The 72,089-nt window shown below is 33.7% G+C and overlaps 3 protein-coding genes across 3 annotated transcripts; 1 reads left to right on the top strand and 2 right to left on the bottom strand.

The window, feature by feature from the left end:
- Nucleotides 1-30,243: 30,243 nt before the first annotated feature.
- On the top strand, nt 30,244-32,924 carry LOC127856082 (beta-microseminoprotein-like). The gene is made up of 3 exons (XM_052392074.1): nt 30,244-30,445; nt 31,891-32,008; nt 32,689-32,924. Exons 1-3 carry the CDS (start codon nt 30,343-30,345, stop codon nt 32,810-32,812), a joined length of 345 nt encoding a protein of 114 aa, XP_052248034.1. The 5' UTR covers nt 30,244-30,342; the 3' UTR covers nt 32,813-32,924.
- Nucleotides 32,925-35,825: 2,901 nt separating this feature from the next.
- On the bottom strand, nt 35,826-36,782 carry LOC127854640 (uncharacterized). Its single transcript, XM_052389702.1, has one exon. The coding sequence runs from the start codon at nt 36,780-36,782 to the stop codon at nt 35,826-35,828; it is 957 nt and encodes a 318-aa protein (XP_052245662.1).
- A 971-nt stretch (nt 36,783-37,753) lies between these two features.
- LOC127854639 (uncharacterized) lies at nt 37,754-38,554 on the bottom strand. The gene has a single exon (XM_052389701.1). The coding sequence runs from the start codon at nt 38,552-38,554 to the stop codon at nt 37,754-37,756; it is 801 nt and encodes a 266-aa protein (XP_052245661.1).
- Between the last annotated feature and the right edge of the window lie 33,535 nt (nt 38,555-72,089).

Genomic DNA, 72,089 nt, shown 5'->3' with positions numbered 1-72,089 from the left:
AGAGAAAAATAATGCATTTAAATATTAACCGTACTTTCGTTTGACAACTGATCATGCATGTACGATGTGAACCTAAATATAGTTTAAGGGCAGATTTGTTCATACGACACAAAGACACAATTTTGTTTAACGGATCATTTCGGCTTAGAGGACTGGGTGAGTCATGTAAAATATCGAATATAATATATATATATATATATATATATATATATATATATATATATATATATATATATATATATATATATATTTTAAACTGGTAGCAAGATGAGTTGCAGATAATTGGTCAGTAACCACATTTTAACTAACTCTTTTTACCTCTTAATTCTTGTCAGCTCAATTCAACAGTGAAAAATGCCCATAATATCACTTTAATATATTCAAATTTCACTGTAAATGCTAAGCAACGCCCACTTGAAAGGTTATGAACTTCTCTCAGCCAGTAGCTACCGAATGACTCATATCAAGTTAACACGTAGATACAGATTCAACACTACCAAAAAGCTGTCTGCTCAAACACGTGTTTCTATTTATAAACACTCTTATGTTAGCAGCAAATCACTGGCAGATAAACCTGGCCTACTAGTTAATGCAGGTTAACATTTTACCACCGCAAAATCAAGCAATTGAGTTCCAGCTTTAAAGGTATCGGCACAAACTGCAAGAAAAACTTTATATTATGCACTTATTTTAATTGCAAATGAATTTCAATAACTTGAGATAAAATTTGCAAAAATAAACATCGTAACTGTGCGTTTACTTTCTGTCTAGCCCGTGTGTAAACCCCTTAAAACCCTGTTGATTCTACACCCTGAATAGACGGATCACCATTTGGATGGTAAATGAATACAAGATGACGACCATCAAACGCGAGACATATCTTGCGAAGGAATCCGAAGATAGTCGATGTTTCACGATTAAAAAATGACAGAAATAAAATTAACTGGTTATATAGTTTGTTGAGCATTACTATTGAAGCATGTTTGAATCATAATCAATCGGTATCATTCATAGTAGATTACACAATTACACTTATAATAACATAAGTTTCTTTAATATTCGCATCATTTTACATACGCTATTTATTAATATAAAAATGGTGTTTCTTATTCTGCAATACCATAGTCATGCATTATGTTTATTGGGCATTCATTTGGAAATGAAACAAAAAGGCGGTATAAGATTATACTATTCATATGAAACGATTTAAACACTTTATGCTGATCTTGCACAATTTAGACCGCCGAACATTATAAAAGGTTGAAACTAAAATCGTCTTCTTAACGACATATATTATAAACAAACACGTAATGGTTAACTGAAAGGTCAATAGTAGACACCTTTTTACGGGTAATTCCTAGATCTTATAGTAACGGGTTTATTTAAACTTATATTGAATATCTGGTTATAATGTTTCTGTAATCGAAATTGTAAATGTACTGCAAAACGTTATACGTGACAGCAATCAACTATTCGTATGATTTGAAATAATTTGTTTTTAATAAAGTAAGCATAAGCATACCATGATGAATTGTATACTCAAAACTTGGTTGTTTTATCGGAACGCATTGACAACGTTTGTAATTGCAATTGGAGGTAAACAATGAATACAAAACATAATGATTTCCGACTACTTTACATAGAGCCATAACATGTGGCACAATATTGGCCACACAGTGTGACAATTTTATTCGCCCATGGGTAGCAAGAACATTAAACATTAATAGTGCCCATACGATTGTCGCGCACAACACACTTATCATATCGACGCAGGTTTTCATGGCTAGTATACACTGCAATTTGTCTATATATGTGTCACCCTATAACGATGAGTAACATGAGCACGGTATTTTTGAAAGAACACAGAAAGTTAACATGTACAGAAGCATGAGCAGTCACCTCGTTCGTTCTAACATTGAGTCTGCCACCCGATTCCAATGTTATTAACATAAATAAGCTTTTTAATTACACCAAACCCCGATATTGTTCCCCAAAATATCCCCTTTTGAATATTAGAATTCAAAATTAGCATTTTTGTCATTATTTCTTTTAATTTTACAAATGGCCTTACACAACAGCTAAAAACCTTTTTCGACTAAAAAGTATTTAGACATTGCCAATAATCGAATTATCATACGCATGTGTAAGATGACTATATTTAATTTGCTGTTATAACTAAATGGTTCACACATAATGCGTAGCAAAGTATATATGAAAGGGATACAAACTATTTGAACACAGAACGATCATAGGGTGCATATGGAAACCAATTGCACACATAATTGGAAACCAAGAGCTTTTAAAATTAAGTATTTTCACAAATATTCAGCAAGAAATATTAATACTGTACGACTTAATGTTTTATGTTCGTATTATGCGAGCAAATGTAAAAGTTTTAATACGATTTCATTTTTATGGGCATATCAAATTTAATGCGTGTGTAATGACAGAATTCTCATTACTTTGTTTCGAATTAGTTCACGTCTTTAAATAGTTATAGATCCCTATATTATATCAGCTGATCTAAACGAGAAGTATCACGTTACCAACACCTATGCCGTTTAAATTGCATATGTTACATTACCATAATCAATAAATATTACAGTCATAAAGTATAATTATAAATTGAATCGGAATAGTGGCGTGAGTCGTTAGTACATCCCATGAAAGAATTTCACCTTGTCGGTAAGTTCCTTAAAGGCCCGTAAAAGGTGACGATCCGTAATTATTACCGATTTTAAAATATTTTTTGCATATGTTATTTATAAAGGTTATCAAAAAAATAATATATATATGCTATTGGCCATTACCATAAAAAAATAGCAATACATGTGTTTTGAGCTCAAAATACAGTGTCCTCCAAGTCAATTGTGTTTACAAACAATAAGTTTATTTACATCGCTGTTTACTCGGCGTGAGCGATTCCGAGCCGGTTTTCCGATAACACATTTTGATTGGTCGGCACAAGACATTGTGAATCACGTGAGCAGGTCAAGGGTGAAGAGGTCAGGCATTTAAAACAAAAATACCTTACCGAACTCATGTTCTCTTTCTGTGTTTACAAGGATATGGTACTGTTTGTATTACGTCATCATTATATGCGTACTTTACGAAAGAAGCCGAGGAACATCGGAGATAGCGAACATGTATGGAAATTGCAAAGCTGTAAACATTTCTGTAAAGTATGAAAAGGGTATATCTTTCCTAATTATTGACAACGTTGCACCTAAGCTTTGTTATTATCATTTTTTATGCAAGAGTAACTGAAATCCGGTAAAATAAGACCTGTTTATATGCATAATAATTTGATATTTCAACTTTTACGAGCCTTTAATGCGGGTCTATCATGTCAATTTATTATTGAAATATTTCTAAATAAGGTGTTGTTTCCGTACGTTTTGCATGCTCCCGACGTTTAGTTATGACCCGAAAGTGTGATCTTGATCTTTTAAATTTGGGAAAACAGAATGAAAAACGGAATTCGAAATACGCTCACCTGAGATGTAAATTATAATCACAGTCATTATTGTACATGTGGCTATGCTTAACACAAGAAAATGGAACGTACAGCAATATATGTAAAACTCAAAGAAAATAGTTACGGTTCTTGTATTTTATGCTTTCCGGTGGTTTATAGGGAAATATCAGTGTATTAAAACTGATATTTCACTGTTACAAAGTCATTATTCCAGCGAAATTCTCAAGTTAAGGTAGCGCACCCCTAATGATTTCCCGCGATTTCTTCGAAGGTTGAAGAGCCGTTGCCTAGTGGTTAAGGATAGACTAGAAATCTTTTGGAATATTCCCGCGCTGGTTCGAATCCTGCCGACGACGTAAATTTTTTTGCGACGCGTTTGATTACTTTTCTAACGTTATTTGATTTAATATGGCATATAAGCTATGTTTATTGTTAAATATTTTGCAATTTTTATGCACATTCTTCAATTTTAAAAATTAAAACAATGTTATGGCTAAATTGGGTGATTTACTGCTGAAAATACGAACCATGCATATTGCATTTTTATTTTTATTTAAACAAATAAACGGTAAATCTGTCTATGTCTTGGTATTTTTGCTGTATATGGTTTTTCTATAAATACAAAGTTCAAAATATTACTTAAAGCGGGTATATACGATTTTGTCAAATATATATGAATTTATATAAACTGTGTAAAAAACTTATTATATATATATTTCAATATTAATTAAAATAAAAGTTAAGAAGAACATGTGTCGAAAAATGCGAAATAAGCCAGATATTTAATTTTGTATACCATACATGTACGATGTGCATCTAAACTTACGAGAGGTGTTCCAGAAGTTCGTGGATTTTCGCTATAACTTTCATTTGGTAACATAAATGGACAAACAAATAGCATGTTAAGAATATTTCGTCCTTTCCAAATCTACTCTCAAAATATCATGGAAATACATAAAACAATAAGTATATATCAGAGATTTAAACATGTGCACAATGCGCACACCAACGCACGTGTAACGTTTCTGTTTAACGTCAATGACGTTATGAAGTTAACAACTGTCAAATCTTTTCCACATAATCACCTCCAACGCCAATGCACTTTATGTGTCGGGAAATCCACTTGTTAAAAGTGTCTCTATACCAGTCAGCGTCAAAAGACGACACGATTCGCTTTGCTGCAACTGTAAGTTCCTGTTTACTTGCAAAGCGAATACCGCGCAACTGTGATTTAACTTCCGGGAAGACGCGGAAGTCCATAGGGGCCAAATCCGGGCTGTAAGGAGGACTTAGGCGCTGTTACGTGAAAGTTGCCGTAAATTCTGTTTATCAACGACATTTAAACCAAATTTAAACTCGCGTAACGCTCATACTTATAATAAAATACACGCGTGCGCCGCATGTCGTTACTAAGGTCTCTATGGCAACGCGTTTCAAACGCGCTTTATGGAATTCATGCATTTTTAGCTTATATATAAAGTCCGTGATAATTGGTTTGTATAATATGTAAATTTCATTGACTTTCCAGCAAACTAATAAGTTATAGCGTAAATCCACGAACTTCTGGAACACCCCTCGTAGTTTAACGGTTTATAATACAAAGACGAATGCCTCGGTTATTGTAGGAAAATATGTACGTCACTATCGGCTCGGGGCGCTAATTTGTCTTTGCTGCATTTTATGAAATTCGGCTTTAACGTATAATTTTTCTTGTCTATTTTGTGTTATTGTAACATTTTTATCAATATATTAGAATTAAACACATATAAAAAATCGTATATACCCGCTTTAAATGATACTATTTTGAATTGTATGACACTTTGTTTTTAACCAACCCAATTTCTACTTGCCTGAAACCACTTACATTTCATGGCGCTCTTCCATAGATAACAAGTTATACAAAATAAATGTCTGTAAAAGATAACTTGTTTCATCTTGTTTAAACTCTAAACACCTTTACCGCATCTGTACACACCAACAGCATGCCTGTATTTGGAAATCTGGATGAATTATGTAACTTTCATATACCCCAGGTGTGCACATAAACTGGACAAAAGCCGAGTGTGGGGGTGGTTTTGAAAAAAGCAGTATATTTTTTTTTAAAGCATGGAAAGACTACATAAACATGTGCATGTAGTTCAGTGAAATGATGCTGATTAAGAAAATAATAGATTAGATTATATTTGGATATGTGACCATTACGGGTGCGCTACCTTAAGCTCTTTGTCAATGCAAATAAACGGTGAATAAAAGCATAAAAGAAAAAGTGTTGGATTCTGTGAAATATCGATTTTAATTCACTCGTGATAACAGAAAATATATTTTCACTCGTGGCTGCGTCACTCGTGAAAATATTATTTTCTGTGATCTCTATTGAATTAAAATCGATATTTCTCCGAATACAGCAAATATCCACTATGTATTCTGCACTGCGACGACTAAAAGTCTTCAATCATTGTATAATGTTATACTTGAATAGACCATTCATACTTTTCAGTTATGATCTGCATACTAAAATAATAATGCGTAATTATACTCTGCACACGCGATACACCAAGAGCAATAACTGGCAATAAGTTTAATCGTAGGAGTTTCCTTTATAAATATCCAAAGCTTCACTTCAAGTTATTCAATACTAATTATTCGAAACAAATCTTCATTACTCCCGTTCGACGGCGAAAGAAGCGGGGCGGACCGGCGAACGGAAAGACGATTATTTTACAGTTCCTATACACATAATTGTCAGATCGATTATTGGACTGTTTACATTGAACCCAGGATCCCAAGATGCACTCAACGTGGTTGAATTGTTGTCAAATGTTTTTTATTAATACTATTTTAGTATAATGATTTAATATTTAAATCTTAAGTTAAACGCTTTTTATTTTCAATTTAATTATTAACAGCTTGCATTATTAAAGCCCTTTAGAAACACAGATCTTTAAACAAATCAGCAATAGAAACACTTAAACAATTGTTGCGTCCTCGTATAAACAACACGGATTCATGGGATTTATACACAACTCAATTGATATAATTTATGATTTCATATTGTCATAGTTTTCTCCGAGGTATCAAGCGTTTACCAGAAGCAGATGATTTCAAAATGAGCGACAATTATCGCATACTTTTTGAAATTGCGAAATATTAGTTTTACAGACCAGCAGAACGTTTACATACCAAAAATAAAGTGCTGTTTCTTAAATTATTGGAAGCTTTTACTTTATTAGTACTTTCTTAAATTATTGGAAGCTTTTACTATATTAGTAATTGTCATATTGTTTTAAATGTCCACCCAGTTCGCTAAAACACTATTACACTGAACATATTGTGAAAAAACACAGCTTCACCAATGTTTATTATACGTTAGTTGATTAAATATACAACATCATGAATGATGTGGGAGCTACGACCGAAGATGACTTTTGTAAACAAATCATGCATTTGTCTTTTAGATCAGCTATTAATGTATTTGTTTTAACCAAAAATTACAGATTTATATGCGCAAAGGTTATAGGACAAATAAATGATGGTCTTTTTGAATACATTTCCGCCGTTACTATTTCCTGATGGTGCACTTAGAGCGTCAACAGGTCAACGAAAATGAAATAAAGCTTTTACGGAAATTGCCACTTATGTTTTGCTGCATTTATTAACTCAGATAACATTGTTATAGGAAATGTATGGCGTCAAGACAAAATAACAACTAAACATTGTGCCTTGCCTCTAGCAGGCCGTGCATCTCAAGTATGTATAGATAATGGGCATGTTTAGATAATGGGCATGTTTAGATAATGGGCATGTATAGATAATGGGCATGTACAAGCATGCTTAATGCAATCCAGCTGATGATTTATGTTGTGTATGCTGTGTCTTCCTGTATTTCACAGGCAATCGGTCACTTGACTCAAATAAGACTAGCGGCTGTTTACAATAATGTATATCTTGCTATTACTTTTCGAGTGTATTTTTGCTTACATGATTATAAATTCGGTTTGAAAATCTAAATGTGAATAAAAGGATAAAGAAACTCCACAAACATTATTTGCATGAATTGACTCTTTATCACTCGCAAGTCTTTAAAAAGCAAGTGACGATTGTTTAACAACTCCAAATAATACATAAAAATATAAATAAGTATGTAAGTGATCAAAACTGAGGTAATCGCATTATATAGTGTGTTCGAAAGTTTTGAGTGTTAGAACGGGTTTCAACGCTTGCAAGAACGCATGTGAGAAAGAATTTACAAAATGTTTTTATATTCAACAGAACCTGTTTTATCTCAATAGATAAATTATCACGGCTTATATCAGCAGCTTTTCCTAAGATAATTCGACAATAATAATGACACAATTACCGACGGAAATCTTTTTTCAAAACCATTTAACAAGCACTTATTGTACAATCATCTCTAATAAACTATTCCATTAACTGGAGACTTTAAATGGTCAGTGGCGATTATTGATATAATCATCCCATTAGATGCTGATTCTTAAAATAAAAGACATATATCGCAAATAAATACATTTTTTTCGAATGATATGAGCCGTGCTCCGTGAAAAGGGATTTGACTGCATGTGCGTAAAGCGTCGTCCCATATTCAGGGACGACACTTTACGTCTAAACTGAATTTGTGCTAAGAAGAGACTTTCTTTAAACAGAAAATATCATAAAAGCGGAAAGTGTCGTCCCTGATAAGCTTGCGCGGACTGCACAAGATAATATGAGACGACACTTTACGCACATGCATTAAACCCTTTTTTTCACAGAGCACAGCTCATATATATGTATATTGACTATTGATAAGAGATTGTAGATAGTGTTTAAGTACCTTTTCATTTGTCCCGCGAACAAATATCCTAGTTAACATTTCACTGTTATCCGATTGCTGTCGATCAATGCCGGGTCGTTTAAGCGCGTTGGTTAATAGAATAGATGGATGTTTTCGGAGATAATGTTTGTATTGTTCGCAAAATATTGTCTATATAGACGTTATCAAAATGAAAACAAATATGACTAGAAATTCCCTTCAAAGCTCTTATTTTTTCTAAAAATGAACTTTAAATTAGGTATGGTCTAATGCTCCTTGGAATATTTTTTTAAACGAGCGATTTTAACATATTTCTGAAAATTTACAGATACAGCATCTTTTTAGAAGAAACGTTTACAAAGATATCAATATACTGCTTTCATGTTAAAAGTTTGTTTGACTTTATTAATTAAGAGTTCACAGTAGATAAGCGTTTAAAAGATATAAGTTTTAAACACCTATAATATTTTTAATCAATATATTGTCCGTGTACTACTTATCGTTTCATCGATATTGACTTTTACTTTATTCCGAAATGTAGTTGCTGAAAGAGTGAAGAAAATACCTCCATACAGAAAGATCAATAGTATCGAACATACGAAAAACTTATTCGAAAAAATGGGAACTTCATTAACAAACAATAATAACAATCACTTGTTTTCGTCTTCTGATGATAAAAAAGATACTGCAAGAATATGCGTGGAATAAAAGGCACGTATTACAAGATAATTGCAGAACCAGAATATCGGGTTTGGCATAAACATGTTTGAAGTTTATATAGTAATTTAGCTTCACTTGAATGCGTAATGGGTTATATTACATTAATTCCGATTCCCATAGGGTCCCATTATAAAACTGCCAACTTTCAACGCATTTTTCTTGTTTTTCCGACGTATCAATTTTTCCGAACCAAGTATCATTTTAAAGATGGATCTGTCCTCTTTGCATAATTGCAATCAAAAACATACATTCTCGCAACTTCTAAGAAAGTAAATCGCTGTCGAACGCACCCACAAAAGCCACACACAATTGAACCCCACCCCCCCTAAACGTTCACCTTTTACGTAAGCTTCCAATCCAAGGCATCAAAGTACTACAGACACATACAGGATATCACAAATAACCACAAAATACATGTCTCACATTGTTAAATGGCTTTTATTCAAGAAGAGAAAATCAACTCTTTAGAAATAGGCACTACTTTCGAATGGACCACGGAGGGGTACACAATCATTTAGTGTAATGTAACCTTTGGTATTTTGTTTTCACTTATGTCGCAAATAAACATGCTTATGGTTTGTTTTATTACGACTTGAACAAACCACAACTCGTTTAATGAAACACGTATTGCAAAGTCCACATATACTCTTCTAAATGTACCAACATAGCATGACACCGAGTAGGAGACAAAGTTGTATGGTACAGAAAGACATGTCAATTTGCTCACCATCTGTTCAAATCCAACGAGCGACATACACATGAGGCCAACGTGTCAGTATGTATTCGCTCGATAGAGGAGACCAATATATGCATTTAACAAATGATATTTCAGTTTGAAGTGAAATATACTAAATAGCGGTACTTCATAACAAGTCAGTTTAAATATCCAATTTCGTCTTATATATTTTTATTGCCGTATGGCCAGATAATTAACAATCGTTTTTCGAGATCAAAAGTCGGATTTGGTATAACATTTCAAGTATGCTTTAAGTTTCGAAGGGAAGGGCATCATTCCGATACGGTTCTGTATGTTGACCGCAATTTGAATGTCATTAATTTGTCTTATCCGTCAAGTTGTATGTGTCCTAGATATGAACTTTCAGTAAAGATAGTTTCGAAAAATATTAACAACATACTATTTAAATCTGAATTCTGTATTTAAACGCTTCAGATGTGTTGACATAACAATTCAATAATTAGTATGAATGGCTGTGACTAGGGTTTTGAACACAACGTAACAGTTATGCCATTTAATCTAAAACCTTCATGTGATGAATCAAATATATTTCTCGTGTTTATAGCCTCGTATTTAAGGGATGTTGCTGCAGTTTTGCTGATTTTTATGCATCTAATAACTTTTGCTCAAAATTTATATTTGAGTAATACATACTAATATTATATGAAAAATGAAATAAAAACATAGGGTCACCGGCCTTGTTTTGATTTTATTCACCATTATATAACATGTACTTTTTCATTAAAACTGAAAAATCTCTAATTGCATAAAAATGATTAATAACCTTTGAAATTGGCAACATGTAGACATAATATAAGCTAAGGTATATCATATACCATTTTATTAAACCACAAACTACCAAAAAAATGGAGAACAAAAGTTAAATTTTAAGAAATTTAATTTTTATAATTTTTATGTCACCCCAAAAAACACGTCAATTTTTTCTATTTTAGCCACAAAACGGGAATTAAAAAAAGTTCTATCAAATAACTCTTTGCGAAACTGTTCAAATATGTTCATCTACGTATTGTTATCATAAAACAAAAATAAAAAAGGGGATCACCGCACTTTTAACAGAGATTTTTTTGTTTTACTATCCCTACCGTCTATGTCAAATTTCATAAAATACAGCAATAAGGCGAACAACAAATACCGGTACATAGACTGTTAGAGATATGCATAAACATTATTGATTGTTTGCTATCTTAATTGGGATCACAACAGTTTACAAAAAAACACAACACTAATTCAATATTTAATCACAAACATAAGACCATACAGTATCAAACTCAACCTTAATCATCAATAACAGGGACTTGTTGTCAAATTTCGGCATGTTTTGAAGTTTGTGATTAAATGCTTTAAATTGATTAATCTAAACAACAGGACTAATGAGCTCCAGGAAAAAAACAAGAATGAAATAAAAGAAAGAAAAAAAAATTAACTTCACCTGGGATCGAACCACTGAGTACCTATTATGAATCTACTCGGTCATTAATTTGTGATGATTCTGATAACAAAACTATTGGGTTGTGAGAATAGCATCGGTGTTGCTATAAATATATCATCGGTTAAATAAACTGTCGCAACACCCCTTAAACGATTTCCCTAAATCAATTCAGTCATGGACTAAGTGCTTGATTTTGTTATATTCACAAAGCAATTGAAAGTGAAAATTTCCAAGCAATTGCATTCTTGTTCAGATTTATTTTATTTGAATTCGCTATTTGGTTGCTAATAGCTTTCGGCCAATTTTGAGATATAGAGCTCCATAAACCCAGTAAATATTTCCCGATGGTTTGCATTTACCCTTCCATTGCAACGACTGCAGTTTTATCAAATTTTTGTTTGTTATTATTTGATGCTATTTGCCGTTGCTAGTAATTGTTTGCTGACTGTTTGGAAATTATTCATTTACCATAGCACAAGGACTTCGAGCAATTATGAGGCGTCCTGGTTTGTTGCTGCAACTTAATTTCTAACTTGTTTATGTTTGACATATAGTTAACATGTTTAGCATCAAATTGTGAACATTAACTGGAGGGCTAGATAAGGTTTATGCTACCAAAGTTTGCATCAGCAATCTACATTACTCATTTCTCATCGAGTTCCACCAATAATTAATCACGTTATAATAGTAATCAAACACATATTGGCGGGCTTAATTAACATGGTGGGATAGCCCTTCTAAACTAAATTATGAGTTTTGGTATGTTATTGGACAACTTGTATCGTTGGTTTTGTCTGTCTTATTTAATTCATAATGCTTAAATTCTGTAAGACGATCCTTTTAAATTATTATTTTTATCAACGTTAAACGATCTTTATTATAAAAAAGTAATGGAATTCGTGTGAAAATATTGTGTAAATCCAATTAAATTAAGGTGAATATGCGTGGATTGAACACCTGTCTTCTGTGTGATAGGCAGCTGACATTATCACGCCTGGTTTGTATATTATATTTTGTATATTTTGTATATTATATTTTATATTTTGTAATACGTAGATCTTTGGATTGCATGAAGTCAAACTGATGTGTTTGCCAACGTGATTACTTCACAACAACAAACGAAGAGATATAAACAGCAAAACGCGAGTCGTGACGCTGCTGAATTCGAAATACTAGAAGGCGTTTCAATTATTTAATCAATTATTTAACCAGGAACTTTAATTTGCCTTTTTTTAATTACTACCTTACTTTAATGCGTTCTCATTATTTTCACAAACTGCAACGTCGGAGCTTCTATTTTAAATGAACAAAAATCATTTCATGAATGGTATATGAAGATCATCAACAATGATGTTGATTGACATTAGTGTCTAATGGCTGAATAATAATTAAACAATGTCAATTAAATGATTCTTAATCTTGGGTAATTCGCGGTTAAGTTCCTTTTATTTCTCAATTACTGGTGAAAACCGGGGTTTTATAATCACTACAGTGATCTAATGATTGTTTAACGATGGCGATTTTCTGGGATTTGCGACAGATAATTTACCTCATCTTGCGTTATACCACGGCGTTTATATTTTTTGGGTCTATGCTGTTTATCATAGTGTGAAAGTAATTTATACTATGAAGTGTCGTTCCTTTTTGAAATATTACTTTTATATAAATTTACACCTGTTATAACAGAGCCCACATTTTTGTCAGCTTAGATTCTTATAATATAATTATCGTTTGATGAAGATGTAATACTGTTGAACTGTTTTATAATTTAACAAATAATTGAATAGGGTTGAACACTTTTCTGTTGTTATCGATGTTTTCATTTTATTTATTTTCACTCATAAACTGTATTGAAATATTAATTGATTTGCTAGTTGTTTTAAGTCTTTGTCATGAGAGAAGTAATGTTATTAAATTATTCGCATGCATTTTTGCAAATGTATTAAATTGATTGATAGACAATATGTGTATATTTTGGGACCAATCGCTTTTTTACAACACTTGAACATTTATAAACTGCATACAGATATACAGTTTTAAAAGTCAATTGGCATGACAAAGCATTTTTCTAAGATGTAATCGTATGAAACAAATTACGTATAAACCGACTGAAATTAATTTTTAACAGCGCAGCGATGTCTCTTGATTTCAAATCGTGCCTTCCAAAGCACACACATTATGTTTAATACATCAAGATACATTTCTAAAATTATTTAAGACAAACATGTGTGTATAGTCAATTTGAATGATTTTCCAGCCAATCTAATACAGATGCATTATCCAATAGAAGTTACATAAAATGGCAGAAGAAAAGAGCTACACATCCCACAAAAACATTTGATATTTTAAAGAAAATTTATCTGAATGCATCATGACATTAATTTCCACTAATAATTATTTTAGATAAGGAAGTACTGAAAAAAAAGTTTATTTCCAACAACGATGGAAAAAGCAAAAAGTAATGTAAATTACAGATTTCATTAAATATTAAAGACAATTTCCTTGCATACAAATGTTTTCCCAGTACATCTTGTAGTTTAATAGCATAACCCCCGCAACTCTATTACAATACACAGACCCTTGTTATAGTTTATGTGATTATATCATAGAAGGTTTGCCATTCAATTTAAACAATATTAAACAGAGTATATTTTTTTAAAAAATGTATTAGATATATATCTATTTATTTGTAACGGATGCAATAAATATTGAACTTACGAAAGATCCTTCAATACGACAATGCCTTAAAACAAAAATTTTCACTGATTCGAAACAAATACTCAATCTGTTTACGTTTCCCATATCATAAAATTCAAAACAACGAAGAATCAACAAGATTAAACAAATGTGGACTATTTTAATAGTATCTGCAAACCTTCTGTTAACAAAATGTCATGATTTTATTATTATTGACGCTATGTGTGCGCAAATTTCCATCGTCACTAATGCACTTCACATCATACATATTGTTTTGTTTGAAGATGTAAAAACCATTCGATAAATAAATAATCATGTATCCATTTTACGTTTAAGTGATATTATGGGCATCTAACATTATATAGGTGTCTATCGCAACCGTTGTTTATTTTTGTTGTTTTCACTTCATATATACTTATATTTGTTAATGCAGCATCAACATGCTAAAGCAATATCTAGGAAATAATAAATAAGCCATTTGAATATCAACCGTTCTTTCGTTATAACAACTGACGACAGAAATGATTCGATGTACGATGTTAGTCTAAATGTAGTTTTCATGCAGATTCGTTCATACGACACAAAGACACAATTTTGTCTTACGGATCATTTCAGCTTAGGGGACTGGGTGAGTCATGTAAAATATCAAAAATATTTTTTTTATAAACAACTGGTAGCAAAATGAGTTGTAGATAATTGGGCAGTTACCACATTTTAACTAATTATTTTGACCTGTTAATTCTTTTCAGCTCAATTCAACAGTGAAAAATGCCCATAATGTCACTTTAATTTTTTTTAAATATAGAATTATCAGTTCCCGTTTTTTTTATCTACCACCCTGTGTGTATGTGTATATTTTATTTAACGATCCTGTTTTATAGGGATGGTATGCAGAAATATACATTTAAGCAGCACTAATAAAGTGTTTTGAAACTAAGTAGTTACCGGTAAACGATGTAGAAATCTTATGTACCTGGAAAGTTTGTGTAATGTCTTAACGTATTAAACGTGACGATTTTTTTTAATGCGTTTGAACAAAGCACACTGTAATCAAGTAGCTTTACAAGTAACCGCGTGGTAGATGTAAAATATATGTTCCAAATACTTTTAATTGCTGAGCACATTCTGATCGAAATAAATATGTAACGAATGTAAAACAAAAAATTGTACATACATAGTCGTGCAATTTTGATCCTTATTAAAGAAAATATTTTGCAGACAACACTTGTATTTGTATAGGCTAAAAATGAAAATAAAGCATTGCTGACTTGTTTCCCTTTATATAGTCAGTACCCAGAAGTTGAATGTTAAAATTAAAAGATACAAACAAAGAGAAGAACTGAGATATAGAACCATCCGAACATATAATCGTGTATTAGACCAACTTCGTATCATAATGTGCTGTTTCAAGCAAAGAATGATTTGATAGCAAAACAATAATTTTAAAACATGTGTACAATGTGAATGAATGTTAAGGGAAATATAGCCCCAGGAGAAGTACATATATTGTTTAGTTTCACGCAACACAATAACGTAATTAAAAACCCACTACATATCCTAATTAAATTAACATACTTAATGTACATACTAATGGATTCACCTGAATATGACAGGTAACGTCGATGTATTATGCTATAACAATCCAGCGTTTACACCAACAAAGCACGTTGCAATTATTCTTTCGAGGCAAAGGTTTACTTTTGGGTCATGATACATATTCCATGGAAACACAGTTGTAAAATATGTTAAAAGAACAAGTATTAATCATTTTTCGTAGCAAAAGTTACGTATTTTTGCAAATGAAAACATCAGGTACATGGTGACCGCTCAATAAAATTTAAATTGTACCAACTAGGGATGCTATACATTAAATTTAACAGAATAATGAAGCTCCAAAAAATACCAAATATTAAATACGTGTCTGCTTTTCTTTTAAAGAAAAAAAAAACACGGCAAGAAAATACATACCGGTACACTATGACAGTATCATCAAACAGTACGCATCGTTGTGAATACAACAAGTAGCATTTCCTCCACAACTAAAGCTTTTTTCTGTGGTGTGGTGTAACTTTAATAAGATGTATTAGTAAAGCTGACTATTCCGTTAAATTGATATCGAATGATCGTTGGATATGCGCTTTTTTGTTTTTGTTTGCTTGTTGATCCCTGATAAATGTTTATGTGAATGATAAAAATAAACAAATGATGCAAGTTTTAAATTCTTGGGCGCGAAGGTCCCCTTAGCGTTATTTGTTATGGTTCAAGATGTATCTAATAAATGTGCACGTACACTATGTAATTTAATATGAATATAAAATCAATCCGTAAGCAAACAGTTATTTTCATTAAAATAATTTTATTCATGTTAATGTTATTTTTATTTATCTTCTCCATATTCATTTTACAACTAAGCATATTTAAATCTCAGTTACATCTCTATGGATGATGAGAGCACAAGAGCTCAACACACATAATGTTATTTCTTTTCGAAAAAGTTATTTTCCCACAATTCGGCGTTAACCTTTTGAAACTGACAGTCCTTTACGTTTGACCTGGTGACATCTACTAACGCATATGGTGTATAATTGTGCAAAGGAATAAAACACACTATTTTAAAACAATATATTTATGAAAATTATCTTAAAGTATTAATTAAACTGTTGGGCAACTTACGCACGATTACTTCAAAGTCAGGTAATAATATCAGACCACTAGATATTTGGACATGCATATATTCGCGACTATATAAACTGGAAAAAAATGCGATAAGACTCCGTCAGATCCTGTTTTGAGTCTTTATATATTAGTGCAGGACTAGGTCTGACGTCCCGTTTGCAAAATTGGGTTGAGAGATTTTCTCACTTGATGTGAATTAATTGACCTTATACATGATAAATCACCGAGGTGCTTGTCCGTCACAATGCCAGTAGCCTCAAAATACCAAAATCCAATATGGCAGCCGACGGCCATGTTGAAAAAGAAAAAAAAGATTGCCTTTTGGAGTAAATTCAAATGTTTTACCTCTTAATTATGTATTTGATGGTTGGAACTCAATTATGAGAGGTCTTGTTAAATATAAAGGGTAATTGATCCGGAAAGGTCAAGTACAAGGTCATATGATACATCAACGACCTTGAGTTGACCTTGGACAGTTAAAGCAAGTGTATAAACTTTAATGTGACATATTTTGATGTAATAAATTCAATTACAATATGGTTGTGCACGTTTTACATAATATTGGCACATTTAGATAATTTACGCATGTTGTACTCACAGACAAATGACGTGCAATGTGAAAATTTTCACATTTGGTGGAAAAATACTACAGCGAGTCCCTCAAACCCAAATGCAGATGGTATGAAAATGTGATAATCGACCAAACCCCTTACAAAGCAAACCCGTGATATTTTTTCAACGTTGGCTTAAAGTCAAACCGACGTAACATATATTTGATGTCGGGAAGACGTTGAACCAATGTAATGTGTTAGTTGGGTAATCACTGAGTCATCCCCAGTCCTAGGGACAGGCTAAAGGGCTTACACCTTATTCCATATGGCATTGTAGCAAACACGCACACAACTCATCAACATGAAATCATTCTTATTCTAATAGGTTTAAAATACTTTGTTTCACATAGATAACATACAGTTCCAAAGTTAGTCAATTCAAGTCAGGTTTCCTCAAGGTGCATTGTCTACTTTACCATGACAAAATGTGATGAAAAGCACCCCAGCAGCACGGCACGGACAACGTCGAGTATCGCATTTTCCTGTACACTTGCACACTATCAGCATGCTCCGTGGTATATGCTTTATGCACTTTGTGGGCAACAGTATGCCAAGGTGCTCCTCCCATCCACCATGTGTAACTGGTGCCAGTCGTGTCTCGGGACCATCCATATTTATAAGCAGTTAACATGCCCTATGTATAAGAAAGGCTCCTCTACGAATATGTCCTTAAGTGCAGGACTAGGTCTGACGTCCCGTTTGCACAATTGGGTTGAAAGATTTTCTCACTCGATGTGAGTTAATTAGTCCTTATACATGATAAATAACCGAGGTGCTTGTCCGTCATACTGCCAGGAGCCTCGAAATACCAAAATCCAATATGGCAGCCGACGGCCATGTTGAAAAAGAAAACAAAGATTGCCTTTTGGAGTAAATTCAAATGTTTTTTTTACCTCTTGATTATGTATTTTTTTATTAGAACTCAGTTATGAGAGGTCTTGTTAAATATGGAGGGTAATTGATCCGGAAAGGTCAAGTACGAGGTCAAATGATACATCAACGACCTTGAGTTGACATTGGACAGTTAAAGCCAGTGTATAAACTTTAATGTGACATATTATGACGTAATTAATGTTATTACAATATTGTTGTGCACGTTTTACGTAATATTGGTATATTTAAATAATTTACGCCTGTTTTACTCACATACAAGTGACTAGTAATGTGAAACTTTTCACATTTGGTGGAAAAATACTAAAGTGAGCGGGACTCAAACCCAAATGCATATGGTGTGAAAATGTGATAATCGACCAAACCCCTTACCAAGCAAACCCTTGATATTTGTTCAACGTTGGCTCAAAGTCAAACCGACGTAACATCTATTTTATGTTGGGAAGACTTTGAACCAATGTCATGTGTTACTTGGATAATCACTGAGTGATCGCCAGTCCTAGGGACAGGCTAAAGGGCTTACACCTTATTCCATATGACATCGTAGCAAAACGCACACAGCTCATCAACATGCAATCATTCTCATTTCAATAGGTTTAAAATACTTTGTTTCACATAGATAACATACAGTTCCAAAGTTAGTCATTTCAAGTCAGGTTTCCTCAAGGTGCATTGTCTACTTTACCATGACAAAATGTGATGCAAAGCACCCCAGCAGCACGACACGGACAACGTCGAGTATCGCATTTTCCTGTACGCTTGCACAATATCAGCAAGCTCCGTGGTAAAGGCTTTATGCACTTTGTGGGCAACAGCATGCCAAGGTGCTCCTCCCATCCACCATGTGTAACTGGTGCCAGTCGTGTCTCGGGACCATCAATATTTATAAGCAGTTTACATGCGCTATGCATAAGAAAGGCTCCTCTACGAATATATCTCTTTATTACACTGCTTGTAGGCGGTAGGCAATCAAGTCCAGCACTAGCACTGGTATAGTTCTCTAGTCGGAGATGGTAAACTGTTTCCGCAGTTGTCGTCGATCTTGCCCTGCCCAAACACGTACCAGATACTTTTCTGCTCATGCTTCATCCTGCTCTGACAAGGTATCTGTTTCTCCAAAATTCATTAAAAACTGTACCGGGTCAGAGGTCACAGGTGCATGCCTGGTTCCCAATTTACTCATGCAGTCGTCGCCTGTCAATATGTGAGCCTTTATCATTGTCTTTGACAGCGGTGTCCCTAAGCCGAGAAATTGCCTGATGCAACGGAAGCATTCGACGCTTTTTACCAGTACCCTACTGCTGCCATATTTCTTTCATACCGAGTGTCTGAAATTGTGGAGTGAAGTGAAGCAATAATGCAAAGCTGTCGGTGTCGTTGGACATCAAAAGAACTCGTTGACCCTGTTTGATACGAGCAGCCCACTCAACATGAGCCACTACCCTGGCATCGGCCTCCTCAATCCAGTTTAACAGTTCAGGAATAACTTCATTACAAAACGTAATTGCTGGAAGAGCTTCGTTGTCATAGAGAACTGAACTTGCAATGATATGGTTGGCACAAACGTTATTGCACACTATATCCCTTACCAATAGTTGAAGATTACGCTTATTTTTCTCGGATGCCCAGAATTTATTAAGTTGTTGTGGGATTGGTGTGTCTCTGCTCATGTCAATAATGGCAATACCTATTGCTTCGTCTCCGCGTCGAAACCGTTCACTTTCTTTAAAGACATTTCAACGTATGAGTCTAGTACAAGATGAATGTACTCTGGTCCCTTACATATGCTTCACGCTGAGTTGATGACAGCATTGATTGCACCACCATGAAAGGATAATTGTGCAAGTGACATATGTCGCATCCTAGACATGAAGTCCACTATGACATAAGTGGGAAGAAGAGATTCCCGACTGCATTTACTGATGTCAAGTCTAGATTCAATCTCCCCCAATGAGTAATGACTTATTAACATGGTATGGGAGGTCACCATCAAATAATGGAGATGAAGAAATCAAATCATGAGATAATATCTGCTTGAGGGGCATGCCTCGTTCCTTTACAATGTCCATGATCTTCTGTACATCTGCCATATCGTTGAATGACGTGGCTTTCCGTTCCTTAAGAATAGCTTTTGATGTCAATAATGACTGTTTAAGATGGTCAGTGAACTTGGGAAGCTTTCTCTTAGAAATGGTGGAACTGATTTGTTTGGCTTTCTCAACTATTTTCTCCTGCCTGTATGCGCGGAAAACACGTTCATCATTTTCAATATATTTGAGAAGCCGTACAACAACCTGTTTGACAAGAGCCAGTTTTGTCAGTAAATTGTGTAAAGGAACGGGAACATTGACCGTCACTGTGTATGGGTTCTGACGGTCGGGCACATAGTCCAACAACATTTCTACATTGTGGTTGAACGAATGACGACGAGTAACGCGCATCGAATGCTTAAGATGACATTCTGTGTGATCCATCGGCTTGTTGGTGGTTAGAAAATTGAGGAGGCTGGTGATGGACCCTATCTCATGGAACAAAAGCTCAAATTCTGCCACTGCACCAGCATTACGTGTCTCTCCTACAACATAGTGACCTCCTGGTTCCGGTTTCGCAATACTATACCGTGACTTTCCAGCTTTTGTAAATAAAATGATCGCATAAATGTTCGCAATCAATAAGCATAAAATTAAATGATTGTCTATAAAGAGGAATGGTTCTATTGCATTTTTTTTAATAGATTTTAATACAAATACCACATGCAAATAAACATTTGACATTTAAAAACTGCATTAATAAGCGTTACATATTAGTAAAATTGAAGCTGTCAATTCAGCAAATCAATGAATCTAAGGACTGGGCGGTATTAATGACAAATGACCTTGTACATGCCGTTTCAAGGTTATTCTGACTTTGAAAAGATACATTCATAACATAAATGTATCCTACACACTATATTTAGTCAGTATATATATTTATTATAAATGAATATTGTTGTTACGGTAAATAACAGTAAAAATTGTATTTTGTCAATGGCGGCCATCTTTGAATCGATAATAGCAAAACCGTGGCATGATGCCGGACAAGCACCTCGGTTTTTTTGCATGTCTACAAACCGATGAACTCAATTCCACTGAGAAACGCACTCAACTACATTTTGCAAACGGGTCCACGGTGCATGCAGGCATGCAGCTGTGACCTCTGACCCTGTACAGTTTTTAATGAATTTTGGAGAAACAGATACCTTGTCAGAGCAGGATGAAGCATTAGCAGAAAAGTATCTGGTACGTGTCTGGGCAGGGGCCCAGATTGACGACAACTGCGGAAACATTTTACCATCTCCGACTAGAGAAATATACCCAGCTAGTGTTGGACTTGATTGCCTACCTCCTGAAAGCAGTGTAATTAAAGGACATATTCGTAGAGGAGCCTTTCTTATACATAGGGTATGTACACTGCTTATAAATATTGATGGTCCCGAGACACGAGTGGCACCAGTTACACATGGTGGATGGGAGGAGCACCTTGGCATGCTGTTGCCCACAATGTGCATGAAGCCTTTACCACGGAGCTTGCTGATATTGTGCAAGTGTACAGGAAAATGCGATACTCGACGTTGTCCGTGCCATGCTGCTGGGATGCTTTGCATCAAATTATGTCATGGTAAAGTAGACAATGCAACTTGTGGAAACCTGACTTGAACTGACTAACCCTGGAACTGTATGTTATCTTTGTGAAACAAAGTTTTTTAAACCTATTAAAATGAGAATGATTTCATGTTAATGAGTTGTGTGCGTTTTGCTACAATGCCATATGGAATAAGGTAAAAGCCCTTTAGCCTGTCCCTGGGACTGGGGATGACTCAGTGATTACCCAACTAACAAATGACATTGGTTCAAAGTCTGCCCGATATCAAATAGATGTTACGTCGGTTTGACTTTGAGCCAACGTTGAACAAATATCACGGGTTTGCTTGGTAAGGGGTTTGGTCGATTATCACATTTTCATACCATCTGCATTTGGGTTTTAGTCCCGCTCACTGTAGTATTTTTCCACCAAATGTGAAAAGTTTCACATTACTAGTCACTTGTCTGTGAGTACAACATGCGTAAATTATCTAAATGTGCCAATATTACGTAAAACGTGCACAACAACATTGCAATTGAATTAATGACGTCAAATTATGTCACATTAAAGTTTATACACTGGCTGTAACTGACTGTCCAAGGTCAACTCAAGGTCGTTGATGTATCATATGACCTTGTACTTGACCTTTCCGGATCAATTACCCTCCATATTTAAATAGACCTCTCATAACTGAATTCTTACCATCAAATACATAATCAAGGTGTAAAACATTTGAATTTACTCCAAAAGACAATCTTTTTTTCTTTTTCAACATGGCCGTCGGCTGCCATATTGGATTTTGATATTTCGAGGCTCCTGGCAGTATGACGGACAAGCACGTCGGGGATTTATCATGTATAAGGACTAATTAACTCACATCGAGTGAGAAAATCTCTCAACCCAATCTTGCAAACGGGACGTCAGACTTAGTCCTGCAATACCCCTGGTCTATTGATTACGTTACTCTCCATTCCTAGATTCATAGGATTTTCATTGTCATACTCAACATACTCAAACACAACCAAAAAAATGTGTCCGTTTATTACCTAGATCTTCTTAATAATATGTTTTAATCTTCATTACATTTGTGAAATACACGCGTTGACTTTCTTTTTACCAATAACGCAATTATGATACACATTAAATTAATGTAAAAGCCTGGTAGGTGTATTCATTTCACGTTTAATATCAGCAACAGTTCCAACGATTATACAAGTATAATACGGAAATATCACCGGATTTGCTTGGGAATCGTTTCCTTCATTACTGTATGACATGATTGTAAAATTATCTTTTCCTTAGAATTGCGTTTTTTAAGAGACTTTGTCAGAGGCGTTTCTTTATACGGACAGAAACATGTTTATGACGCCAATATTTCAAAAATCGTGTGAAGTAAATGACATATAGGGTGACATATTTTGTGATAGCGTTGAAACATTAAGACATATTTCACCTCATGTAATTGCACAGACTTATTGTAAAAAAACAAACAATGTAAGACCAAGCATTTCTAATTCATCGTAATTGTATTTTCTTGTTTGCTGTAACCAGTTATATAACAGTACATTAACATAAATTGATTTTCTAGACTTTGCCTATTGTTATGTTAAGTGCTTTGGTTCTCGTCAGAAAAAAGTAAAATGTTCTATATAAACAGTGTACAAAGATAAGCGTATGTATACGCAATATTTTTTATCAGAATCACACTATTATAACATAATAGCATGAGATACTTCGATCTAGTACGTGCGTTAAACGACAGGAATTGGATTGCACTAAACTAAATGAGGACATGTTAACCGAACAGAATTAAGGAAGCTTATAACTTTGTAACTAATGGTATGTGTTTTACTCTCCTGCACTTAGGATTTGAATCTAAGCGCATCCGGTAAGAATTATTAAATACTATCGTCGTATCGTTTTTTTTGGGGGGGAGCATCCTTGTTAAGTAAAAAGTTACCAACGATAAACATCTCGAATTGAATCACATTTGAGACAAAAACGTACCCTAATGTATCTTAAAGACATTAAATTTACATGTGTTGTACAATGTATCTATATTTTATCAATATTTTCACTTAGTAAATAATTATATGATATTAATGGAATTTTGTAATTGATCGACTTTATGAGTGATCCGATAAATAAATATGATAATAATAGACTCAGCAACCAGCGTAATACGTACTTGCTTTGATCGCGAACTGATAACAATCGACAACCCGCAAAATGTATACAGTTTCTTAATATCTAATGCTGTATCTCACATTTTAAAGAGTGAAAACGGTGACGTTTGCTGAAATCATCATTCCCAAATAAAAAAAGTGGAAAATATCAACTCATTTCTCAGTTATTGAAAAGGTGCATTTCTAAGTTTGAATCACGGATACATTCATATAATCTCATTTAAAAGTAAACAATAAAACGAATAAATATGACAGCTGCATTTAAAAAAAAAATTAAATAATGAAATCAATGCATTGTAAAATGTCATCAATCAAACAGTACCAAAACAATTAGGTCACGTGTGTTGATGTTGCAGTAAAAGAAACGCGCCAGCAAAATTAAATGATTTTTCAATATAATAAACGGTTTCAGACAAGTAAGTGTATTATTTCGTTCAAAACATAAGCGAATATTTGATTAAGAGCCTTTTATGTTTATCGTTTATGATTGGACTAACCAGACTTTTAATATATCATCTCCATTTTTTTTTCAAAAAACGCGATAACATATTAAACCATTTTTGTAACACTCGTAGTATTTATTTACGCTGCATATGCGTCAATGCATATGCGTCTATTTATATAGCATGGACATATGTAAGTTTGTGCACGTGAACATAGGCAGAAGAACGGAGTACGGACCTGGACATGTCATGATAAAAGATAAATATAAAAATATTTATTTTAACAATTAAAACCGATCAAATAATATATGATGTAAACGCTGGAATATCTTGTGATGTGTCAATTGTGTTTAAAGTATTGGGGACATGTTTGTTGAGATTACAAAGTAATGCGGTGAAGAAAATGAGTAACATGAAATCGCAAAGTTTAAATTTTTAGCCGATTGATCCGTTGTGACTTTCACGCTCCAAAGGAAGCAGTTTTTGTTATTTTTGAAGGGCCTATTTTGAAAATATTTTGCTTCAATACTACGAGTATCTATTGGTCCAGTGAATATATTGAACGCCATGCTTAAGACGATGTAAACGTATGCGAAACTTTCGTTCAGAAAATGTTTATGCAGACTACGCATAATCAGTATCAACGAAAAAACATAACCCTGAATTCCGCACAGATATTGTTGATAGGCACACGAGCACAACAGTTGTTTAGAGTCCGGTTAAGAAGAAATGTATAACTAAGATTTAAATAAATAAAACTTGCAGCAAAATCGCGTAAATAGCGTACCACGAATTGCAGTTTGGTAACATTTGACAACGATTTATATTCACTATTTAATAAATATGCATTTGGTAGCATTGCTCTATTTTTAAGAAAATAATATCGTTTCTTCTTTATACGCACTAAACACACAATGTCTAGTTCTTATCTTATTTGCAAATTAGTAGTCTTCGCCGAAAGCCGGCATGTCTGAAATTAGTGATGTAGCGCTCATAGACTCCGTTGTTGTCAAAATACTGGAAGATTGGAATTGAATTCGATGTTTAACGGTTGTAAAGCCAACAGTTTATTGATAGTGTTGCATTACTCGCATACATGTATTTAACTTAGTTCGACGGACCGATCTTGTTATTTTAATCGTTAACATTCAGCAGTTGGTGAAATGCTTGTATATATTAATTGTCATCAAAGCACAGTATTGCATGATTTACACGGTCTTCTTTGGGTATGCTTCTAGCTGCAACTTATACGGTATCGAGTTAATCGGGTAACACCTAATTTGCCCCGACCCCTGAATGCGAGGAATACACGTGCACAGATGGGATTATGGAATGTTGTGGGTCAGATAAAGTTATATGACAGAGCGTTTATGACATGTTTGGTGAAAGATATACTTATGTGGCTGAGGGTAATTCTATGTTTTGAGTAAAAAATCGCCATATGACAAAGGTGTTATTACATTCTGAGGGTAAGATATCGCTATATGACGGAGGGGTAATTCTATTTTGCAGGTAAGAAACAGCTATATGACGGAGGGATGATTATATGTTGCGGTAAGATATCACCATACGAAGTAGGGGTGGTGAGATATATCTGAGTGACGGAGAGGCTGTTATTTTGTGTATAAGATACCGGCATGGGACGTAGGGGCGATGGCCTGGTGTAGGTAAGACATCGCAAAGTGACAGCGGCGTTGAAAACAAAGTAAAGCCGAATAAACGAATGTAAAACAACATCAACACACACAGTTGATCTGACACGCACAATAATTTTTAATAATTAAATACCGGCAATTATAATGTGAAATATCAAATTCTTGATATAAAATTTGGATCTTAATTAATTTTTTATAATAAACTACAATTGCATTCTTTTAATTTCTTGACGCGATTTTGAAGAGGCCGTTTTTGTCAAATTTGATCATGATCTTGCTCGCCTCGAATTCGATATCCGGGATAATTTGTTAAATTGTTAAAAAGTTAAATAATTTGTTCATCTTTAGATCTATATGATTTACAAATCACTAGAAACGGAAAAATGAATTGCGTGTCAAGGAAACTTTTGAATTTTTTTTAAACGTTTATCTTACGGTATTCATATAATACATTCCATCATGAAAGTGATACATCTTACATTTAAAAACCGAACCGAACTTTTTCATAATGTCACACATTTTAATTAATGCTAACGTATTTGTACATGTGCCTCACTCTGGGCGAACTGCGTTTAATTCATGTACGTAAAGTATCGACCCAGTCTGCAAAGGCTATTCAGTAACGGCACTTTATGCCGTTATTGTACTGTTTGTCTTAAGGAAGTCTCATCTGGGCGAAAACCCAGATTTAGTCTGCCCAGTCCGCACTTGGGGCATGAATTAAACCCCGTTTAAGTATGCCCGGTCCGCACTTTAGGAAAATGAATTAAACCCTGTTTTACAGTCGGGGATCTTGCCCGATTGGGAAAGTTGGGGAATCCCCTTTTTACTTGCCCGATTGGGAAATATTGATTGAAAAATTGCCCGATCAGGCAAGAAAACAACCATTTTTCATATACCTTGGCAAAACGTTTTAGTCTTCCCAGTCCGCACTTTAGGGAAATGAATTAAAACCCGTTTTAGTCTGCCGAGTCCGCACTTTAGGGAAAACATATGGGCCGTGTTCTGTAAAAAGGGGGTTAAATGAATGTGCGTTAAGTGTCGTCCCAGATTAGCCTGTGCAGTCCGCTTTTATGATGTTTTTCGTTTACAGAAAGTCTCTTCTTTTAATATATCCAGTTAAGGCAAAAAGTGTCGTCCCTGATTAGCCTGTGCGGACTGCACAGGCTAATTTGGGACGACACTTTACGCACATGCATTATATCCTCTTTTCACAGAGAAATGCTCATATGTTAAATTGAACTCAAGTGGTATAGCCTACGGCTGTGAATCTATGCAATACAATATTTTGAAAACAGCATTAATGATCACACTAGAAATAGATAAATAATATTAGACAATGAACTTCAAACACATTTTGACGCATTAAAAACACATCCACATTGTTCAATGACACTGGAGGGCAACAATACATCATTACAACAAGGGCTATTTTAGTCGAAAAAACGAGACAGCAAACATAAAAGTTTAAATGTATTGATGTCACAGCTGTAAAAAAACACTTGACAAAGATAACGGATTTGCTACCCTATTGATATCTCTTTGTTTAATTACATTCTTCATACAGTGACATTTCGGATGAAACAACACTCCCTATAGCACGTACTTTAACCGCGACAGCATTTCAAAATAGATTTATAAACGTACTTTTAAAAATGTTATTACAACGCAATGAAGACGCATACTGTTTGGTAATTACTAGTAGTTAACTTTCATATCTCATCATATAGCGAAAACAATAAATATATGAATATGAATAAACCTACAATTACTTTGATACAACTGTGAAGTTGAATACGTTTTAAAACAAAAATACTCCACATAAAATTATTAATCATATACAGAAACAATAACGATTATAAAAGTATGCATATTTATTTTTTTGCATTTCTTGTTCATCAATTATTAAGAAAACATGGATTTAATTTACATCTCTAATTAAAGATCGACACCATCAACATGACCTTTGTAAACTCCATTAGCATTAATCATGCACGAACGTTGTTTTTTTCTTAAATTTGCATTCGGTATTTTCGTGATCGTCAATTGGATTCATAACAGTTTACCAGTGAGGTTTTCTTCATCGTATAGGTATTTACATAAATAAATATTGTAATATCAATGTAAGGTAATTAGTGTTAAAGGGACCTTTTTATGTTTTGGTAAATTGACAGAATTAAAAAATGTTTCAGATTCGCAAATTTTCGTTGTATTTATGACATTTGTGAGGCAACAGTAATCCCATGTTTTAAATACCAATAATATGCATCTTTTTACGATTTGAAAACATGAAAATTATAAAGCGTTGTAACGGGAAACGATTGAATAATTTGGAGAGTTCAGTTGTTGTCGTGATTTTTTGTGACGCTACGAGGATTGTTTATATAAAGTATAAAATACATCACGTATTGTATGATCACGGATGGCCGAGTGTTTTAAGCGTTATACTTTTACTCCAGGGGTCAGTGTTTCGAGCCCAGTTGAGGGTTACTTTTTTCCTTTCATAATGTTATTCGTATCTTTTATTTTAGCTGTTTAGATCCAATGTTTACATTTTATCAATATAAATCATTTAATGACAAACTACAATACATGCCACAATCTGGTCCCTTTAAGGTGTGCATATGATATAAATGATTTACTGCATCGTGTTTGTATGGTTTCTGAAACACATCGGTGATGTGCAATTTACAGAAATCAGAATGCTAATACATGTTTATCAAATGTACGGCCGTAAATCACTGGCGCTCATTTTGGAGGTTCATTATTGAACGAGCCTATGCTACTCCCGACGTTTCGTTTAGCACCTTAAGTTGTTCTAAATGTTGAAGAAATCAAGATGAGTAATCTCTTTACGAATTGCATCTGATTTTAAACATTTGCCAATGTAGTGAGATTCAGCGAAGCTTAGTTAATCCATAAATGCAAGGAAAGATACAATCTCAACCATTTTGGAAACTTGCGGACCTTTTTAAGTTTGGATAGAAGCAATGAATCGAAGATTTTGCTTATGTGAAGTAAATATTTTCACACAATTTAATCAGAAATGATAAGAGTTTCGAAATATACAGGTTGTAGCATTAATACACATATTGGTTTATTGTACAGGTCATAACTATTTTTGCATTTGTAGTATTTTCGAAAGAGGCAGAGCGCATGCTAAGGAGGTGGCGGATAATTTAACTGTAGTAAATAAACATTTCTGTATTCAACGACAGACAACAAGTTAATGTGAACCACAATCTATTCTCTTAGAGGTTTGCCATGTCAAGGCTGGTACGAGTTGTATTACAAAGAATCCTCCGAAAACGGCGGGAAATAGAAGAACATAATTTCAATCCACGTTACAAGCTGGCAGTGTGTTCATCGTAATTATGCCTTTCAACATACTACTTTGTTCTCCAACGCTGGCACAGTCCATTAAACAGGATCCTTTCCTCGGGAGCCGAACTCAGTACACCATTTTAAGAATATTGGTCATTTTGTTTATTGATGTATGCGGTCTTCTATTTGTTGGGTATATATATTTTTTTATCCATGATGCCGACTTGCTTTAACTGAGCTTGTCTTTTGTTATTAAAATATTAAAATTCGATTTTGTTTTCGAATATGTTTTGTGTCTAAAAAGGATAATTTATTTTAATTGAGTAGATATTAAATTGGAAAATTATTTACCAAATATAACTCATGTTGCGATAATATTGTAATATAAATATGAAAATTTCTGTCTCTAGCCCCATCTTCGTGGTATTAGCTCGGCCATTTTATGAAAATGCAAAAACAGTTTGAAGATCGACTTAAGTTTTTTTTCTGATGAAACGACATCTTGAATGTTTTAAAAGAAATTATTTGAAGTCATCATGACATGATTGATTGAACATTGGTTCTTCACACAGGCCCATTCATCGATTCTTTGGTTCACAACTGCATCATTTAATGACTTATAAAGCTCTTCGCCTCTCTAAATAAGAGGCGATTATATGTGTCGCCGACATGTGTGGGTAATTTTCTCTTCACAGCATTTAACGATTTGACAATTGAAGCAAAATAGTTTTAAAACCTTCTAGGACTTATTAACGTTCTTTTATTTCCGCTAAATTGAAAACAGTACGTTGTCGCCACCTCGGAGGTTTCATTGTTTTTTATATTAATGCATCTCTGATACGAGGTGGCGCCAGTGGTTGATGGCCGTTACACGATGCCACAGCAGGCACGCATCGCATTGGTAAATTTGTATGAACAATTAATCACTTACATGCCTGAAACAACCGCACATAAATCATGTTAACTGAAATTCCACCATTAATTAGTTCATTTCGCGTTCGTAAAACAGAAGAGATTTAAAGTTGTTAAATATAATCGGAAACAATGCGGACGACAACAGACATGATTGTGATTGGAATGTATATTATTGCTTTCGTGTTTTTGACGAAAACAGAAGCGTTTTGCATAGCCAGTCTAAAATATCAAGGTAAGTTTATTTATCAATGATATATAATGTGATGCGTACAATATACGTGTACTCTGGCAACTAGTCTGCGGGACATGTCAGTAAACGACAAAAGTACATAAAAGCACAGAAGCTTAGAATATAATCGTAATGATCAATTTATAATCGTGGCCATAAACAAGGTACCGCTTTTTGCAAATAAATAAATATGTTAGCAGTTACATTTACCTTTGCCTAAATGATACAACAGCATTCATTTTATTGTGCCTTCATAATGCTTGCTTAAGGTAATTATATGATGTCTGCTTTCTTTCATATACATTTACATATTCTTCATTGACTTCCACTGAAAATACTACTTCTAGAACGTTTTGTTCGTCTACAGTACTAGATCTAGTTCTACTACTAACAATACTGATTGATACTATTATTACGACTATTGCCACCACTACTATAGACTGTATCGACAATGTTCCCGCGCCAATGTTTACTATTGCAACGTTAAATACTTATACTTCGTTTTCTTCAACTACTACTACTACTACTACTACTACTACTACTACTAATACTACTACTACTACTACTACTACTACTACTACTACTACTACTACTACTACTACTACTACTACTACTACTACTACTGCTTCTACTACTACTACTACTTATACTACTACTACTACTACTACTACTACTTCTACTACTACTACTACTACTACTACTACTACTACTACTACTACTACTACTACTACTACTACTACTACTACTAATACTACTACTACTACTACTACTACTACTACTACTTCTACTACTACTACTACTACTACTACTACTACTACTTCTACTACTACTACTACTACTACTACTACTACTACTACGACTACTACTACTACTACTACTACTACTACTACTACTACTACTACTACTACTACTACTACTACTACTACTACTACTACTACTACTACTACTACTACTACTACTACTACTACTACTACTACTACTACTACTACTACTACTACTACTACTACTACTACTACTACTACTACTACTACTACTTCTACTACTACTACTACTACTACTACTACTACTACTACTGCTACTACTACTACTGCTACTGCTACTGCTACTGCTACTACAACTACTACTACTACGACTACTACTACTACTACTACTACTACTACTACTACTACTACTACTACTACTACTACTACTACTACTACTACTACTACTACTACTACTACTACTACTTCTACTACTACTACTACTACTACTACTACTACTACTACTACTACTACTACTACTACTACTACTACTACTACTACTACAACTACTACTACTACTGCTACTACTACTACTACTACTAAGTCTTCTTCTTCTTCTGCTACTACTACCTCTACTACAATACTACTTCATTAAATAGGAAATATGACTTTAGTATACTAAATTAGCGTATACGTTTCGTCTTATAGATCAGGGCTCCGAATGTGTCTACAGGGACCACAAGTTTGAGTCCGGTACGACGTACAAGGCGCCGGCTCCGTACTGCGTCCAGTGCACGTGTGACAATGGGGACATGCCTTGTTGTGGGTGGGTAGTAGAAGTACTTTTTTGTGAGTTATAGTCTCCAGCCCAAGCAAAGGTAAAATATTGGTATGCCTGATGAGTCGAACGACCACTAATTTTAATAGAACTATGTTAATGCCTGTATAAGCGAAAAAATATATGTGAGTAGTTCAATAATTTGATGATTCAATGGCTATTGCTTAAAAACAAGAAAAAATGAACAAATGTATATGGATAAATACAAATATAAACAAAACATATACATCACACATAATTGAAAATAAATGCTTAAGGCTAAAAAAGTACGTACAGGTATTTAAATGGATTGATTATTCGTATAAACGTTCTGAAAGCAACAACTTTTTATAATAGCACTCTTTCATTGTAAAGTTAATGTTTTGCAGAAACCCGCAATCAACGATCTCAAATTGCATATAAAGATACTAGTATATTATGCTTATAATTGAATTGGCGTGTTCGCCCTATAGGTTTATCACGATTTTGTGTAAACAAAAACACGTACAAAGCACAAACTTTGGTACACGTAATATAACAAGAAATATGATACCATAATGTTTATGTTTTGAAAAAAACCCCACAATGAATATATAACATACAGTTTTGTAAACAAATTATACATAAAAATGAAATTTTGCTTTCCAACGTACACGCCGTTCATAGTATCATATTTTGGTGTCTTTCAGGTACGGCAAAAATGCTGGCAAAATTAGTATACGTGGATGCAGGCAAATAAGCCGCCTGGATAGCTGTGAAATTGTTTTCGTCGATGAAAATCAGCCCGATCGACCATGTCAATATTTTAGATGATATAAGAGGTCATAAATAAACATTTGAATTTTTACAGCTATAGCTGATATCTTGATAAATGTTGCATTTGGTATGTTGCCGTACATTAATTTTGATAAAACTATGTAATCCCAATAATTATTCAACAATTACACATTTACAAAATAAAGTAAGTATTGTATTTACTAAGAAATCTGCTATTCAAATACCAACAACTACACAAATCAAATACATATAACCCTGCCCTTTACATGACTTAACGACAATTAATTTCGCATGAAAAGGAAGTGATTTAATTAAGCGAACACATGGGAAGCAATCAAGTAAATAGACCAAAAGCAATAACGTTCAATACATTATTATGGCTATTTATTGATTTATCGTTAGAACAGTGACATTTTAAACACCAATATGCATATCAAACGTTTGCGTTGCTTCAAAATAATAATATATTTGGATGTTCCGTATGATCTTCGCAATGCTCTGGGCACATTATGACAGACAGACAAACTGACATACAGACAGACATATTATTTGAGTTGAACAATGTACATCGTCAACATCACGTGTGGTTGGTATTGATACTTGTCAACATGTATATGCGCAGAAAACAAATGTCTACAAACATTAAAATTAGATGCAACACAAATTGAAATACAGAATATTACTAATTGGTAAATTAAGTAATACGATTTGGCAAATTCGATCTGATACTCAATGATTCCTTAACAATAAACGAGGTTTTATTATCTTAGATCTTTTCGTTGATTGCAGCAATTGTAAATACTTAAACCACGTGGATTATTATAGCAATATTTGAAACAAAGTATTTCGTCCTTATATCAATTAATAAATACAAAATGAAATTCGTCTTCAATATCCGTAACATAACAACAAAGACGATATCTTTATTGTCTAGCTATATTGTTTCCTCTATATCTACCAGTCTGTATACAAGGGGGTGAACAGATAATCTTATTCGGCATAAATAAAATATTAAATGTTTCGGAACTAGGTCTAGGTAGATCTCCTATTCAATATTTGACTTAAATGTGTAATAAATGTCTAACATTCAACATATTTAACATATTCAAGTATACAGAACCAATTGTGCTTATATTAATATATCATTCTGAGTAAAAAATGTTTAACATTAATATCACGAAAGCTGTTAATGACATAACGGAACCCTTAATAATTCAATAATTCCGTTTCTGAACTTACACTTTTACAATAGAGTATTTTCAGAAAATGTGCTTAGTTTTGCAATCCATTTGTTAAGCCATATATAATGAGTTTATTTCATATTTGCCCATATGATCAATGCATATGATCAAATAAGTATTGGTCAAAGAAATTAAAGAATTAGAATTGTGAAACACGAAATGCCGTTTAAATTGAAATAATGCTATGATACTAATTAAATGCACACGAGATAGGTAAAGTCAGTACAAGCAAACACGCTTAAACAATATACTTTATTTGGAATAGCACACAATAAACAAAGCACTTAATAAAAGTTCATGCTCCTGGAATACCATTATAAAAGAGTATATATGCATTTATCCGATGCTTTATCAACTAATTAATGTATTGCAATCAACTGTTGTATGGCCAAACGTAGCTCTCTGTTAACTCTCACATACATTTGTACACCATATCATCATTGAATACATGTGTATTATCATTTATAATACCACCTGTTGCGTATGATCGTATAGTGTTAATAAACTACGGAATCGTGCGTTAGGTTCGACCTTTTAATAAACGTTAATACGAACTTGTAAATGTACAACATAAGAAGTGACGTCGATAGTATACATGACGTCGCGTGCATGTTAGCGGATAAATGTCAACGTTGTGAATTCCCGACATATTCCGGGCCTCGAAATGATATAAATTCTAACAACAGTAAAATATAACATGACATTATTTTAACTAGTATTATTAAATTAACGTAAGTCTCTGCTTATCACAAAAATCACATAAAGTCTCTATTATCACATTATATAAACATTCTCTAGATATTGTTTTCACATTCTTCAATTGGATAAAGTTTCACAATTGGTCGATGTGTGAGTCCATTTTTTGTTTGAACTTTCGCCGAACGAACGAGTCCGTCATTTCCCGGCACGAGTTCCTCCACAACGGCCAAGCGCCACTGCGTCCTCGGGCAGTCATCTTGAATCTGTACGACGTCGCCTACTGATATCGTCTGGTTGTTCTTTCCCCGTACTTGACTTCTTTCTCTGAGTGCCGTCAGATATTCACGTCGCCATCTTTGGCGGAAGTTCTGTATGAGTTGCACTCGTCGAGTACCTTGTTTCACAAGCGACGAACGATTGATGCAATAATCTGCTGGCAATGTCGCAGGCTCGACAGGAAGTGACGTTATTCGTCTTCCATATAGAAGATGGGCAGGCGTCAATGTTTCCGGCTGTCCTAGCTCGCCGGAAGTGACGTAAGTAAGGGGTCTGTCGTTGATAATGGCTTCTGCTTCAGTGACAATAGTCTGTAGTGTTTCATATGTCACGTACGCTTTACCAAGTACCTTCTTTAATACATTTTTAGTGAGACCGATCATTCTTTCCCACCAACCCCCAAACCAAGGGGCTCTTGTAGGGATGAATTTCCAATCGATTTATCGGTTGTTGAATTCATCATGCACCGCCGCAGATTCACACAAATTATTCAAATGTCTAGCAGCAGCCGTGAATGTCGTGTCGTTAATAGACATCATAATTTTTGGTGTTGATTTGCGACTACAGAAGCGCCTAAATGCAAACAGGAATGACTCCGCCGACAGATCTGGTACCAGTTCCAAGTGAACGGCTCTCGTACTGGCGCAGGTAAACAGACATATGTATGTTTTCATGTCGTTTCCGTTAGTGTCACGCACACTAAGAGCTCCGGAATAGTCAACACCTGTATACGTGAACGGGGCTACGTCTGACACTCTTGTCTTCGGTAACGGAGGAGGGTCTGGTGCTTTGTATGGTCTACCGGAAACCTTTTTGCAGATCACGCACTTTCGTTATATCGAACGAACGCATGGACGTATAGCTGGTATCCAGTATTTTCCACTCAAAAGTGTTATAGTTGAGCTGGGTCCGGCATGGTGTAACCTCTCATGGGCGTCCTTGGCTACCAGGTGCGTGAATGCATGCTTTGCCGACAGCAAAATCGGATGTTTCGTCTCTTCTTCTAAGGCTGCATTATGAATGCGTCCACCACAACGAATCACATTGTCCTTCATGAAAAGCTTAAGCTGTTTAACAAGCGGCGATACCTTCTTGTTATCTTTTAAACACTGGATTTCTTCAGGATATGATGTCATCTGGCAGGTTCGAATGCATGCTGTTTCAGCTTCTGTCATTTCTTGAATGGTTAGCTTTATGCCGGCTGGGTTTCGTCCATTGCGACAATAATGAATAAATCGCAGAACATAGGCAGTCACTCTGATCAGTTTCTGAAACGAACTGAATCTTTTCACGTCAATAAATTCTTGCGAATTATTTGTTGCCGTTACTGTTGCAACAGTAACCATGTCACTCGTCGGTTGCCACTCCGACCAAGCATCGGGTGTAGAAATCCACGTCGGTCCTTTGAACCACAGTTCACTCAATTGGAGTTGTGATGCTGATAACCCTCGTGTTAATAGATCGGCGGGATTTTCATGAGTCGGGTAAAAACTCCACTCCCGGTTCTGAGTCAAACTTTGTATTTCTGTCAGTCTGTTCTGAACAAATCGTAGTAGCGTTTTCTTTGATACTAGCCAGTGCAAAACGATCTGGCTATCAGACCACAGGCACACATCGGAGAGTCCTGTCTGTTGTATGATATGATGGCACAGACGGGCACCTGTCACTGCCGCCATTAACTCCAATCTCGGTATGGTTAACTTTTTCAACGGAGCGACGCGATTTTTTGACATCATCAGCGTGGTCTCGAAACCCCTGGAAATGTATGCTACCGCGCCGTATGACGACATGCTGGCATCACAGAATATCGTAGGATTACCGTAAGTCGACCATGACCTAATTTCGACCACTTTGTTTACATTAAAAACGCGGCCATTTGGATGACGTCACACGCAAGCGCTCCGAGTATTTCGATGAAGTGACATAACTACGCTTATAAACAAAAACAAATAAAAACAAAATGAGGAAAAAACAGGTAAAATTGCATTTCAAAATAAAAATTTAACTAAAATTACACAAATTTAACTATATCCCATGCATTTTATTGGTCCTATTTATTAAATTCCCACAAAAATTGAAATGTAAAGCAGACGATCTTAACATAACACTTTCATTGACAGCGCTTCATATCGGAAAATAGTAGTAGTAAATCGTAGTAAATTTAAGGCAAAGCTTTTTTTTATTAAATTGGTTTTCAGACCTCTTCTTAATGGTGATTTTTTTTACTTGTTTTCTTTTCAGGCTTATCTCAAACAATTTTGTAAAATGGGCACAGTGTGGCAATAGAGCCTGCAACCACTGGGTACACCTGTCATTTTGTACAGAAATTTAAGTCATCAGAAGAGGTGCAACATTTATGTGCCCATGCTGTGCTAAAGAAGAGTGAAAATTGTTCTTAAGAAAAGTGAAAGAAACATGTTCAATTGTATTTATAAAATATTGAAAACATATTTAATATATATTTACTGTTTTAGTTCTTGTTAAAATTGTTCAAAGAAGCGATGTTTTAAGTTAAGTTGGCCTAATCCATTACCACTAGAGTGCTGTCCCTTTCCCGGATGTGACGTATCGACTTAAGGTAAACAACGCGCGGAGTAAATGTTCTTGTAGTGTGTATGAAACTATCGGCTTTGCGTAGTAAAACATGCTGTAAATAATCATTTTTGACATTGATTTAACGGGAATTAAATAAATCTCTGAAGGTAAATAGTATATTGCTGCATTTTGTTGCCTAAATTCAGAAATTCTTTTACTTGTTTCCTTAACCGGTCGACTTACGGTAATTGGAGGATACGTGAAGTTTTGTTTCAGCAATGACGTCATGGTTGCCATGGAAGTAGCTACGTCGGAAATTGATTTTGACTGAAGAATTCAGGTCCGACGCAACATTACGCCATTTTTCTTGTACATCCATTGGTAATGTGTTGTCCCAATCGAATTTCTGTTGCCACAATTCTTGAAGAATAATCTTCGCCCTTACTGTAATAGGACTCAGTAATCCTAGCGGATCAAATACTCGTGAGATTTGTTGTAAAATTGCACGTTTGGTAATCACACCTTTTGTTTCTATCTGTCTTTCCGCAAACGTCAATGTATCTTCTTTACAAATCCATTGCATTCCAAGAATTTGTGTGCAAGTGTCCGTGTCTAGCAATTTCTCTTCAGACGCCTTAGCACGAAGTTGTTCACTATTTGAGTTCCAAGCACGTAGATTGAAACCTGCCGCTGACATCAGTTTTCTCGAAGTTGAATAAAACTGAAGTAGATCTTGTTCATTAGAGAAACTTGATAACACGTTGTCAACGTACAAATCTCTTTTCAAATAATCGGTCACCCATTCACTACTGTTTAGTTCAAGATGCTTGCGAATTGTGGCACCTAAAATGAAAGGCGAGCATGTTGCACCAAATAGTATAGTCCTGAATCTATATGTGGTCAGTGGACTGCACGGGTCACTCGGGTCACTCAACCACAGGAAGCGCGTGGCGTCTCTGTCAGATACATGAAGACCAATTTGTAAAAACGCCTTCTCGATATCAGTGGCTACCGCATATTTGTGCATCCTGAACCGTATAAGATTCCCCGTAAGGTCATTCAATTCAGGTGGGGACATAAGACAGTCGTTGAGGCTTGGTTGGTCACGAGATTGGCGACAACTGCAGTCATATACGATACGTATTGGTGTAGTAACCGAGTCTTTTTTCACTCCATGGTGTGGAATGTAATGCACTGTGTGTTCGTCTTATTGTTGGTCTACTTTCTCAATGACACCTCCTTTAAGCTGATCGGCGATTATCTCTCCATACGTCTTTAACACTTCCGGTTCTTGAGATAATCGGCGTATGGTAGCCTCTGTCCGTCTCTTGCATATATCGTAGTTGGTTGGTAGAGTTGGGTGGTAATCTCTCCAGGGTAATTTTGCCACATACCGACCATCTTCGAATGAAATGCTATTGCACATATATTCTTGAAGGTTACCGGAAGTACCGTCTGTTGACTCTTCTAAACATATTCCCATAGACTCAAGCTGCCAAAACTTCTCCATTTCAAATGTACTTGGTGGAGCGCTGATGACATTCATCATGTGTAGGTCAGTGGTTCGATGTCCTGATACCGGAAGTGGTCCCGACAACAAATAAACAATCTTCGATTTCACCGCTGTTGGTCCGTTGCCTCTGATAACTCGGTCTTCAACTATATCCCAATAATAATCCGTACCAAACAGAAGCGAAATTTCAAACAGATCGTTGTTGTGTTCTGTGAGCGGATGGGCTAATTTCAGACCTCTCAGATAATCCAAATTACGTATTTCTGTTGGTATGTTCTGTAATGGCACTGCTATCGTTGGCACTACAAGAACTTCCAGTTTTATCAAATCCCTCGTCTCGCTTTTCAGGTAAATCTCGCTTGTAGGTATGGACCGAACCCCTTGTGACATTCCACCAAACGAAGCCAGAGAAATTGTATCATGTCCGGTAACAGGGAGATGTAGAACCCTCGCGAGGTCCTCTGTAATAAAGGATCGCTGTGCACCCTCGTCAAATAAAATGTTGGCGAAAGAACTATGACTTTGGGAAAGAACTTTGGCTACAGCAGTCTTCAATAAAACGTTTGTTCTATCATGGGAGGCAGTGTGTAAGATTGCACTGTTGGTCATAGCCGACTTGAAAGGAATGGCTTCCGGGTTCATGGACGAAGCGGGTGTCGTCTTCTTTGTGCAAATGCTGCTGTGGTGTTTACCTTTACAATGACGACATCGAAATTTAGATTAGCAGTCCGACACTTTATGGTGGTTCAGGCAATTGAAACACAAGCGTTTGCTTTTCACAATGTCAATTCTCTGGTGAATGTCTATAATCTTGTTGCACACCTGGGGTTGATGATATTCACTACAAAATGGACATATCAGCGGTTTGACATTACTTTTCATGGGACGGCTTACCTCCCTTTTTGAAGCTGTGAGGAATGAGGCAGTCGGGAGATGAAATTCTTGATCGTTGCTATAGCCGGCGTCCATGATTCTGATTTCCCGCCCGATGGCCACACGTAGCTCCTGAAGCTGCCACTTGTCATCTCCGTGGCTCCTGATAAGGTTGCGTCGCACATCCGGTGGGAGCTTCTTCATAATGATTGGAACAAGTAGATCTCCGAACGAATCTTGTGACTGTCCCAGTGACTCTAGACCCCGGATATAGGTTTCCATTTTGTCATGAAATTCACGTATACTATGTACGGAATTGCGGGGTGGCGGAAGTTCTAATAATAATGTCATGAAGTTATCAATGATTTTGTGCGTCTGCCCGTAGCGTTCCCGCAATAGTTCGATCGCATTCTGGTAGTTTCTGCCTGTCAACGGAAATCCACCGATCGCCATAGCTGCGCTCCCTTCAATTAAAGATCGAAGATACGAAAACTTCTGTACATCCGTGAGTATTGGGTTCTGGTGCACCGCTGAGTCAAATGAGTCCCAAAATGTTTGCCACTCACTTATGTTTCCACTGAAAGTAGGCAATGTTAGTTTCGGAAGTTTCGTAGAGGCAGTAACGTAATTCCCTCTATTAGATGTTTGGGTTGGAACACGTTCCTCTTCCGGTTGCGTTGAATGCCGTACATCGCCCGTCGCGAAATGATTTTGATTTGCATCTCTTTGTTCAAATGTTGTCTCATTTAATGTCTTGATTTTTTCTTGATATCTGTGTATTTTCATTTCAAGTTCAATGGAATATTCCTCACTGTCGAATAGTTCAGTTTCTATATCTCAGAGGTCTGCATGGCTGATGATCTTTTCATTCAATCCTCTGATCGTATGTGTCTTCTCTTGAATGATGTCCAGTAGTTTCTGCGACTCGGAGGTTGAAGAAATGTCTTCGAGTTTCTCAAATTGTTTCGCTATTATTCGACGCTGAGCTGCACGCAACGAAATGAGTTTGTTAAGTTGCATTTTTCTTTTATTCACGGCACCAAAATGTTGCGTATGATCGTATAGTGTTAATAAACTACGGAATCGTGCGTTAGGTTCGACCTTTTAATAAACGTTAATACGAACTTGTATATGTACAACATAAGAAGTGACGTCGATAGTATACATGACGTCGCGTGCATGTTAGCGGATAAATGTCAACGTTATGAAATCCCGACACCACCGCATTGATATCTGCCTGATATAACGATGTCTGATATATTTTGTATATCATGGTCAACAGGAAGTTCTTATATCAGTCATGTGTGGAGGATGGTCATATGACTAGGAATCAACTTTAAAGTAATCAGCAAGCCTCGCCGTTATATTATTCTAAGCCTTGCATTACAGGCAGTAACCTGATATTCTCTATGTAATGTGTCATCGTACAGAATTCGAACTGTGCCAAAAACGTGCAACAAAACGCACATTTGAACAACTTTTGCTGTAACAAAATTTCTGTTAAGTCTCAACCCACTAACATACAATAATATCATACCGAAGGTTCTTATCGACATCTGAGCGACAAAAATACAACAAAAAAACTCATTAAAATATAACAATGAAAAGGATTTTATGACTACAATTCAACGTTTTTCTTTACACGAGATATTGTTTGATGCCTCTTGATTGAACCGTTCCAGTACAATTCGTTCGTTCCGAGCGAACGATATAGTATGCATTTCATTCACACCAAGAGCTTTCAAACATACACACACTTACATATGTATTTTTCAAACGAATTAGTGTTTAGCGAAATAAAACATCCTTACCCTCCATAACAACTGATGCGATTTCTGCATGCGTAGAATTATTTTCCAGGGACATGGACTTTAAATATCTTAAATATTTAGATTAAAACATTTCTTTAAAGAGCCCGCGTATAAAATAAAATTATTATATATATAAATTAAGAAAACTCAATACTAATCTCCACTGGGATTTCAACATGGGTTCTTAGAATAAACCTGCTATCCGGACTTATATAGTGCATGATGAAATTTACATTTAACAAAAGCGATCACCGTGTTGAAATAAAATTCAACGAACAAACAAAGATACTCCAAACTTTTCAAATATTTTACGTTTGTAAAGCAATAATTTTAATTCTAAATACCTTTCACTAAACTGCTTATTCGGTTTGAGTCTGTATCCTTAGTCTTAATTTGCATCAAATTACATTGTACAATGTCCTTAAAAAGTGTCGAATATGTGTATTAAAGTTGTAAGGTTGTCTTTTCGACAATATATGGACTTAAATAGTGTAAATATATAAATAACGGATACCGAGTTCTCGAAAATCATTGACACTATTTAAATAAATACACTGGATTATACACTATTAACTACAGTTTAATAAGTTAAATATTACTATTATGGTATTAAAAATAAGACTGTGTTTCAAACGAATGTTTCACATTCACGTATTGTTCTGGCATTGTACACGTCTGCAGGATATTTTGTTTTGATTAACGGCGGGAAACCAGGTATATTCAAGATTATAGCCACTGCTTAAAAAAAGCTTATATTGACTACGCCCCATATTCATCTGTGTGTGATTGTCACCGAATATCACGTGGAACTCGTTGAAAAATGTACAGACAGTTGAACAAGTATGTTTTTGCTAAATGTATGTGTTACTCACAAACCTACACAGACGTCTATGCTTTATGTGCCATTACTTCACGTTCAGGCGGCATTGTAACTTCACAAGACTTACACTATACGTACAAAAAGTATTGAAGCAAAACCGTTATTTGGACCCGCCGCATGCGCATAAATTGTTATCCTCATTAATTGTAATCTGTCAGGTACACTTTAAAAAAAATACGCGGTAATGCAAGACAACACAAAGTTAAATACTTTTTATTTATGATAATAATAGTCACGTTATCGTTGCTACACTATATCCATATGAAGCATGGTCAATAAACTTTACATCCACACAACATATTTATAATGTGAATGTTAATACCTACAGTTTACAGTTTCGTTCACTTGAAGCGAGTTTCCTGCGAATATATCACGCCCGAAACCTTTTGAAGCTTTTTCATTTAAACCAACCGGTTCTTCATTATAGCTCATTCATGCATGTATGTATTTACAGTCTATAGACTATTCTGTTATGTGTAGTTAAATATGGTAAATTGATTTCTTTCATTTCATTGTACTGACAAGCTATTAAATTTGATCCATGCCAGTGTAAGGCCCATCGACTCAAATAGTAAATAGAGTAGATATGAGTGCATGATAAACAGCACGGCTAATCTTACTAGACATACATGTACCCGACTTAAACCATTATGCCTGGTGGACTCCCCCATCCTTCTAAATTGGATCAATTTATTTCTAAATTAGGGATGTCTAATATATTTATTTCTATATTCGGATAATTCTTACAGAAATTCCTTTAAGCAAACAGCGCAAACCCTGATGAGACGCCGCATCATGCGGCTTCTCATCTGGTCTTCGCTGTTTGCCAAGGCCTTTTTTTCTAGACGGTGGGCATAAATGGGTTAATGTAACTGTTTATTTTACATGCATGCAAATCGGATTAAAATAAGTGGTAATCGTGATTTATTATATACATATTTCTATGTTTACTAAAACAACGGATTATTTCCAATATAAATTACAAGCAACTAAATAAGAATTTCTCTTTCATAGTGTAAGATCCGTTTCTGACGGCTTGGACTGCAGACTTCTTTAATGCATTAATGTATCGTAAAAACCCATAGCGTTCAGAGGTACATTAAACAAGTTATTTCTAAAACCACAAAAACTACACAAGTGCTTCTGTTGAGGTAGTCATTCTTGTAAAATCTCTGATTTCAATAACATTTTCCGATTTTTTTAACGAATTTAGGAACATGTATGTAATAAATGCATGTTTACAAAACGTTTGTTTCGTTGATTGCATGCTGCGTTTTCGTACGGAATAATAAAGATTAGTTTTACCAATGTTGACGTTTTGTCACAGATGCAAAGGAAAATTCTTTTTTCATGACACTGATCCCATCAAAAGCGTAGGCCAGTGTCGGGAAGTGTTGGGTTGAGTTACGTTTTTTCAGTTGTTTTGCTCAATAGCATTTCGATAAACACCAATCACTCAACTTATAAAATAATTGTCGTTTATTTCTTTTAAAAATTAAAGGTTTTGAACAATATAAATTAAAATTATTAAGCTGAAGAAAGAAAGCATACATTCATACTTAATTTGTTGTATATACCATGTCGTATTTTTCAAGACTAGTACATACAGCGTTGCGCTTTAAGAATGAATAAACACTTGAAATAAGTTTTCCTGCATCTTGAAATTATTATTATTCATTGACGAGACTTTGGCATTATCGAAGCAACAAAAAATTAACATACAGACACTTGGTAATTATCTAAAGCTAATACTTGGACCAAATAATGTTCTTTAAAGTTCCTTGTACGCTACTGCTCAGACTAATTATGGTATAATAAAGTTAAACATTTCAGAGTCAAAAACTTAAACAATAAGTCTTTATATAGTATAATATTCAACACAACAAGCACCTTAGCTAATGCAATTGCTTTCAACTGATTGCTCCATGTAACCAATTCCGTTGCGGGGAGAAAACATCCATGGCATAAAATAATGCTAAATGGTATATCGATGCTGTCCATTTTCAAATTAACGATGCTATGTAATATGACAATAAAAAGCCACGTAACATTTATAAGCAAAATATAAACCTCATAGAAAAATCTTCAGTATGAACATCCTTATCCGAATTTCAATTGAGAAAATGCCCTTCACAACATACAGTGAGCTGCGTCATGCGAAAATAGGTCTTATATCATATGCATCCGACTTATCTTCAGACCAGCCATAGCAATCGCACTGTGTGTATTACCTCTGTGTTGAATCATTAACAAACCTTTAAATTTGATCGAACAAATTTGAAAACCTGTTGACATATTACTGAGACAATTTCTTGGAAACTGTCGCAACGTTAACACTTCGAGGTTTGCCTTTTTTGCAATGAAAATAAAAAAATAACGTCACATTAATAATTTAATAACATTACAGGTGGATGTGCAAACAGTTCGTGTTGATTTAAATAATAATATACGTGTCAAAACGACACAAATATTTTTGTATTTATATGTGTTAATCAAGCTGGCTCCCAAACAACAATACAATGCATTCGGTAAAGTAAAGAATATCAAATATAAACGATATCGTCCATCACAATATGTTATTCGACGACGAAAGCACACACATGTATGCAATTGTTTAGCACTTCAGTGTTTTAGTTAAATTATAATTGATAATTATTATTCATGAGGTTTGCGTTTTGATTATACAGGGTCATTAATAAGAGAAATATATAAGAAATATTCATTTAAAAAATGTTACAGCATCGTTTGCATCAAACATATACACACATGAAAAGAAGCAAGTTCAAGACTTATTTTATTATAATTATTTAAAATGTATATATGTGTATGTGTTTTTTCAACATTTTTTTTTGGCTGCTTTTGAACATTTGAAACATGCATTCGCGCAAGTTTCCCGCAGTAGTCGTCAATCTTAAAACGAAACAACACATATCGTCGAATATGATTGTTTAAGAGATCATAGCATTGCTCAACTTAATTATTTAGCATACTGCTACCTCTATCATTATCAATAGTGCGCGTGCGCATAGCAGTGCTTCATGCACATTCCATTTATATCGATTAACTACTATAATCTATTCATTATTCCGCTAGCGAAAATCGCATATCATAACAACAACGTTTTACAGGTAAATTATACTTATAAATTATAAATTCATTGATGATTCCTTTTGCGTCCCCTTTAGACACTTTGTTGATAATAAATAAATATTTCAAAATGTGCTCAATAATACTTTTATAAGCCAATGACAAATAAGTTAGCCAATACATTATTCATCCTCTCTTCATCTCAGTTCATAGGTAATACATGTATATATTCTGCACTTTCCGTCTGTTATAACCTTGCAACATATTTATAGTGATAAATAGTTTGGTTTTCCGAGAGTCAAATGTTGTTGTCGCAAGAAACTATTTACATTGTTTCATCGCCTGTTTATTGTTTATAAAGTTTAATTTTCAAATTGAATAAGCGACTTATCTTATTTACGAAAATACCGAGAACGGGCGTATTCAGTTTTCCGTTAAAAACTTTGTTATAAATCCAACCATGCTAGTTAGTATGATTTCTTTAAACATAAAGGCAAAATGAAACTCATAAAGATAGTTTGCACTTCTATTGCAACAAGCCAGTGAATTCTCGGTAAATAGATCGCCCTAAAACGTAACGCATCAGAACGCGTGAACCATATCACGAATGCATTAATGTCATTAAGTTATAGTTGATATATCATGAAATGAAACATATAAAAGCAAATACCATGACTTCGACTAGAATTGGTCGATTGCAATTTTACACAAGAAAACTATTAACAATCATTGGTTGTTATCAATACTTGTCATGCGTTTCATGAATGTAATTGCAAATTTGTTAGGTTTTTAAAAACACAAAGCTTCTTTTGTAAACATATCCTGGACAACGTAGTGCGTTTCGATAATATTATTACGAGGGTCTTTGTGTGTGTTTTTCTACAAAACCTTGCTATACATACCAACCATTTACTGGAACACAATGATACCTCAACTAGTATTGTAATTGTTTGTTGTATACTGTGATTGATAAATGTTTTATTTTGCGGAGCAAATAGAAAAATGAGAAAAAGTGATTCACAACTAAGAACATCTACGCACTTTCATATTATCTGTTTAAACCCGATCGTGTGGTAGAGTCTACCAACATTAAAATGGTCATTATTGATAACTTCAAAATGGTGGCCAACAAGGAATACTTTAACACTAGATCATCTGTAAAGAAACTCTCGCACAGTCCTGTAATCTTTTAACTCAGGCGAGTGAGAAATTGTCATAACTCAACATTATTATTTATAATAGTTGTTTTTAAAGCAAACAATAAAACACGAACACATACACGTGAAAAATGATCAGAATTCGGACGTTCCTGTAGACACACTTCATGGACGAAATTAGGACACTTTTAAACGGCTTATGACTAGATGGACCTGAGTCCGCTGATATATTAACGCCAGCAAAGAATACTTAAGGTCGTTCTCCCATCGGTTTGATAGGAAAAACTAAAGAAAGGAAATTGTTCTTAACCGGGAACAACGATGTTTTGTGATACCATTTTCTTTGATTTAGTGGTATATTATCAGACCATCTACCTTTTTACCATAAACTAATATGCATACAACAGACTATTACATGATTTAAGCTGTTAAACCGAAAAATAGTAGAAAATACATTTAAAGCAATATTCCAAATTTCATGCTACACTTATTCTCTTGTAAAGTATTGATCATCACAAAAATTACCACTCTTGATCAGCAGGTGATTTATTGCATAAATCAGTATCTGGTATAATAATCACCATTTTGATTGAACTACTTCCAATATGGCCGCGGCCCCAGTCATTAAAATTCAAATTAACAAATGCCGGAGAAAATGTTAAAATTAAGAGGAAGCTCAATAATAATGCAAAGTAGTGATCTTAATTTTGATATCCTTCATTGAAGTGGAAGTGGAATTGTTAGTTGAAATGAAATCCAGAAAAATTAATCTTGATGCTAAATTATCATCAGAATCATATCTATGGAACACTGCAATATGCATAACACTAGTATTTCACAGTAATGGTACACGTAAACATAATAAATAATTTGCGGAATGTTCATGTCAATGTTATGTATCTAATTTAATATCACAAATAAGTTTTTTTAATTCAAACCAGTTAATTTAAACTAGATTTGATCAAAAGTCTGAGGCTTATTAATAAACTTGAGTCTCACTCCTGAGAAGAACCAATACTAAATGTTTAAGACAAGATCTTTAGACACCATATCAAACATGCCAGCAAAACCTTTTATTAAAACCAATAAATATAATAATTGATGATTTTGTAATATTTACTTAGTGTCTTATTTACTAAAAGAACATGATTGAGTAGCTACTTTTTTGCTTCTGTCGTCTGCATAAAACATGGTGCATCTGCATGTACATAATACTAAATGAGTAAGTGACTCAATAAATGTCATTTAATGACAGTAACTATTTTGCATTTGTAACCTACCAACACATAAAAGGTCTTGAACAAATAAACTTGACATGACAAATTGTTTTGGTTAATTTAACGCTTTCAATTGTAAATGAAACCACTCATGCATTTCACTATATAATTATACAATTATGGATCACATGATGTATACAAATTCCAAAACTTCACCAGGTCATCTCAGAATGATCTAATCAACTCACTTAATCGTGTGATTTTAAGTGCCATTCTTTTTTAGGACATTTGATATACATGTTTTGCACTGATCTTGTATCTGAATTCATGAAACAATTGCGAAAAAATTTGGAACAGCGAAAATAATTAAAAATACTAATAGGATATGTTCAGTTTATTATTGTATCAAACTAAGAATACCAAAGAGTAAAACAAGTTCGGGATTAAAATCAAATAATGGTAAAAACTAGATTCACACTTAAGATTTTATGGCAAATCTGTAAAATTGCCTTCAAGAGGTATACGTTTTGGTTATAATTATCGCCAAGTCACATATAAAACATTTTTGTGTTGACCACAAGAATAGCGAGGAAGAAATAAAATGAAGCAAGATGCAGCAACTTGCTATTTCGCTATTGATCTTTAAATTCATTTGTTCCTGCAAATGTCATACCACAAAACAAAAGTGACAGATTTTGCTCAGCAGAACGCTGGATTCATACAAATAGTAAAGTGTAATTATAAAGCATATGAGCTAATCGTATTGCTGGTGCTCATTTCATTTAAGTGTCATATTTCAAGATTTTTTAACAGGGTATTATTTGTTTAAAAAAAGTCATTACACGGTATTTTTTTGTATCACTAAAGTATTTTATTACACAACCTAATATACTTTTATATATTTAATTGCACTTCTCTTAAAGGCCTTTTTCACGTTTGTGTAAATTGACAACATTGAAAAGAAGTTGTTTCTGATTCGCAAATTGTCGGTATAGGTATGTTATTTGTGAGGAATACTGAACATTTACCGTGCTATAACATAGCCATTATATGCAAATTGTGACGATTAAAAAACCCCGAAAATTATAAAGCGTTGCAACGCGAAACGAATTAATAATTTAGAGAGTTCTTTTGTTGTCGTTATATTTTGTGAAACTACAAGGATTGCTTATATTAAGTATAAAATACGTCTGGCATTGTATCCGGAACATGGCCGAGTGGTCTAAGTGGTAGACTTTTAACTCCATGACTCCAGGGGTAAGTGGTTCGAGCCCTGCTGAGGGTTACCTTTCTTTTTTTTAAATTTTATTGTTGATTTTTTACTTGAGCTTTTCATATCAAATGTTTTCATTTATCAATATAAAGTATTTTATGACAAACTTCCAAACATGCCAAAATCTGTGAAAAGGCCCCTTTGAAAGTATATGCAGTGCACATAAATTCGCATTAATACTTATAAAAAAATGCGGACTAAGAACACTTTTTACAGATTTTATTTTTCATCTCACTTTTGCAAATAAATAAATGCAGTCATAATAATATCATATACAGTATATGCAGTATAATCACGTTGAATAAAAAAGTCATGGGAAGTGCTTATTTTACTAAAAGTATAGACAAAATGTTACATAAGTACTTTCAGATTATGAAATGTATAGGTTTGTTTTTGAAAATATCAAGAATGATATCCTTTTCAAGGGTAGACAGTTTAAAGTCATATTGTTATAGTTCGATGACACAATATTACTTCCAATCTCTTCATACAGTAATGGAATAAGTATACAGTTTATCATTCTTACTGATCTTTTAGTTATCTATATCTTTATAATTAAACCCTTAGTGCATCTTCTAAATACATGTAATTATAAAAATGTTAATTCAGTGTTTTACCCCATTAACATTAGGATTTAGGCTGACTCAGAAAAACAATAATCAATGATTTATTAATTACTTGCACAAACGTATGGAAAACTACTGTGATAGTGATTTAGCTAACGTGATAGTCATGTTTTGCTGCAAGAGTCACAAGTCAAATCAAAGATCTATAAGTTTAACAAACATTGTTTGATAATTGATAAAACTTAAAACTAGATATAAACGTGTACATAAAAAAATAAAAATAAACATAAGTATGTTTCTGTTAAATAACATAGGTTTTCGGCAACACAGAGAAGAAGGAGACATTTAAAACAGTATCAAATAGTAAAAGTAAATACAGAGAATTTCAACATCAGCATGATTTACTTGTGTTCATCAATGACATAATTTATATATCATTTATATCAAACTGGACGTCTCTTTTATATATTCAATGCTTACATTTGTTTGGTCAACCAGATTTATCTCAATCCTGTGGTGTTTATACACTGTAGGTTTCTTATTGATTGAGTACTTGTCCTGAGTATGAGCCGCACATAGAATCATTGGGGAGATGACTTGATGCTTATCAGTCGCTCAAAATCCAGTATTCCTGTAAAACGCCATCTGGCAAGTAATAGTCAAGGACAAGTAGTTATCGCTATTGCATATGTAGAGGAATAATCAGTTACAAATGCATGTTTTTCATGAGTGTAATTATTATAATATATTTATTCGTGTTTGAAAATCATAATGTCAATAAAATAATGAAGACACTCCACACACGTTATTAGCATGGATGTTCTTCTTACAACTCAATAGTCTTTTAGTAAAGGCAAGTGACAAAATTGTGTAACAACGTAAAATATAACAAACACAATATCAATTACTATTGAAATGCTCAGAACTGTGGTCATCGACCTGTAAAGACCGATGCAAAGCATTGAGGGTTTAAACCGGTCTTAACGTTAGCCCAAAAAACGCTTGCTAGAAAGATTACACAAATGTTTTTACTTTCAATATACATTTTACATGAAGAAAGTGCATCCATGACCTTTTGCAAGAAAATCAACGATTATTTCGTGTCACTTTTTCATCATGATAGCATTTGTGGTAAAACTGAAAAAGCTCATGTGCTCACAAAATAACGTTTTTTACTCAATAGAAAATTGATCACGGCTTATATCAGCAGCTATTTCAACGATAATGCGACTTTAATAATTAAACAATTAAAGACCCATTACTACTCAAAATCAACGACAAGTTCGTACAATATTTCGTAAAACAAAGTTTAACAAATAAAAATCAGTGTTCCTTATGGCAATTGCCGAAATTTCAACGCCAGATGTGGTCTGGTAAAAAAGATGTTTGTAGATACAAAATGCTCGTTTTAATTATTGTTTTGCATATTTAATTCCATTTTAATTTCCCGCATCAATATCTATTCATACGACACGTGGTACCATTTTAGTGTTCGTGTGTCGTATGAATATCTATATTTCGGGAAATTAAAATGGAATTAATTGTGTCACAAATAAATAAAAAAGCATTTTGTATCTATAAAAATATATGTAATCATACCACATCTAGCATTGAAATTGTGGCTATTGCTATAAGGAACAATGATTGTTTAGGTATTAACTTAATTTTACGAATTACTTTACGAAATTTGCGTTGATTTTGAGCGTTATAGATGCTTTAACGACGGCAATCTTTTTCTGCAAGCCATTATACAGTCACTTATCTTACAATTATCTCTGATAAAGTATTAAATTTATCAGGGACTAAAAATTGTAATTGACGTTTAATGTTACTCTCATTCTAATATATGTCAAATATAGCCATATATCGCGAACAAATGCAAATGTTCGTAAAGTATACATTTTTGAATGACTATTTGTACAATATTAGAGGTTATCTAAAAGCTTTTTTTTTTTTACATATTAATCTGTCCCGAAACACGTAAGTTAACATTAAACTGGTAATCCAATTGCTGTGGATGGATTCATGCGTCTTTGGAGCTATCCGTTTTTGAGCGCTGGTCTTCAGATATGTATGCGTTCTATCAGACGTGTCAAAATGAAGATAAACATGGCTAGGAAAAGATGGCAGCTTGTTTTTCCTTCAAAGCTTCTACTTATAACAAAATTAATATGTGAGAATATTGTTAATCCATTCTCTGTAGAATGGGAAACAGTGCCTACAATACTTTTTGAAACGAGAGATATGAACCAATGACTACAAATTTACATATTCAGCATCTTTGACTTAAGACTTTACGATTTAAAAAAATCTCAAGTATAATTTCCTACTAACTTGCTAAACCCTTGTTAAATTTTATAAATTCAGCAATCACAGTCAAAGCGTTAGAAAGGGATTGTATCAATACTTATATACTAGTTTAAGTCAATATCATGTCTGCGCACTACTTATATTCTCATCAATATTGACTATTGCTAAATATCGAAATGTGGTTGAAGAATGGACAATAGCATCGAACATACGCGAATGAATTAATCGTAAAGAAGGAAACTACAATATCGAATTATAATAACAATCAAAAGTGTTATTCCTATGGTTTGAAAAACAAATACTACCAGAATATGCATGGAAAGGCACGTAGTACATGCAAAAGCAGAACCTTAAAATCTGTTTTTGCTAATAGCATGTTATAAGTGGCTTTTGTAATTAATCTTCACTTTAATGCTTTAAGGTTTTACTTTGCACCTATGTTTCTGCTATAATGACTAAAAAACGTAACTCGTATTTAAACAAATATTTTAATTTTCATATTCTCTTTTATATGTGCTAGCATAGAACGACAATAAGAAGTAGACGAAATAATCCAAATCATACATGTAAAGGTAGCAGTACGTTATTGGAAAATAAAATGATATGTCCATTGACTTATCATACATAAACAACCAATGAGCGACATACATATGATGACTATGTGTGTAATCGCCCGATTTAGACGACACACATATACATACATTCATTTAACAGATGGTATTTCAGTGTAAAGCAAATCATACAATATAGCGGGTTTTCATAACAGGTCAGTCTGAGTACCCTAATTAGTCTTTTTATATTTATTTCCTTTTCGACAACATGTAACACTTTCGTATCATAATATCAAACTTCGAACAAAAAATCGCATATTTTACTGTCGACAATTTAAAACCAATTACACGAAAACAATTGTCTATTGAAAGGTCGAAGCGTCACATAGAACCTTTGATAGACGCTAAGATGCACAAATAATTCATGGTTGTAATAACACTGTGACTGTAGATGTTAAGCGTAAGTGCAATAATCAGCATTGTCATTACATGAATTGACGTAGCACTGCATCTCTTTCGTGGTACATAATGATAACGAGGTCACTAAGACGTATGTCAAGAACATCAATGCTAATTTTTCGTGAAAAAAAAGTCCGCTTTCGTCGACCATTTAGTGTATGGCTTAACATTCAAAGGGAACAGAATCATCCCATTAAGATTCTGTTTGTTGCTAGCCATCCATTCCGTCCATTAAGTTGCAAGTGTTATAGCTATTAACTTCCGGAAACGAATTTAACTCCAAAGCATTCATTCGTTTGGTTTTAAATGCCTTAGATGGTTTACATTATACTAAAATAATTATTATTGTTTGACTGTTACTATTAAAAAGCCCATATGTTTTCACACACAAAGTCACAGTTTTGTCACTTAATCTAAAACAATCGTGTATCTAAAACAAAGATATGTCTCGTGTTTATAGCCACGTATTAAGATGATTTCCTAAAATATATTTAGTCAGAGACAAGGTGCTTGTTTTTGTTATGTTCACAAAGCATTAGACAGTGAAAATGCCCATTTTCGTTCACATTTATTTCAATTCGCTATTCGTTTTCTCTCGGGGAATAGTATGATATAGGGCTCCATAAAACCGGTGTATACCCCCAATGGTTTGTATTTACACATCCATAACGATGACTGGAGTTAAACACTTTGATTGTAAATGTTGGTGTTATTTGCCGTAGCAAGTAATTTTGTGCAGACTTTTTGGACATTGTTCAGTTTCCATAAATAAAGGACTTCAAGCTATAATGGGGTTTGCCTTCTTTTGCTACAACTTAATTTTTAAATCGATTATGTGTGGCATGCATTACGTTTATAACATAGTGTTGTAATCATTGTTGATATAAAAATACGAAACTTAACAGGATGACGACCTTAAGGTAAGGTTCACGTTATCAAAATTTCCCCTATATAAGCTTTTATGCAGGAATATAAAATAAAATGCATAGACGAACTCTTTTGTTGCAAGTCTTTTTTTAATAAAAAAGTCAAACAGAGACATGATCAATAAGTCTTGCACTTACAAAAATTAAATACGTTTGGTATCTAGGTATGTTAAATCCGTCTTTTAATAGAACTTGAGACATTTTCAAATGAGGCCAATAAACCTAGTTTTCGACCTAAATTACAAATTTATCATCAAATGCGACCATTAAGCATCACGTAAAAGTAATACTACAAATAAAGTCGGATACAAATCAAATTTGAGAAAGCTCTTAAAATATAATATGGCTTTTGTATGTTATTGGACAATTATTTTTTTGTGGTTTGTGTATTCCTTATTAAAATCATATTGCTTCGGTCCAGTAAAGTCGGTCCATGATATACGGATGCTCGAATCACGCCATGGTTGTTTATTATATTTTGTAAAACGTTGACATTTGGATCTTATGTAGTGAAATTGATTGGTTTGTTCAGCCAACGTGATACGTTCCTAACAACATAAGTGTTATAAATAGCGAAAAGCGTCTCAAGACGCTGTTGAATATGAAACACTAGAATGCGTTACAATTATTTAACCACGGACTAGGGTACTTGCCAGATTGGCAAGATAGAATTTTCACAAACTGTAACGTCGAAGCTTTTACTTGTGGTGAACACGTTTCATCTGATTAATTATACATGAAGAGAATCATCATTCAATTATGCTGATGAACATAAGTGTTTAATTACATAATAGTAATAGAACACTGTCAATCAAATTGTACTTAGACTGGGATAATTCCGCTGTTAGGTTCGTTTTATCGCTCAATTACTCGTGAAACCTGGATTTTATAATCACTCTAATGATATAATACTTATTTTACGATGGCGTTTTCCTGGGTTTTGCCTAAGATAGTGAACCTTATTTTACGTCATACCGCCCGAATTCATGATAAGGCGAGTATTTTTTGCTCAATGATGTTTATCATAGTAAGAAAGAATTTTATAATATTATTCTTTTTTTATTGTTTAAATATAGCTTTAATATAAAATTACATATAATATATAATCACAAATCTCCTACCATTGTCAGGTTCTTTTGGTATAAAATAATAATCATTTGCTAAAGATTTAATATAATTGGGCATTTTCACGCGCTCACTGTGTCGCGGCTAAGAGCTTTTTAAAAAGTTTACTATAAAACAAATCTGTGGTGTTAAACACGACATAAGCACGAGCTAATTGTGCTGATTAATTTTTTTTGAAAACGAATAGTCGCCCTGATTATTGTTTTAAAATATAAATTTCTAGACGTTTAATTTAGTTATGTCATTGGTTAGACATAGTAAATGAGTTAACTACTAAGCTCATGCTAAATATTTACCAAACTACAGAGAGCGGGCTTATTTGGTATTCCGTTTACAATATTTAAAAAATGCAACCACGCTATTAAGTATGATGACTTTATTCATAAATGCAAAAACAAAGCCCAAAATGGTTTGCAATTTATTAACATCGAGACATTTCATTTTCGGTGATTGATTGCCCTAAAAATGAAACGTATCAGAACCCGTGAACCGTAAAATAAACGAATCATTACTTTACATTTGACATATGATGGCATGAAACATATAAAAGCAAATACCAAGACTTCAAAAAGAAATGATCCGCTGCAATTTTTATACAATAAAAAACATTCACAATAATTAGTTATTATCAAAACTTGTCATGCGTTTCATTTGTTGAATTGCACAAATGTTTTTACAATGCAAATCCAGACTGGAAAATCAATTGCAAACCATACGACAATCATTTGCGTCAACTTCTGTATACTTCTATGCCTTTTTATGATTAGTACATGTATGGTAACGGGATGCACATAAAAGGCGATTGGTTTTGAGGATTATATGTTAAGATACGGCATAATGTTTTCAACAGTTCGTCTATATCACCCGTGTAAACAATCTATGGAAGTGGTATAATATAATTTACCATTTCATCATCAATTTTGGATATTATCTAGTTTAAATGTTTTATATGTGTGAACATATTTTGATGAAACCGTCGTTTTAAGTAGCGTTTAATTGATTGATTTTCTGTACATTATAATCATAGCTGACGTTAACGAGAATTGCTCGGCTTACAGGTATTTCTATTATAAAATACTGCTCGCCGTTTGCAATGCTCAGTGGAATTAAGAGTAAATAAAAAATTGTCTGTCCTTGAAAGCTACTTTTGTAAACATACCCTGGACAACGTAGTGCAATTCGGTTATATTATGTCGAGGGTCTGTTTTGTTTTTCTACAATGCCATGTAATACATACCAGCCATACACTGGTACAACATGTCCAATGAACATCGTAGAGTCGCACGGTATGATACTTTTTGTAAATTCACTCCCATATTAACTGTTTAAACCCGAGCGTGTGGTACAGTTTGTCCACAATCACATGGGCTTGATTTATAAATTCAATCTGGTGGCGTTCATTAGCTTTAAAAATTGCTATGTTTCAGTACTACACAAGCATTGCTGGAATGACTTGTGTATCTTGAAAAAGTGATTTGCAGGGCTGTCAAAAGATATTTCTGAAATTTACTGTATCTGTATTTTTTCGCCGAAATATTGTGTTATCAGTGTAAAGAAAATATGACATTAAAGAATTTATACTCACCATCAGCTGATTTACATTTAAGGCATATGCCGAGTTCAATTCAGGGCGTTAAATACAATTCGTTTCAAAACTAAAACTAAACCAAAAATTAAACTTTAGCAACCGCCATAGAAAGGCTCATGTGAAAGTTATGCTCGTTAACGTCCAAATTGTTTTGACTTAATACATACAATACATAATAAATAATGTGCTGGTGTGTGTTGTCTGTATGCGCCCTGTCATACCCTGTCATGTTTTGAGATGTTACCTACAATAACACGGTTAATAATGTGTTAGGCATTTTGACCTGGGCTCACACTATATTTTATCGTCCATGCAATCAACTACACTTACATCTGTCAATATCTTTGTGCTGTCTCAGACGTTGCGGTATTACGATGTCTTATCGCCATTCGGTATAGGACAGTAAAATCACAATCTTGAAATCTTGAAATAAACTCTCGCACGCCGTGAACAAGTTACTCAGGGTCTACGGAAATTATTTTTCCTATCAATATTATAACCACAATGAAACCGTGTTACTTTTACGCTGTTTAATCGGACTGATATTTGTTTTTATTCGCTGTTTGATGATATAGCTATATTTTTCTGGAGTACATAACACAATTTCTATTTCGCAATTTCTTATATGAACGTCACGTTGTCTATCAGTATTATAACCACAGACTTACAAAAATCGAAATCTGTAATAACCTTGTTGGCATTCTGTTATATAACTCAACCGACGAGTGAGCATTTTTCTTGATATTTTATATCAATCCAGGAAGCCTTGACCAAACTCGATAAAATGGTAATACGCAACCGCGGGTTTTTAAAGCGAGATTATACGATTTTGTCAAATATTTATAATTTATATCAAATGTGTAAAAAAACTTATTAAACATACATTTCAATATAAATTAAAATAAAAGTTAACAAGAACATGTGTCGAAAAATGCGAAATAAGCCATATATTTAATTCTGAAATCGAACATGTCTGTACAGTCGAATTCGCCAGCATGTATATCAAACATGTACGATGTGAATCTAAATTTAGTTTAACGGTTAATTTTAAATTACTGCAACGATATATATTCATACGACACACGAACACTAACTAAAAAGACGAATGCTTCGGTTATTTTAAGAAAATATGTACGAAATATCTTAGTCACAATCGACTCGGGTCGCTAATTTGTTTTTGCTGAATTTTACTAAATTCGTCTTCAATGTATAATATTTCTTGCCTAACTTGTGTTATTGTAACATATTTTATCAATTTATTACAATTAAACACATATAAAAAATCGTAGAATCTCGCTTTAACCGGTTTGTCGTATACGAAATATCATTACAGCTCATACTTATTTAAACAAAACAAAAGAACGATTGTTACTAAACAATTACATTTTAGAATTGCAGTTAAGATACAAATCGCAAAGAGATAATACAATCGATTTATTATCAAATTATCTACAAACTTAATGTATACACATATAAAAATGATGCCTTTTATAAGGTTTTTGCTCGCTAAATTTCCTGCACCTGAATGCCTTTTTTATCTTTTATTTTATCGGGTTTGAATCCTTGCTAAGCATTATGAAAATATGTGTTATTGCCGAGAAACATTTGAGAAGTACACATAAAAGGAAAAACCTAAAAATTGGTTATGTAAGGTTTTGTTTCATTTATGAACGGAAACGCTCTTGATTTGCTAAAATTGGGCATGCATTTATATAAATATTTTATAATAGCTGTCTTCTGTGACTTTAAAATGTTCTTTATCAATATGTTTAACGTATATGATTGGAAGCACGTGTTACAACGGCAATTAGATTTTAGAAATTTTCCATTTGATTTTCCAAGTCCAAGTCCAAAATTGTATTGCATAAACATTATACAATGTTACAGCACAATACATACTAGTGATATGGAGAAGTACAAAGTCAACAGAACATACACCAAAGTAGTTAGCATCACATATCTAGCAATAATGGCAAAAGTGAAGCATTTTACAGAAAGTATTCGTAAATGAAAAGTGAGGTTAATTCATACTAGTGGAAAAAAGTATATAAATGGTGTCTTTATAATTAATCAGTGCCTATTCTCAATTTCTCGGCATTATATATATATTTGGCAATATTATATAAGCTGGTACTACATGTTGATTTCAGAAGCAATTCGAATTTATTTAGGGTAGGGCAGTGACAGTAATAAGGTTTAAAATATTTAATTCTGAGCTCCTTATACATTGGGCGAACAAGTAAAAAATTGTATTCTGTTTCAATTTGATTCATGTTACAGGATCGACAGGTTCGTTCATTCACGGGCATGTTCGTATATCTGCCGGTTTCAATAGCAAATTTATGCGAAGATGTCCTGAATCTAGCCAAAGAAAATCTATATTTCTTTTCATGAATTTTTTTTGGCAAATATGGCTCTAATTTGAGTTCTTGTTTAACAAAAGAATAATATTTTAGTTTAGAATATGAATTTACCTCGAGATGCCAGGTTTGGTGATAACTATCTATAATTCGCCTTTTAACAGTTTGAAGGGTTGTTAAATCTAAATGTTCTGTGTTCCAAATATCACCAAAACCATTAGTTACGAGACATTCCCTTATATTTGATACCCAATTGTTTTTGTCACTAGTTCTGTTTCTTAGCGTATCTCTCTTTAGCATGTTATACACCTTTGTTTACATGTGATCGTTCGGCATATTTATCAGTTTATACCAATATTTTAGCGCATTAGTTTGACGACATAGATGAAAAGGGATCCTACCGAGTTCTCCGTACAGTGCGGATAAGTTTGTGGATTTTTTTACTCTAAGAAGTGATCTCAAAAATTTAGTATGAATTAATTCAATGCCTTTTGCTTGATGGAAGCCCCATATTTCAGAGCAAAAATTTAGAATTTGTGCGACAATGGAGTCAAATAATTTTATTCTTTGCTGGGTTGGTAAATCAATTGCATCAAATACCTGAAATAATTTACTTAATGAAAAGGATGCACGTTGTGCTATCAATTTTTGGGATCTGAAAAGTTACCATTTTTGAACAAGTGTATGCCTAGGTATTTGAACGAACTTACAGTTTCAACTAATGTATTGTAAATATATAGCTCACAATTTGTAGCCCTACCTCTTTACAAAACCATAGCTTTTGTTTTTGAGACATTAGTTTTCAGCCCCCATGCATCACAATAATTTTCAACATCTTTTAACATAATTTTAAGTGTTTCTGGTGATTTGGCGACCAACACCTTTTCATCTGCATATAATAACAGAAAAATCTTCAGAGTATCAATACACACAATTCCTGAAAGGTCGTTATGAGAAACATTATGTATAATATCATTTATAAAAAACATGGTTAACAGTGGAGAGCTGGGGTCTCCCTGTTTGACACCGATTGAACAATTAAAAAATGCAGAAAGTGAATTTTTATAACAAACACATGATTTAACACAGTTGTACATAGATTTAGTGCGTTCACAAAGTGACCGCTTACATTTTCTGTTAGAAGCTTTTGCCATAGCATGGTATGATCGATACTGTCAAAAAATTGTTGATAGTCTATAAAAACATAATACAGTTTTTCTTTTTCGCTTAGAACTTTTGTGATAATTGAATGTAATATGAATATACAGTTAGAAATCGATTTTCCTTTTTGAAATCCAAATTGATTGGGTAATAATGTATTATGTTGTGTGGACCAGTTTCTCAATCTATTCAAAAGTATTTGAGAGTATATTTTTCCAAGTATGTTAATTAAGGTTATACCTCTGTAAATTTTGGGGTCATTTGCGTCACCTTTCTTGAAAATAGGGGTAATGATTCCTTTACCCCATGACTCTGGATACTCATGAGTAAAGAATATACGGTTGTATAATGTTTTAAGAAACGGAATGATGATATCAATACTAGACTTTAACATTTCTGCTGTAAGTTCATCTATTCCAGGGCTCTTATTGTTGTTTTGCGCGTTTACCGCAGCACGTATTTCTAACTCGGATATTTCTGCGTCTAAGAAATTTTCAAAAATGTCGGTAATATTTATATGTTGGTGTTTATGATTGTTTACGGATGGTGACTGTTCACCGAACATTTCCCGGATATGTTCATAAAGATGGTCGTTTGTGAGCGAATCAGCCGAATTAACAGTTTTTGTTGTACAATTTCTAATGGATTTCCAGAAGAAGCGCGGATTACTTTTTACGATATTATTAATTTTCAGACCTTCCCTTTTCTTAAATGTAGCGCGAGCTTTTCTTTTTGTTTTGTGATCATGGTCTAATTCATTCCCATCTTGACTTCTGTAATGGACTCTTTGCTGACATTCCGACATATCAGCTGAACAAATTACAAAGAATTCAAAACAATGCTGCCTGGTTAGTAACCTGCGCATCGTATGAAGAACGTAGTTCCGACTTGCTAAAACGATTACATTGGCTGCCAGTGCAGGCAAGAATAATGTTCAAGGTGCTTGTCATTGTTTTCCGGGTCGTAAAGGGCACTGCGCAAATTTACCTCCATTCGATGTTTACACATGCACAAGGCAGCTACCGCTTGCGATCATCAGTAGGCATCAAGTTCCGTGTGCCAAGGCATAGAACAAAGATCGCCGACAGGTCACTTGCAGTGGTAGGGCCGAAATGGTGGAATTTGCTTCCCGGACATTTGAAATCGGCTGAATAGGCACCAACATTTAAGAGCAAACTCAAAGCCTACCTATTTGAGCGTTTCCATAACACTTAGATGCGTTCTGTAACCTGCAAGCTCACTAGAGGATATCTAAATATGTGTACATAGGACGTTTTGTGAAGCGCAATAGAATATTTATAGTTTTTGCGCTATACAAGTGTATTTGTATTTGATATTTTGACCTCGCGAGTGCTAAATTGTGTCTATTTTCTAGCGTTTTATCCCTGCAGTAAATATTGCGGAGCCTTTTAAAATTAATTCTTTCATCATAACATTCCTTATTGAACCATTTTTGTTTTTTGGTTTCGGTGTACGAAAATTCGCCAAGCGGATTTGTAGTTGGTGACTAAACAATATAAAGGTATACTTCAAATAACCATATTTTAAAAGCGGTCGTCAAAATATTTTTTGTAGGTCAAAATTAATTAGGAATTTACGAAAATGTAAATGTGGTATTTAAGAGATATTGCCTATACAATGCAAGACAGTAGGCCTGGAAGTCGGAAAACATTTGTAATTTTCATTACAGTTAAAATCTATTACGAACAAGTTGATCCATCAAACGCCAATAATTCAACCATTTCAATAGAAATTAAACTATATTATATTAAAATATTTCATTTTTAAATCTCCTTTGACGGTTAGAGACTACGGAAGACCAAAATGTGCAAAGGTTTATCTATTTGGGATTATCCGTTTAAATCGTTGTTTTCCATAGTGACAGTTTCGGAATTGCTTGTTTATTTTGTCAAAATAATTATTACTAACGTAGTTGGCAATAACTTATTCTTAACAAAGACTTGAAAAGCATGAATCCATAAACACTATAAATTACTGTTCAAATAACAGTGATATAATAGTGTTATATGAAGCACGTACGGAGCAACGTATAAAAAACAAGTAAACAAAGAATAATAACGTACCAGTTTGTAATGTGCAATTTAAATATTACCAGTCCGTCAGTTGTTAAATACTTAAAGCCATTATTATTCTATTGGTAAATATTCAGCTGATCGATATGAGGTCGATCAATATTAAAACCGTCTATCTTTACTTCTACTAAGATCAATTCATCAATCAATCAATCAATCAACCCATCAATCAATCAATCAATCAATCAATCAATCAATCAATCAATCAATCAATCAATCAATCAATCAATCAAGTCATCAATCAAACAATCAATCAATCGATCGATTAACCAATCGCTTAATCCATTGCTTAATCAATCGATTAATCAATCGATTAATCAATCGATTAATCAATCGATTAATCAGGCTGGCCTGTATTTATTTGTCAACTGTCTGATTGGGTGTGAACGACATGAAGGCTCTTTTGCGTCCTTGTTCCCACTCGACGGGAAGGTGCAGGCTTTGTTTTCCAGCTCAGTTCTGATCTATGGCAGCGGATTTATCTTCATGCTTATATATCGAAACATTATAAAACTTCGAAACAAAAATCGTCCTCTAAAATTCAGCCAGTTGCATGTGGTGATATCAGTTTTTCAATAAGTGTAAACATTAGCATAACATGAAGGATTGTATATTCAAAAATCGGTCGTTTATTCTGAATTGATTGAAGGTATTGGATGTAAGATATACATACACAAACACATTGATTTCCAAGTGCTTCACGTAGAGCTATTACACGTGATTACAATATCGGGTGACATGATCTTACCCTCGTTAAACATTTATAGAGCTCATACAATTGTCGCAAAAAACACAACATTCGCTCATCATATCGATACATCTTTACGGCCAATGTAAAATTACTGTTTTCGATTCACTTCTCTCTATTATAATGAGTTACATGGGCAAGGTTTTGCTGAAAGAGCACTGAAAGGTAAAAGGCACAGAAGACGGAGCAGACGAGTCGTCGTGTTATTCCAACACTGAATCGGTCATCCGATTCGATTGTTAACGTTTCAGACTTTACATTAACCCGTAAAAGACGAGCGTGAATGTTCGCAATATATCAGTCAAATAATTATATCATGAATTTTATAATTTACATACTTTTTTCCAAAATAAAATCAACACAAATGTCAGCATTTCTTGTAATATACTTTAAAAAATGGGTCCACACACAAGTTTAAAACAGTTGCAGAGGAAGAAATTCTTGAACTTTGCCCATGGTAGAATTTTGACTATTCACATTCGTAAGATTATTATATTTGTTATGCTGTTATAACTTAATGTACACACATTAAACGTTTAATGTGTTATATAAATGAGACACAAATTATAAGCACATATTTGAAAATGTATTGCAAAGCAAGATAATAGAGCGGCTTTGGAAACCAATCGCAAAAAGATATGAAGCCAAGCGCTTTTACATTTTGCAAAGAGATAAAACAAAAGAGTTAAACACTTACATCTTTAAAACTTAATGTTTCGTTTCATATTTCGTTAGCAACGAGGTTTTCTATATTTCTATTTCTATAGTATTTCTATCTTGTGCAGAGATTGGGACCTTTGGTTCAAAGTTTAAACAATTAAATAAACAATAAACTTTGAACCCAGGGTCCAAATCTCTGAACAAGATGCACACAACTTGGTTATTTTTTACATATTTTGTTTATACAATTTTAATAGTATAATGATTGCATATTCATATCATAAATTAAACGCTTTTTTTTTGGTTAAGTTTATTCTTAACAGCTTGAATTGTTCAAGCTTTTATAACGCATAAATTTTAAGAAAAATACAGAAAAATAAAATCTTAATTGATAAATTGTTGCGTCATCGTATTAACAACACGATTGCATTTTAGATTAGTTAACGACAATTAATTCTATATGTGATTTTCTAACAGTATCGAAATCTTTAGCTATATTGATAATTGTTATATTGTTTTAAATTTCCATCCAATTTGCTCAACATATTAATACAATAATAATGCTGTGAAATAAAAGTTTCACCTATTTATATTATACGTTAGTCGATAAGCAATATCATAAATGATTTTGGAGCAACTGCCGAAAACTATTTTGTTATACAAAACATGTATTAACATTCTCAGATCAGCTATGAATGTATTAAGTTTTACAAAATTGCATTTTTACATGCGCAACGGTTAAATGACAAATACATGCTGTTCACTTTTTCATACATTTCCGGCTTTACTATTTCCTGATGGTGCACTTAGCGAGGCCAAAGTTTATCGCAAATGTAATAAACCTTTTACCGAAACTACCATTTATGTTTTGCTGTATTTATAAACTCAGATAACATTATTATTGGAAATGTTTGGCGTCAAGAAAAAGAACAATTATGCATAGTGTCCTGCCTCTAGTAAGCTGTGGATCGTAATACTGTATATATAATTCGGATGTAAAAGCATGCTTAATGCAATCCAGTATGAGTTTATGATTTATATTGTGTTTATAGATAGATAAATAGATAGATAGATAGATAGATTTATTTCGGCATAGAAAGCATATACACAGTTCACAACATAACATAGAATAAAATAATAAGCAATTATTAAAAACTATATCATGTACAATAAAACTATGACATGCTCACCAAACCAAGGATAACACAAAAAAGAGCAAGCCCTTATTTCCATTGTGGTCCTTATTATAGGTGGCATGACAACAAGAGGCAGACCTTAAACATAACTATGTTGACCTTAAACATAACTATGTTCATAGTAAAATAATTATTTAATGAAATAAAAAATATATATCACCGTTCAAAAGAGATCAAACTAATTATCACAGTAGTGCTCAGAAAATATGACAGGAGCTGGAAACTAAGATCAATTGATAATGTTATCTATTATTGCAACACATAGATATTTTGACAGTTGTAATTTGATGATATGAGGTATCAAGAATTATCTAAATTAAATATATTGCTAAAATGTATGTTATGAAGTATGAACTAATAATTATTAAAAATAAAAACATGAGACGAAGTTAATATCTGCTTATTAAAAGTGAAAAGATACACATATATAAAGAATTAAATATTATTCATTAAATGACTTTTAATGGCAACCTTAAAGCCTTCTAACCTGTTGACCTTTGTGAGTGACTCAGGTAAAGAGTTCCAGAGTTTAATGCTGTTAAAAGAAAAGGATTTGGAACCATGACATTTGACCTTGGGTAAACAATACCCACCCTTTTTACTAAGTTTAATGTGTCTTACTGTATTCCACAGGCAATCGGTCACTTGACTTAAATAAGACAAGCGGTTGTTAAAAATAATGTATCTCATGATAATGCTTTTCGAGTGAAATAATGTATCTCATGATAATGCTTTTCGAGTGAAATATTATTATATATTTGTGTTTGGCATTCAAAATTTGAATACAAAAATAAAGAAACCCCACAAACATATTTAGCATGGATGTTCTTCTTATCACTCGCTCGTCTTACAGAAAAAGCAAGTGACAACATTTAAAAAAAACGCAAAATATTACAAACACAAAATCAATTAGTATTACAATGCTCAAAACTGTGGTCATTGACTAATACAGACTGATGCGAAGAATTGAGGGTTTAAACCGGTTTCAACATTTGCCAAAAAAACGCAGTTAAGAAAGATTACAAAAATGTTTTTACTTTCAATAAAAATAAAAATAAAAATAGCATAAGTTCAAACCTGACCTTTTGCAAAAACATGTAAATGAACGAGTTTTGCATATCACTATTTCATCAACAGGAGTTGAATCGTAGGAAAGTAAATATTGTTGCGTAAAAGGATGCTTGCGACTCTTTAACTTTGTCATAACATACTTCCTTTTTTTGTTTTTCCACAATGTATAATTTTATGTGTTTTAATACAAAGCAAGTACAGGAGAAATGCCATAATAGTTGATGGGCCTGTTTTGGAGCCAGATTCATGAATTGGGACTATGATACTTCCGCATTAGCTTTCAGGGAAAACGACTGAGTCTAGAATGATGTCAATATAATGCATGCCATGTGAAAAATAATTCGGCAAGTATTCTTACACAATTCGGCTCCAATTCTACCGATGCCAGTAGACTTTCCATTTCTTACCTGTTTAATACTGTTCGAAATTTGCAATTGTACAAATCGACATATCTTCATATACATCGTCGGTATCGGCAGGGAAAATATTTAAGGGTTGTGTGTTAATTTTATATAGCAAGTCTATACAGTATTTGTACGCAAATCATTCGGATTGATACGTATTTCTGAAAAGGTGTTCTTTTGCATACAATGTTGTTTTAAAATTCACAAAATGCTATAGGTTTAATTCTGGAATCAACTAATTAACTCGTCATTGTTTTTTCAATAATGATTCTTGATGCTTATCTTCAAATCATTGACATTTCCTGTCCATCCAAAGCGTTTTGGTGCAGCATATTGTGTTCTATTTTCTGATTCGCATTCGCGATCACACTGTTCCCCATGACGGGCCATTTTTTTTGCCTGACCTAGTCCCAAACAGCGAAGTTATTGCGACTCGAGTTCATCATGTCATCAAGTTTTGAGTTTAAAAACATTAGATCACATTTTGTATCAGTTCTGATTTCACGAAGAAATGATTTAAGCACAGTATTCACCGTCATTCGGAGGTAGATACATTATGGACGTTGTTGTCGACGCTGCTTTTTATTCGGCTAAACCAAGCTGCTTACGCTTCTAAGCGAAACCAACCCATCGCAAAAATAACACTCAAGAATGTTAAGAGCAGGAAAGTATACTAACGCGCCTTTTTTAAACAAACCTATCAATGCACAAACCGACCTTAAATGGCATCGAACATAATTAAAAGTGCGCTCTGTTAGAAGCTTTTGCCATAGCATGGTATGATCGATACTGTCAAAAAAGTGTTGATAGTCTATAAAAACACAATACAGTTTTTCTTTTTTGCTTAGAACTTTTGTGATAATTGAATGTAATATGAATATACAGTCAGAAATCGATTTTCCTTTTTGAAATCCGAATTGATTGGGTAATAATGTATTATGTTGTGTGGACCAGTTTCTCAATCTTTTCAAAAGTATTTGAGAGTATATTTTTCCAAGTATGCTAATTAAGGTTATACCTCTGTAATTTTTGGGGTCATTTGCGTCACCTTTCTTGAAAATAGGGGTAATGATTCCTTTACCCCATGACTCTGGATACTCATGAGTAAAGAATATACGGTTGTATAATGTTTTAAGAAACGGAATGATGATATCAATACTAGACTTAAACATTTCTGCTATAAGTTCATCTATTCCAGGGCTCTTATTGTTGTTTTGCGCGTTTACCGCAGCACGTATTTCTAACTCGCATATTTCTGCGTCTAAGAAATTATCAAAAATGTCGGCAATATTTATATGTTGGTGTTTATGATTGTTTACGGATGGTGACTGTTCACCGAACATTTCCCGGAAATGTTCATAAAGATGGTCGTTTGTGAGCGAATCAGCCGAATTAACAGTTTTTGTTGTACAATTTCTAATGGATTTCCAGAAGAAGCGCGGATTACTTTTTACGAGATTATTAATTTTCAGACCTTCCCTTTTCTTAAATGTAGCGCGAGCTTTTCTTTTTGTTTTGTGATCATGGTCTAATTCATTCCCATCTTGACTTCTGTAATGGACTCTTTGCTGACATTCCGACATATCAGCTGAACAAATTACACAGAATTCAAAACAATACTGCCAGGTTAGTAACCTGCGCATCGTATGAAGAACGTAGTTCCGACTTGCTAAAACGATTACATTGGCTGCCAGTGCAGGCAATAATAATGTTCAAGGTGCTTGTCATTGTTTTCCGGGTCGTAAAGGGCACTGCGCCAATTTACCTCAAATCGATGTTTACACATGCACAAGGCAGCTACCGCTTGCGATCATCAGTAGGCATCAAGTTCCGTGTGCCAAGGCATAGAACAAAGATCGCCGACAGGTCACTTGCAGTGGTAGGGCCGAAATGGTGGAATTTGCTTCCCGGACATTTGAAATCGGCTGACTCGGAAACATCATTTAAGAGCAAACTCAAAGCCTACCTATTTGAGCGTTTACATAACACTTAGATGCGTTCTGTAACCTGCAAGCTCACTAGAGGATATCTAAATATGTGTACATAGGACGTTTTGTGAAGCGCAATAGAATATTTATAGTTTTTGCGCTATACAAGTGTATTTGTATTTGTATTTGTATTTGATATTTTGACCTCGCGAGTGCTAAATTGTGTCTATTTTCTAGCGTTTTATCCCTGCAGTAAATATTGCGGAGCCTTTTAAAATTAATTCTTTCATCATAACATTCCTTATTGAACCATTTTTGTTTTTTTGGTTTCGTTGTACGAAGATTCGCCAAGCGGATTTGTAGTTGGTGAGTAAACAATATAAAGGTATACTTCAAATAACATTATTTTAAAAGCGGTCGTCAAAATATTTTTTTAGGTCAAAATTAATTAGGAATTTACGAAGATGTAAATGTGGTATTTAAGAGATATTGCCTATACAATGCAAGACAGTAGGCCTAGAAGTCGGAAAACATTTGTAATTTTCATTACAGTTCAAATCTATTACGAACAAGTTGATCCATCAAACGCCAATAATTCAACCATTTCAATAAAAATTAAACTATATTGTGTTAAAATATTTCATTTTTTAATCTCCTTTGACAGTTAGAGACTACGGAAGACCAAAATGTGCAAAGGTTTATCTATTTGGAATTATCCGTTTAAATCGTTGTTTTCCATAGTGACAGTTTCGGAATTGCTTGTTTATTTTGTCAAAATAATTATTACTAACGTAGTTGGCAATAACTTATTTTTAACAAAGACTTGAAAAGCATGAATCCATAAACACAATAAATTACTGTTCAAATAACAGTGATATAATAGTGTTATATGTAGCAAGTACGGAGCAACGTATAAAAAACAAGTAAACAAAGAATAAGAACGTACCAGTTTGTAATGAGTTTTCAGGAGAAGCCACTGACTAAAGTCTCCCATTCGCATGTGCAATTAAAATATTACCGTCCGTCAGTTGTTAAATACTTAAAGCCATTATTATTCTATTGGTAAATATTCAGCTGATCGATATGAGGTCGATCAATATTAAAACCGTCTATCTTTAATTATACTAAGATCAATTCATCAATCAATCAATTAATCAATTAATCAACCCATCAATCAATCAATCAATCAATCAATCAATCAATCAATCAATCAATCAATCAATCAATCAATCAATCAATCAATCAATCAATCAATCAATCAATCAATCAATCAATCAATCAATCGATCAATCAATCAATCAACCAATCAATCAAGCCATCAATCAATCAATCAATCGATCGATTAATCAATCGCTTAATCCATCGGTTAATCCATCGATTAATCAATCGATTAATCAGGCTGGCCTGTATTCATTTGTCAACTGTCTGATTGGGTGTGAACGACATGAAGGCTCTTTTGCGTCTTTGTTCCCACTCGACGGGAAGGTGCAGGCTTTGTTTTCCAGCTCAGTTCTGATCTATGGCAGAGGAATTATCTTCATGCTTATATATCGAAACATTATAAAACGTTGAAACAAAAATCGTCTTCTAAAATTCAGCCAGTTGCATGTGGTGTTATCAGTTTTTCAATAAGTGTAAACATTCATATCATAAATTAAAAGCTTTTTTTGGTTAAGTTTATTCTTAACAGATTGAATTGTTCAAGCCTTTTACAACGCATACATTTTAAGAAAAAAACAGAAAAATAAAATCTTAATTGATAAATCGTTGCGTCATCGTATTAACAACACGATTGCATTTTAGATTAGTTAACGACAATTAATTCTATATGTGATTTTCTAACAGTATCGAAATCTTTAGCTATATTGATAATTGTTCTATTGTTTTAAATTTCCATCCAATTTGCTCAACATATTAATACAATGATAATGCTGTGAAATAAAAGTTTCACCTATTTATATTATACGTTAGTCGATAAGCAATATCATAAATGATTTTGGAGCAACTGCCGAAAACTATTTTGTTATACAAAACATGTATTAACATTCTCAGATCAGCTATGAATGTATTAAGTTTTACAAAATTGCATTTTTACATGCGCAACGGTTAAATGACAAATACATGCTGTTCACTTTTTCATACATTTCCGGCTTTACTATTTCCTGATGGTGCACTTAGCGAGGCCAAAGTTTATCGCAAATGTAATAAACCTTTTACCGAAACTACCATTTATGTTTTGCTGTATTTATAAACTCAGATAACATTATTATTGGAAATGTTTGGCGTCAAGAAAAAGAACAATCATGCATAGTGTCCTGCCTCTAGTAAGCTGTGGATCGTAATCCTGTATATATAATTGGGATGTAAAAGCATGCTTAATGCAATCCAGTATGAGTTTATGATTTATATTGTGTTTATAGATAGATAGATAGATAGATTTATTTCGGCATAGAAAGCATATACACAGTTCACAACATAACATAGAATAAAATAATAAGCAATTATTAAAAACTATATCATGTACAATAAAACTATGACATGCTCACCAAACCAAGGATAACACAAAAAAGAGCAAGCCCTTATTTCCATTGTGGTCCTTATTATAGGTGGCATGACAAAAAGAGGCAGACCTTAAACATAACTATGTTGACCTTAAACATAACTATGTTCATAGTAAAATAATTATTTAATGAAATAAAAAATATATATCACCGTTCAAAAGAGATCAAACTAATTATCACAGTAGTGCTCAGAAAATATGACAGGAGCTGGAAACTAAGATCAATTGATAATGTTATCAATTATTGCAACACATAGATATTTTGACAGTTGTAATTTGATGATATGAGGTATCAAGAATTATCTCAATTAAATATATTGCTAAAATGTATGTTATGAAGTATGAACTAATAATTATTAAAAATAAAAACCTGAGACGAAGTTAATATCTGCTTATTAAAAGTGAAAAGATACACATATATAAAGAATTAAATATTATTCATTAAATGACTTTTAATGGCAACCTTAAAGCCTTCTAACCTGTTGACCTTTGTGAGTGACTCAGGTAAAGAGTTCCAGAGTTTAATGATGTTAAAAGAAAAGGATTTGGAACCATGACATTTGACCTTGGGAAAACAATACCCACCCTTTTTACTAAGTTTAATGTGCCTTACTGTATTCCACAGGCAATCGGTCACTTGACTTAAATAAGACAAGCGGTGGTTAAAAATAATGTATCTCATTATAATGCTTTTCGAGTGAAATATTATTATATATTTGTGTTTGGCATTCAAAATATGAATACAAAAATAAAGAAACCCCACAAACATATTTAGCATGGATGTTCTTCTTATCACTCGCTCGTCTTACAGTAAAAGCAAGTGACAGCATTTAAAAAAAAAACGCAAAATATTACAAACACAAAATCAATTAGTATTACAATGCTCAAAACTGTGGTCATTGACTAATACAGACTGATGCGAATAATTGAGGGTTTAAACCGGTTTCAACATTTGCCAAAAAAACGCAGTTAAGAAAGATTACAAAAATGTTTTTACTTTCAATATAAATAAAAATAAAAATAGCATAAGTTCAAACCTGACCTT

Source organism: Dreissena polymorpha, chromosome 13 (assembly GCF_020536995.1).
Source record: "Dreissena polymorpha isolate Duluth1 chromosome 13, UMN_Dpol_1.0, whole genome shotgun sequence".
NCBI classification, from domain to species: domain Eukaryota; kingdom Metazoa; phylum Mollusca; class Bivalvia; order Myida; family Dreissenidae; genus Dreissena; species Dreissena polymorpha.
This window is presented reverse-complemented; position numbering and strand designations above follow the sequence as displayed.

What these genes read in the sequence shown, in the direction of transcription:
- LOC127854640 (XM_052389702.1), bottom strand. Translation starts at nt 36,782, where the DNA reads ATGTCGTCATACGGCGCGGTAGCATACATTTCCAGGGGTTTCGAGACC.
- LOC127856082 (XM_052392074.1), top strand. Translation starts at nt 30,343, where the DNA reads ATGCGGACGACAACAGACATGATTGTGATTGGAATGTATATTATTGCT. An exon ending in AGCCAGTCTAAAATATCAAG is followed by an intron (nt 30,446 to 31,890) that starts GTAAGTTTATTT and finishes TTCGTCTTATAG; the next exon opens with ATCAGGGCTCCGAATGTGTC. An exon ending in GGGGACATGCCTTGTTGTGG is followed by an intron (nt 32,009 to 32,688) that starts GTGGGTAGTAGA and finishes GGTGTCTTTCAG; the next exon opens with GTACGGCAAAAATGCTGGCA.
- LOC127854639 (XM_052389701.1), bottom strand. Translation starts at nt 38,554, where the DNA reads ATGCACAAATATGCGGTAGCCACTGATATCGAGAAGGCGTTTTTACAA.